This window comes from Haliotis rubra, unplaced genomic scaffold (genome assembly GCF_003918875.1).
Source record: "Haliotis rubra isolate DU_JTF1 unplaced genomic scaffold, ASM391887v1 Scf1894, whole genome shotgun sequence".
NCBI classification, from domain to species: domain Eukaryota; kingdom Metazoa; phylum Mollusca; class Gastropoda; order Lepetellida; family Haliotidae; genus Haliotis; species Haliotis rubra.
Window position 1 is genome coordinate 10461 of NW_025765885.1, and position 72089 is coordinate 82549.

The 72089-nt window shown below is 41.0% G+C and overlaps 2 protein-coding genes and 2 long non-coding RNA genes across 4 annotated transcripts; 2 read left to right on the forward strand and 2 right to left on the reverse strand.

Moving 5' to 3' along the window:
- Positions 1 to 23073: 23073 nt before the first annotated feature.
- Positions 23074 to 24458, forward strand: LOC124274250. The gene is made up of 2 exons (XR_006897899.1): positions 23074 to 23266; positions 24282 to 24458. It is a non-coding gene; the product is annotated as an uncharacterized LOC124274250 (long non-coding RNA).
- Positions 24459 to 26275: 1817 nt separating this feature from the next.
- Positions 26276 to 26803, reverse strand: LOC124274251. The gene is made up of 3 exons (XR_006897900.1): positions 26715 to 26803; positions 26449 to 26516; positions 26276 to 26326 (listed from the first exon to the last, which is right to left on the reverse strand). It is a non-coding gene; the product is annotated as an uncharacterized LOC124274251 (long non-coding RNA).
- A 26-nt stretch (positions 26804 to 26829) lies between these two features.
- LOC124274252 lies at positions 26830 to 28479 on the reverse strand. Its single transcript, XM_046709594.1, has 6 exons — positions 28450 to 28479; positions 28005 to 28169; positions 27639 to 27773; positions 27307 to 27431; positions 26880 to 27176; positions 26830 to 26842 (listed from the first exon to the last, which is right to left on the reverse strand). Exons 2-6 carry the CDS (start codon positions 28116 to 28118, stop codon positions 26830 to 26832), a joined length of 684 nt encoding a protein of 227 aa, XP_046565550.1. The 5' UTR covers positions 28119 to 28169; positions 28450 to 28479.
- A 16948-nt stretch (positions 28480 to 45427) lies between these two features.
- On the forward strand, positions 45428 to 54408 carry LOC124274253 (putative ankyrin repeat protein RF_0381; the record flags this gene model as incomplete). Its single annotated transcript, XM_046709595.1, has 7 exons — positions 45428 to 46049; positions 47142 to 47302; positions 47439 to 47592; positions 50741 to 50899; positions 51675 to 51936; positions 52686 to 52786; positions 53202 to 54408. Coding segments are annotated over exons 1-7 (2312 nt in total), but the record flags the coding sequence as incomplete, so codon positions are not given.
- Between the last annotated feature and the right edge of the window lie 17681 nt (positions 54409 to 72089).

Below are 72089 nucleotides of genomic sequence, written 5' to 3' on the forward strand. Positions count from 1 at the left end.
CAATGTTGATAATGAAAATGGTGGCGATGATGGCTGGGATTGTGATATCGGTGCTGATGGTGTTGAAGTAGACACGTCTGCAGTGATGTTTAAGACGTTGCAGGAAATGATTAATTCAAAGTAATTCTTTCGGTGACAACATGCCGGCGTGTATGTAGGGTCGGCGTCAGTAGAGATGGCGTAGAAAGGGTCCGCTGACGCCGTGCCCTGCAATACAACCATTTCTGGTCTCAAGTCTTCAAAACACATTGAACCACGTTAATATTTTCTGTTTAAAAACCAAACCCACAAAGGTCCTTAAACTACACAATCCTCCAACATTCGCCCACATCTACACAACACTCGCCGATTTCACACAACCCGTGACTCAAAACCGTGCTCAGATGCACGTTATCCACAATGTCCACGTTCGAGATGACACAGGAACATCGTCGACGCCAGGACGTCTCGACGTCGCCAGATCTGTCCCGCTTATGCGTCTACATTCCTGAGTTTCGTCACATTTATTGTACAAATTAGTCTTGTGACTGTCTGAAGCAGGTTCCGCGTAACACTCCCCCACCAGCCCCCTGTCGTCAGGGGAAACCTGGAACGTGCCGGCAAACACTCTCCTCTACCCACCGCACTCTTCGACACCGATATATACCGAGCGTTTCCGGTATTGGCCGACGAGGGAGCCGGTATGGTAGACACAGGTCTGTCGGCTCCCGCAGACAACACTCCGCCCAAGTCGGCCGTCGCCGCCACTTGAAAGGGCTGTGTGTGTAGGGGTATACGTATCTCCTGTATTAATTATCTTAAGCATGCTGCGGGGATTGCCGACTATGATATTATTTCAAAGATTATTTATGTAATATGTTACTCATTCCGACCGACTGGTCAGAGATGCATCAGTATGGAAACAGTACAGCACATTGTTGTCTTGTACTGGCATCGCGACGCCGGCACGATTGCGCCCTATAGAAACACAATACACATATACATGGTGAAATTAATCAGCACAAAACCCGTCCTTGTAAATAGCTGTTTTCTCTCGTGGGTCCGCGGGAATATGCTCTTCTGTCTATCATTGTCCCGAGGTAATCTAGATCACGTTTAAAGCATGCTCCGCATACCGCACGTGCAGCAACATCAACACAAGGCTTGCTCATGGCGAAGACCTTGATTCACAGAGGAACCACATTTTGACGAAGTGGGTATGTATTTCGAAATAAGGTTTTTCTTTGGAAACACTGAAGTACACGTCTTAGAATGTGACCTTAAAGTGAAATATTTGGGCTGTCTGTATACTAGTAAAATGCGGGGAAGAAGAAGTGGGTACTTACAAAAGTAGTAGCAGTAGTAGTAGTAGTAGTAGTAGTAGTAGTAGTAGTAGTAGTAGTAGTAGTAGTAGTAGTAGTAGTAGTAGTAGTAGTAGTAGTAGGGGGCGGATCCAGAGGGTGGGTTGGGGTGTGCCCCACCACCACCCTCTCCCCGAGAAAAAAAATCCCTGAGGAGTTCATGATTTATGTGCACCCCCTACTACAAAATCCTGGAACCGCCCTGTAGTAGTAGTAGTAGTAGTAGTAGTAGTAGTAGTGAGTAAAAGGTGGTTTTACACCGCTTTTAGCAATATTCCAGCAATATCATGGCGGGAAACACCAGAAATGGGCTTCATACATTGTACCCATGTGGGGAATCGAACCCGGGTCTTCGGCGTGACGAGCGAACGCTTTAACCACTAGGCTACCCCACCGCCCCAGTAGTAGTAGTAGAAGCAGTAGTGGTAGCACCAGGTACAGTTGTACGTAGCAGCAGTACCAGCAGCAGTAGCAGTAGCAGTAGATGTAGAAGTTGAAGTAGTGGTAGTGGCGTGGTAACATCAGTAGAGCAGTAGTGCTAATCAGTAGAGCCTGTTGTTGTTGTTGCTGTTGTTGCTGTTGTTGTTGTTACAACTCCAGTGTAAACGTGTAGTCTAAAATGTATAAACCGTAACAACCTAGTTGTTTGTAGCTCTCAGAACGTTTGTCTCCAAATGAGAACGATGAACTGTAAAATAACTCAAAATAACTCAACGGTCCATTAAATGTCAATACGATATACATGCCAATGGACACCTAGACCAACAACTAGTCTCTGAAATGAACATATTTTACAGATAAAACAGTTCATAACAAAAAACAACAACATAAAATACAATGAAAATTAGCCCTGAGACTTTCTTCAAACTGTGAAAATCTAGACTTGCCACATATTCTAGACTTGCATGGACTTTCTTGGATAGATTTGTTTCAGGGCCCGTATAACAAGACTAATGAATACCCTCTAACCAACAATATTTGCAGTTCGTTATTTTCATACCCAACACTAGAAAAAACGTGGTTTAGAAGCCATCATGTTGTTTTGAGTTAAAGGTGACCGATCTTAAAAGGAGGGGACACAACGGTATGAAGAACAGCACAAAGACGTATTGCACGTGCTACACAGAACACGTCGTTGACTGACAAGAGATGCCAAGCTCAGCTGATGTCAGGTGTGAGGGAAATTGGGTTTAACGTCGTGCTTGAGAATATTTCGCTCATATGACGACGTGCATGCGTGTGTATGTGTATGTGCGGCTGCTTGTACTAGCCCAGACTTAAGCTGGTTTTATAGTGCTAGCCCACTGAGATACCATGCCACAGTGAAGCAAGAATACCCCACTCAGACACATTATACTGACTCCGAGCCGACCAGTCCTTGTTGTACCCATTAATGCCGAGCGCCAGGCAGGGGCCAACAAGTACCATATTTTAACGTCTTTTGGTATGACGCGGTCGGGGATCGAACCCGCGACCTTCCCGCTCTCCGGGCGGACGCTCTAACCACTACACCACTGAGGCGGTCGTCAGCTGATCCAGAAACAGTTTATTCCCAAGGTGTATGATTTATTCCGATGTGAAGCAGAAAGAGGAAAACTGTTTTATGTAACGAGCTTTTGTTATTTGTCATGTGTAATCGCTGTGCCTGTGTATTTGTCTGGGACCATGGGCACTATCCCAGCGTTCCTAGAGTTGCGAGCTATCGTAAGTGTACTATACCAAAAAGAAACGCATAGGCCAGAAATCTGTTGCGAAATTGTTGTATTTTCAAACATGTATAACTCGTCACAAATAGACTTTAGTACGTGAATTTTTACATCAGGTTAGAGGAAGGAAATGTCTACACAACCAAGTGGATAATTTTAGTTAACGGAGACGTTGAGCGCGATGGCGACGAAGTACCACGTTCCCGGCGTCAGGTCTCCTGGCTCTCAGTCCAGTCTCTCAACCTGTTCCGTACCCTTTGATCGGATATACTCCGAAGTCCAGGCACCCTGGTTGCTGTGCTCTCACCCGTGGCAGTACGATCACGCAAATGTAGTACCCGGATGTACCGATCTTGGGCTGCAGTGATGACTCGAGGTCTGCCTGTACGGGGGCTGTCATTTGTTATACCTGTTTGGTTGTAACGAGCTGCAAACCGTGACATCGTGCTCAGACTAACATTCCTGACGCCTGGCAACAGAACATTTAAAATCTCCAGCGTGCATTCTTTTTAATGGCGATGTTCCGTGTCGCAGCGTCACGACGTAGTGTAGTGATTTACCTTGAATGCCGATTTCCGAAAGTAATCTGGATTTTTTAGCCAGACAGTGCATGCTCTTTGCTACACAATATCAACTGGAAAGTGATTTTCTCTTGCGTCGTGGCCATGCCTTTTTTAATCCTTGTAAGAAATCTCATCAAAATCAACATTTTTTAGGTCAAGTCGATTTTTAACTTGTACAAATGTGTAAAATCATGTTATGAACACTTTTGTTACATATTTTGTCGATTGTCTGAACACAATAGGTAATTAATAGATTTTTAAAATACAAAATGCCTATGCGTTTCTGTTTTGGGATAGTATATATATAGCTTACCATAGGCTTACAAATATCGTAGTGCTACGAATGCATTGTGGTTCGAATCTCTGCCTGGGACCCAGGGGCACTATCCACAAAACGTTTGTAGAATTACGAGCTATCGTAAGTATATAGTTTATCATAGGCTTGCGGATATCGTAGTGCTACGAATGTTTTGTGGTTCGTATCTCTGCCTGGGACCTAGGGGCCCCGTTCCTCAAAGCGATCGTAGCGCTACGACAGTCGTAAGTCTATGTTAAAGTATGGGAGTTACGATCATCTTAGCGCTACGACAGTCGTAAGTCTATGTTAAAGTATGGGAGTTACGATCATCTTAGCGCTACGACAGTCGTAAGTCTATGTTAAAGTATGGGAGTTACGATCATCTTAGCGCTACGACAGTCGTAAGTCTATGTTAAAGTATGGGAGTTACGATCATCTTAGCGCTACGATCGTTTTGTGGAACGGGGCCCATGGGCACTATCCCAAAGCGTATACAAATATTCAACAGGAGTTCCTTTTATATATCATAGTACTTCTTGAACAGGAATGTTTTAGGTTAAACTGGAAGCTGCCACTTGAGGGGGTTTCTTTGAGAGACCCATGCAGATTGCTCCAGCGGATAACTGAGACATAGGAGAAACGTCTGTGTCCGTATGTATTCAGTCGTGCTTTTGGGACGATGAACAGCGACTGATTATATTTATATATTTATATATATTGATATGTATTTATATATAGTTATTTAGTCTTAAGACACCGTCAGTGACAGTATACCTCGATACCATTTTTTTGCGTTACAGGCCCCTGTGGTTGGGCTATCATACAGAAGACAGGCTGTCATAGCGATCCGACAGTCTTACTACACACAACATATAGTATAATACACATGCACTGACGGCGGGGAAATACGGAAGGGTGGAAAGAGCGCGGGCTCACTGAATGAATTGTGGCGGTTAGTGGGAGAGGTTGTAACACGTCACTTCCGGCGAGACACGTGACTCTTCAAGTGCCTATTGGAGACTTAGTCAGCTCTTTCCTCAGCTAGAATTACTGAAACTATCTGAATTTAGTCCGTGAGTAGGTTGAAACAGAACATTTACCATACGGGTTTATCACAAGTAGCCAAGGCGTTGCGATGACGACAAAATAACGGTCTTAGGGATAATTATAAGTACCTACGTGCCGCCCCAGAGAGGAAGCAATAACGTATTTATTGCCTGAAAAACACACTAGAATTAACTAATGACCTTCAAGCCGTTATGACTGAGAGTCTATCTGTCTCGAGTGACTTAGTTATGGCGTGATCAGGGGCAGGTAATCCATATTTCCTTGTAACTCGTAAGTTATTGTACATACTACCTATAACATTACTGTCAAAAGGTGGTTCACATCACAAGGCAACTCGGTCAGTCTATTGATTATATTTACATTACACTGTATTGCTTAATCATTTCCGGTGTGTCATGACATTTTTTAACGACTAACTAATCTTCATCATTAACATGCCTTCATCATTTACATGCCTTCATCACCAATATGTCTTCATCATATACATGCCTTCATCACCAATATGCCTTCATCACTAACATGCCTTCATCACCAATATGCCTTCATCACAAACATACCTTCATCACTAACATACCTTCATCACTAACATGCCTTCACCACTATCATGCCTTCATCACTAACATACCTTCATCACTAACATACCTTCATCACTAACATGTCTTCATCACTAACATACCTTCATCACTAACATACCTTCACCACTAACATACCTTCATCACTAACATGCCTTCATCACTAACATGCCTTCATCACTAACATACCTTCATCACTAACATGTCTTCATCACTAACATACCTTCATCACTAACATAGCTTCATCACTAACATGCCTTCCTTCACCACTAACATGCCTTCACCACTAACATGCCTTCACCACTACAATGCCTTCATCACTAACATGTCTTCATCACTAACATACCTTCATCACTAACATGCCTTCACCACTAAAATGCCTTCACCACTACAATGCCTTCATCACTAACATACCTTCATCACAAACATACCTTCATCCACTAATATGCCTTCATCACTAACATGCCTTCATCACTAACATACCTTCATCACTAACATGCCTTCATCACTAACATACCTTCATCACTAACATACCTTCACCACTAACATGCCTTCATCACTAACATACCTTCATCACTAACATACCTTCATCACTAACATGTCTTCATCACTAACATACCTTCATCACTAACATACCTTCACCACTAACATGCCTTCACCACTAACATACCTTCATCACTAACATACCTTCATCACTAACATACCTTCATCACTAACATGCCTTCACCACTATCATGCCTTCATCACTAACATACCTTCACCACTATAATGCCTTCATCACTAACATGCCTTCATCACTAACATGCCTTCACCACTACAATGCCTTCATCACTAACATACCTTCATCACAAACATACCTTCATCACTAACATGTCTTTATATCACTAACATACCTTCATCACTAACATGCCTTCACCACTAACATGCCTTCATCACTAACATGCCTTCACCACTACAATGCCTTCATCACTAACATATCTTCATCACTAACATACCTTCATCACTAACATGCCTTCACCACTATAATGCCTTCACCACTAACATGCCTTCACCACTATAATGCCTTCACCGCTATAATGCCTTCATCACTCCACATGTCTTCATCACTAAAAATACCTTCACCACTATAATGCCTTCACCACTATAATGCCTTCATCGGGGCAGGGGTAGTCTAATGGTTAAAGCGGTATGATGACACACGGTGGTATGATGACACACGGCGGTATGATGACACACTGTGGTATGATGACACACTGGTATGATGACACACGGCGGTATGATGAGACATTGTGGTATGATGGCACACTGTGGTATGACACGTTGGTATGATGACTCACAGTGGTATGATGACGCATTATGGTATCATCACACATTGTGGTATGATGACACACGGCAGTATGATGACAGACTGTGGTATGATGACACACGGCGGTATGATCACCAATTGTGGTATGGTGACAAACGTGGTCTGATGACGCACTGTGGTATGATGACACATTGTGGTATGGTGACACACGGTGGTATGATGACGCACGATGGTATGATGACACTTTGTGGTATGATGACACTGTGGTATGATGACACACTGTGGTATGATTACACTTTGTAGTTTGATGACACTCGGCGGTACGATGACACTGTGGTATAATGACACACGGCGGTATGATGACACATTGTGGTATGATGACACACTGTGGTCTGATGACACACGGCAGTATGATGACAGACTGTGGTATGATGACACACGGCGGTATGATCACACATTGTGGTATGGTGACAAACGTGGTCTGATGACGCACATTGTGGTATGGTGACACACGGTGGTATGATGACACACGATGGTATGATGACACTTTGTGGTATGATGACAACACTGTGGTTATGATGACACTGTGCAATGTATGATTACGCTTTGTAGTATGATGACACGGCGGTACGATGACACTGTGGTATGATGATTACACGGCGGTATGATGACACATTGTGGTATGATGACACACTGTGGTATGATGACACCCGGTGTGGTATGATGACATACGACGATATGACGACACACTGTGGTATGTTGACACACGGCGGTATGATGGCACACGGTGATATGATTACACACGGCGGTATGATGACACATTGTGGTATGATGACTCACTGTCGTATGATGGCACACGGCATGACACACGGCGGTATGATGACACACTGTGGTATGATGACACGGCACTATGATGACACTCAGTGTTCTGTTGACACACTGGTATGATGACACAGTGGTATGAATACCCACAATGGCGTTATGACACATGTCGGTATGTTGACACACTGAGGGTATGATGACACACGGTGGTATGATGACACACTGTGGTATGATGACCGCACTGAGATATGATGACACGGTGGTATGATGATGACACACGGTGATATGATGACACAGCGATATGATGACACTGTGGTATGATGAAACACTGTGGTATAATGACACACGGTGATATGATGACACGGCGATATGATAACACTGTGGTATGATGACACACTGTTGTATGATGACACACGGTAGTATGATGACACACGGTGGTATGATGACACGGTGGTATGGTGACACACAGCGGTATGATGACACACTGTGGTATGATGACACACAGTGGTATGATGACACACTGTTGTATGATGACACACAGTGGTATGATGACATTGTGGTATTGTGACAAACGGTGGTATGATGACACACTGGTATGATGACACACTGTTGTATGATGACACACGGTGGTATGATGACACGGTGGTATGATTACACACGGTGGTATGATGACACACTGGTATGATGACACGGTGGTATGATGACACACGGTGGTATGATGACACACTGTTGTATGATGACACACGGTGGTATGATGACACGGTGGTATGATGACACACGGTGGTATGATGACACGGTAGTATGATGACACACGGTGGTATGATGACACACTGGTATGATGACACGGTGGTATGATGACACACAGTGGTATGATGACATACTGTGGTATGATGACATTCGGTGGTATGATGACACACTGTGGTATGATGACACACTGTTGTATGATGACACACATTGGTATGATGACACATTGTGGGTATTGTGACAAACGGTGGTATGATGACACACTGGTATGATGACACTGCTGTATGATGACACACGGTGGTATGATAACACACTGTGGTATGATGACACACGGTGGTATGATGACACACTGGTATGATGACACGGTGGTATGATGACACTGTGGTATGATGACACACTGTTGTATGATGACACGGTAGTATGATGACACGGTGGCATGATGACACGGTGGTATGATGACACACGGTGGTATGATGACACACTGGTATGATGACACGGTGGTATGATGACACACTGGTATGATGACATATCGGTGGTATGATGACACACAGTGGTATGATGACACACTGTTGTATGATGACACACAATGGTATGATGACACATTGTGGTATTGTGACAAACGGTGGTATGATGACACACTGGTATGATGACACACACTGTTGTATGATGACACACGGTGGTATGATGACACACTGTGGTATGATGACACACGGTGGTATGATGACACACTGGTATGATGACACGGTGGTATGATGACACGCTGTGGTATGAATACCCACAATGGTGTTATGACACATGTTGGTATGTTGACACACTGTTGTATGATGACACACTGAGGTATGATAACACACTGTGGTATGATAACACACTGTGGTATGATGACACACAGTGGTATGATGACATTCGGTGGTATGATGACACACTGTGGTATGGTGACACGGAGATGACACGATACGGAATAATATCTTGTGTTTAGTATATGCATGTTTTCATGCAATCTGTACGTACAAAGTATAGATATTGTGTGTATATAATTTTATATTTATTACCTGCGAGGGCGAAAATATCGGGGTTCATATTTTTCATACGATGGCCTAGGGCAAAATATATTTTGTCATGGTGACGTGACGTCATGAACAATGCTATGAACAATGCTATGACGTCACGTTTCTTCTGTGACGTTCGGTACTTCATACGGCGACTGCGGGTAGCCAGCCTGTGTTTGAAAGTAGATTTGGGTTTATTTTCCTCAATTTGATGACTTCGGTAATAAATAGAATATTATATTCGTTCCCATATCATACTCGTGCCTAAATATCGGTATACTCCTCGCTCTTGCTCGGGAAATACCAACATTTAGGCACTCGTGTCGTAAACATAGTATGACATGGGCACTCATATAATATCCTCTATATAGTTTTGGACAGACAGCATTGTTGCAGTACATCTGGAGTCCGATACAGCCCGACTGCATTACTCTGATATACAGGTACACGCTTCACTTTCACTGCGAGTGACAAGTTTTAAACACGGAGACTCGCAGGCTATCTCCAGATACAGAAGACACTCAAAAACAAGCCCACCAGTCAAGATTTCTTTTCAAAAATAAATTAGAACTTCTGAAGGGTCCTTTATATCAATTCTTCTTTTTTTTGTGTTCTTTCTCAAGTGCATTTAGCTTGCGGTTATGTCTATTTGTCTTTTATATTAGAATGCTATTGAGCCCAACCATTCCCTAAAATAGAATCCGGATAATGAATTTTAGTCTAACCAGTAGACGAGACCCTTATCTTCATCCGGGTTCTATACAGTTCCTGTCGCGTCTGTGACGTCAGACGGGGTTTCTTGCTCGCCTTTGTTCATTGTTGGTCAATAAAAAAAACTTTTTAATTGTTATAAACATCCAATGTCTGTCATATTAAATGCGACCTATCATATCAAATGTTGATCGAGAAAATAATCCCCTATTCTGTGAGGGAAGTAGGTCAAGTCCGCAGACACCACGGCACCGTTGTCCACGTCACGTGACACTATATTACGACATCCTTGTTTCATAATTAATGCTGCACAGTGCTGGGTTCTTTATTTGCTCATGTGACAATAGCGTCCTTTACAAACGTGCAGATGTGTTTGGGCAGATAGCCGACACTTATTGTTATCAGGCGGTGACGGGATAATTATTTAGTGTAACCCGAACTCCGGGCAATTGAACAGTCTAGTTTCAAGAAGAGATAGATGAGAAAAATCATAAATGTGTCTGTTTGTGTCTGCTTATTTAAGTGTCTGTGTCTGCATGTTCGAGAGTGCGTGCGTGCGTGTGTGTGTGTTTGGGCGCGTGTTTGTGCGTACCAATGTTGGCGCAAATGTATGTGTGTATGAATTTGCGTTTGTGTGTGTAAATGTTTGTGTGGGCGTAAAGAGAGAAAGAGAGAGAGAGAGAGAGAGAGAGAGAGAGAGAGAGAGAGAGAGAGAGAGAGAGAGAGAGAGAGAGAGAGAGAGAGAGAGAGAGAGAGAGAGAGAGAGAGAGAGAGAGAGAGAGAGAGAGAGAGAGAGAGAGAGAGAGAGAGAGAGAGCAAACAATCCAATGATCATTAGCATGAACATCGATCAACGCAACTGGGATACGATGTCATGTGATCGTAGAATCCAGTATGCGTATAGCACCCATCCGGATAATCAAACAAGGTCATCGACGTGACGTCTCAATAGGCTAACTTGGGTTCAGTGATTGAATGTTGTTTTACGCACCGAACACTCATAATCCTGGACACTGTTCCTCAAAGCGATCGTAGCGCTTCAACCGTCGTAAGTCTATGTTAAGGTATGGGAGTTACGATCACCTTAACGCTATGATCGCTTTGAGGAACGGTGCCCAGCACTGCCATGGTGGCCGTATCTACAATCAAATGTGGACCAGACAAACCAGTGGTTGATATAATGAACGCCGCCGAGATAAGCTAGCTGTAGCAGGTCACAGAACATTACTTCCTTATCCTCAGAAATCGGTTCTTGCAGTGAGTGAGGGAATAGTGTTTAACGGCGCATACAGCACTATCATGATGACCACAGTGGCCAAAGACCAACGCCTCACGTCTCAAGACACGTTGTCAGCCGTGCCACGTGACCAGCGGTCAAGTTGTCTGTTAGCCCCCAGCAACTGAGTAATAGGGGCCAATCTTATCCGGGTCCCATCTTATCCGGGGCCCTAACGGCTGGGGTATCACAACAAAGGACTTGTACTGGTGGACTTTCCCACCCGGAAGTCCCCCCGGGCGTCTGCCACGCAGATCACACAGGGCGCCCTTGTTATGACACAAGGAAGAATAAAATTAAAAGTTTCCTCCAATTATCTCTGGGTTCCTGTTGTGAGGACTTATGTCTGGGAGTTATTGTCAAGTGGGTATTCAGGAATTGGTACGTAATAAAACATGCATTTCCGTTACAAAGTCCGACCCTAACCCGATAATTATCAGTGTATAAGCCCATTTCTAACCCGATAATTATCAGTGTATAAGCCATTTCTAACCCGATAATTATCAGTGCATAAGCCCATTTCTAACCCGATAATTATCAGTGTATAAGCCCATTTCTAACCCGATAATTATCAGTGTATAAGCCCATTTCTAACCCGATAATTATCGGTGTATAAGCCCATTTCTAACCCGATAATTATCAGTGTATAAGCCCATTTCTAACCAGATAATTATCAGTGTATAAGCCCATTTCTAACCAGATAATTATCTGTGTATAAGCTCATTTCTAACCAGATAATTATCAGTGTATAAGCCCATTTCTAACCAGATAATTATCAGTGTATAAGCCCATTTCTAACCCGATAATTATCAGTGTATAAACCATTTCTAACCAGATAATTATCTGTGTATAAAGCTCATTTCTAACCCGATAATTATCAGTGTATAAGCCCATTTCTAACCCGATAATTATCAGTGTATAAGCCCATTTCTAACCAGATAATTATCAGTGTATATTCTCTATTCTAATCTCGGATCTGTACAAGCCATGTAACTATGTACATTTTGATATGGTTTTGGTTTGGTTTGTTGTTTTACGCCGCACTCAGCAATATTCCAGCTCTATGACGGCAGTGTGTAAATAATCGAGTCTGGACCGCACAATCCAGTGATCAACAGCATGAGCATCGATCTATGCAATTGGGATACAATGACATGTGTCAACCAAGTCAGTGAACCTGAGCACCCGATCCCGTTAGTCGACTCTTACGACAAGCATGTGTTGCCGAAGACCAATTCTAACCTTGGCAATCCATATATTGTAAAAAACCTAGCTATTTATATACACAATGCAATGAAACTTAGAGATTCACTTCTATGCCCATTATATCATATTTCCTTTTGTATACTTTGTAAATTAACTTTTTGTCTTCTGAACTATATATGCACATATGTACCGCTCTGAAATCCTGAAGTGTAGCCTGGGCCTATGGCCTCCACTACAAAGAAAAATAGAGATTGATTGACAAGCATGTGTTGCTGAAGACCAATTCTAACCCTGATATTCACGGGTCTTTTGATATGGAGTTTTAATTGACTAACGCGAGACTATATAATTTATTTGTGGAATGGTTTTTAGTGAGTTTCTTGATATAACAAAGTTATTTTAGCAGTTGGGTAGGTGAATGGTTAAAGCATTCGGTTGTTGAGCTGAAGTCTCGGGTTCGAATATTGCTGGAACTTGCCCCGACCAACGTACTCACTTGATATCACCAAGCTTGTTACAATGCATTTCAGGCTTGACAAGCAGTTATCAATTATTGAAAAACATTAAAAGCAATACCAATATCCACCAGTGCCTTTCGTGGTTGTCTCATACATGAATCTAACTCTGAAAGACTATAATACATTTATTTGACTTTTATTCCTTCCTATGTCACTACCAACACCTTGATCCACATCGGTTTATTGCATCTAAGTACCTGAATCATCCCTGAGTGACAGAAACAACGTCATTTACATACAAACTGGTCGTGGTAACAAACCTCCAACCCATCTTCGATATATAAAATCAGTCCTCAGAGCTTTAAAAGTTTATAACAAATTATTGATGATGAATTACACTTTTCAAATTATGTCCATTCAATGAAGATTTAAAACACGCATTTTTTTAATATTGTGTTTGTATTCAAACCCAACCTTTACAAATCAGCGCTACGACATTCATAAGCCTATCAAAACTATAGAGTTACGACAAGTCGTATCGTTACGAACTCTTTGTGGATCGGGACCCTGGGCCTAGATTTTCCGAAGCTCTCGTAATCGTAATCGTAAAGTTAATGTATGGCACTTACGACTATCTTAGTGCTGAGAGAGCTTCGAAAATCTAGGCCCAGGCATTTATGTAACTGAAACATTGTTGAAAGTGGTCAGTAGAAACTCCTTCACTTTTAACTGTACGTCCTTTGGAATGAATATGTTTGCAACCGTATATCCTGTTTGACATAGATGTTTAGCATACTTCAGGTTATTATTTCTGGGTTTAAACTTCATAGTTGATTGTGGATTCCTTGTTAAGTGAAGTCTGGTATGATTTACTTCCTGTCATATTACATTCCTTGAATGGAAACAAAAAGTGCCTTGAAAATCCTTGAAAACGCCTTGAATTTGTTGAGGGCTATCAGGCGCGTAGCAAGCCACTTTTCTGTAAGCCTGATAGGTTGCAAAGCTTTATATTCAGATAGTATTTGAAGTATTTTGGCAAGAATAAGATATTTAATTTTGTTTAGCAAAATCATGTGCAAGCCTGGGCTTTTCTTAATAGTGGTAGCTACGCCCTGGCTATTTTTCAGTATATAGGTCAGACAAAGTACATGTCTTACAGGCTTGCACACTGTTTAAAATGTTTGAACAAACGCAATTCTATTATGAACATTTTATAATTGTAAAATCACCGTGTATAATATGTACAGTATCCTCTTTATAGTTCATGCATCTGTATTTGATGTCTTAGTGTGTCCTAATAGCCTCATGGCAGGACGTTACTTGTAAATTATCTACCGAATATAACACGTTATACCTGGGATTACACTTTCTTCGTAAAAGTACCGTTTCTAGTACTTTTGTTGGGTTGAGTCCTATCCGGGATTCGAACCCACATTCTCAAGTCAGACACCTAATCGCCAGCACACCAAGTCAGCATCTAGCCGACTCCAGTTTTTAAGCTGCGTTGGCTGAGTGGGTTAGATGGCTGACTTTGTGTCAGGGGACTCAACCGTACAAACGTACTAGAATCTGTACTTTACTGAGAAGGAGTCATCAGGAGTAATTGACAAGAAAGAAACATTTCCTTTTAAATTGAGAAAGTGAGGTGAGAGATTCAAAACATGAGGGAAGTCTAGACATGCTATTTTTAGGGCTTTAGAATTGCAGAAAGGGCAAGGCAGAAGGGAAAATAATGCGGTTCAAGAGACTGTAGAGACAGACTAAAGTGACCTATGTACAGACAAGCATTACCGGAACAAAGTTAACTCACTTTTAAATATATGCTTTTATGTTCCAGGTATACTCTTAAAAGTAGGGGAACTTGAACTTTCAATTTGGATAGGAAGTATAAGCGTTTTTAAACTTTTCAAAGACAGACATCTTATGAACGCACCACCATTTCTCTTTATCACCACCCCTAAACACAACGTGCATGGGATGCACGTGCACAATGCAGGAGCCCCATACACGTGCATGGGGTGCCATTCTTGATTTTCACGAAGTTTTCAAGAAGGTCGATCAATCACAATTCATCATTGTTGACAATCATCTTGCATCACGCAGTTGTTAGTGTTTGTCTGTAGCCGTATTTTTTCTTTGAAAATGAAAATCACGCACATGTAAATTTTCACGTCATACACCAATCATCTTTCAAAGGTGATTACTGTACAAACATCTATGGTCATGAGGAATGCGTAAGTGGTGATGCACTCTTAAAATATTCATTATAATCATATCAATATTGATTTAGTCCGATAAATCTTAAAATGCTTTTATTAGTAAACTGAAAGCTTCGAAGCTCCCCTACTTTTTAAAGAGTATATTTACTATGACAAAACGTCGAGCGAATATACGCTCAACATATCGGTACATTCGAGGGGCAAAGGATTCCTCCTTGAATATTTACTATTCGATAAAACACAGCATCAATCGTGGTTTCATCATCATTCACGACAAATGCCGCTACAAAGGGCGAAAAATGAACCGTCAAGGTCAAATGACAAAATTGCTTTTAATCAAGAATCATTTAACAAACATTGGATAAAAATCCTGTCTGGGTGGTGCATCATTGTGATTCGGTTACACTCTGTAAAATATGATTTTCAAGCACGCAAAAGGAATGACGCGTTCACTGTATTTATTGTATGACAACTCTCCTCACAACTGATATCTGAACGTGAAGATACCCACACCTTAACGTCTACCTAATTGTCAGCTTTACGACATACTTCTGACAGTGCGTGTACAGTTGGTCGGTGTACGGAGCGAGGTAGGCAAACTGGAGTCCCACCTCGCATACCGCCGTCAGATTGGCGTCGGAGTTGAGTTGTGCTGATGGGGAGAGTGCCGTTGTGGCAGCCATTCGCCCAGCCTCCACAAATATATAGTGTGGGAAACAGAGAAGTATAATCGTATATTGTATCGTAAAACGAAGGAGACCGAACTGGTGCTATTAGACTGCGACGATAGACGTAAAGCCTCACGTTGCGACGCTTCCACTTACTGATAAACCTGAGGAAATCTGCTTCCCAAGACCCACAACTTCTAATCTCATCTGTTCCCCAGGGCCGATGCTTACCAATCAGGCATTCTATTTACCGTAATATAGGTCAGTAGTGAGTGAGTTTAATTTGACCCTGCTTTTAGCAATATTCCAGTAATATCACTGCGGTGGACACCAGAAATGAGTAGTACAATTTGTACTTTACTAAGAAAGTGTAATCCCAAACATAACATATGTTACCAGAAATGAGCTTCACAAATTGTACCCATGTGTGGAATCGAACCCGGTTCTTCGGCGTGACGAGCGAACGCTTTAACCACTAGGATACCTCATCGCCCCATATAGATCAGTAAGATAGCCCTACCTTTATTCGTTAATAAGGTCTAAACTCTGTAAATTTGCCTGTACAACGACCATTCCTGAAGATGGTACTGTATCCACAAACTGAAACAAATGTTCATACATGAAAAATGCGTATTCATTTTTCAAATCTAATATCACATTTTCTTGTAATCTGTGATTGAGACAAAGCTGTACCCAAATTATTAAGAATACAATTCGCACACAGTGAAAACACCTGACGCTTTCCAGGTAAAAATCTCATTTAAGAAAGTCTTTCCAACCAATCAGTTTACACCATAGATCTGGTTTCGGCAAGTGCATTGTATTCCTATTTGGCAAGTTGTAATAAGATATTTCCTTTAATCGTTTCGCGTCGTTTCTCTAAATATATGGGTATTTTAGGTACATGTTATCAAGATGACCGACTGTGAGACGTATCATATCACAACCACATATCTCGGCGCTGTATCACTCAGTCTCGCCGGACACCGCGCCGCCATTTTAGTATTACTGTGCAAGCATAAACCACTTCAAACATGAGGTAATGCAGGAAGGTTTTGCATTTTTTTCTGTACAGATTCTTTAAACGCGGGTTTATTTTATTATCATTTGAGTGAGCATGATTTTTTAGGCAGCTTTAGCAATATACCAGTAATCACGGCGGGGAGACAAGTCTGTCTCACATTTCCTAAACCACATTATTTTCCCTACTGCCAAGCCTTCCTGCAATGCTAAAGCCCTAAATGAAGCAAGTCTAGACTTCCTCAGGTCCTGAATTTCCCCAAACTCACTGGGGCCTTTTCTATGTAATGGGTTTATTTGTTACTATCCAGATCTATTCAGAGACAAAGCACTAGTCTCCGGGAGACCAGAAACTGGCTTCACGCACTGTAGCTGTGTGGAGAATGATGTATTATGCAATGACGTCATGTGGTAACGTCGTCATAAACTAATACGTAATCATTCAATGACGTCATAAACGGCATTATTTTTTGCATCAATGCACTCTCCTACCCAGAGTTCAGTGCGACCATGCAAAGTCATGACTGCGCCGGAGTATGGCGTCAATGTTCATTCTCTATAGTCAGGGTTAATTCCTTACGTAGGTACGATATGTAAACAGTGTGCGAAACAGCCGCTGGTCCGCTAGCCGTGCCTAATAAAAGTCCAGTCGGGCCAGTAAATCTCCACAGTTACTGGCCCGACTGCCTGAAAATGAAGTTTCTTGGGGTCATTTTGTAAATATAACACTCTCTCCGACTTGTTAAGTTATGATACACTGTGAAATCATGCAAGATTATGGCCTGATAAACGTGTTAGCAGCTTAATGATGAAACCTGTGTCATGCCGACAATATCTTATTCTCATCTAGTTTTGTATTCTTTTGTTTAGTTTCTACATTCAAATTTCGGGCTAGTGAATTATTTTGTGGGCTAGAAACTTTCAGCGTAGCTAGCCCGACTGGCTAGCAATACTAGTATTTGGAAACTATTTCGAACACTGTATGTGAACCCCATTTCTGGTGTCCCCTACATTTGCAGGAATATTGCTGAAAGCGGCGTAAAACCATACTCACTCAGCCAAAGAAGCCCCCATCGAGATCTACGTTCGTTACCCCACTGTTATCATCACTGCCGCTAGGCTGGTTCCCGGCTCCATTTGCGCGCGTAACCTTGCGATATGCGAGACGGGGCCCAGCTTACACTGCTGCTAGTGTGTCAGTGTACGTGACAACAGTGTTGACTTTCACACTGAAATGTAGTGGCGTGTTTATCAGAGTGTATCATGTGTGTGTGTCATTTTAGTGAATAGCTTATCACTCAAATTCACTTTTTCCAGAACACTTTAAGTTTGTTCTTTACGAAGATTGGTTCGAGGTTACATGCTCACGAAGCGTACTGACATTCTTCCTTTTATTTTCTATATTGCTTAACGTCACAGGAAAATACTAGTGTCTGTTCACCGAAACAATATGCCAGGGAAAAGTCATCTGCCACAGTCATCGCTTGTATTTTATACACTAGTCGGTTGCGTGTAATACACCTTGCATGGATTACAGACGCCTTTACAGTACTGTGGGTAGTTGTAACTGGTGACGGTATTAAACTGGGTTCTGTCTACATACACACTCTGTCGAATGAGAGTGGACCTCGTGTATATGTGCTCTGGCCTATATTAACATAAATCAAATAAAGACAAATGTGAACCTAAATATTATTCATATGGAATAAAGAAGTTATATGTTCTGTACACAATATCAAGATATATGACGAGTGCACTTAATTACGACTTAATTAGAATAAATATTTAAAATATGACGCATCATGTGAATGTGGCCATGGATGTGAGAATAATTTTCATTACTTCCTTGAATGTCCATTGTATACTACTCAAAGACATAAACTGTTACAATCTTTAGAAAGTATTGTTAAAATAAGAACACTTTTTGTTAATAATCGTATCTTACATGGCAATGCAGGTGTGTCATTTACTGCAAATCAGAATGTTTTCAAATATGTACATATCTATATCTCTCCCACAAAACGTTTTATAAAGTTAACTTCTGTTGTACATATGCTATTATTGGGAGGGGTCTTTTCTATCAATAAACACAATCAAACCCCTCATTGACAAACCTGTTTTTATATTCGATAGTAATTCAAAGTAAAATCAATTTTGAGAAGAGAAATCATTTATCATTTAATCACAACAAAGTTCTATTTACCCAAAATCAAACTTCTCAGTAGCGAACCTGTTTCAGGCTCACCCTGCTCTACTCACTGGACAGTGGACTGTTCCATTACACCCGTAGGTGTTACCCTAATTAACCTTCTAGTTCAGTGTCTGTCAATTGGGTGTCTGTCAAATGGGTGTCTGTCAAATGGGAGATAACCTCTCCAGTAGGTTACGCAGGCTAAGGTTATTGCGCGAACCTACTGTACGTAAAAACCAGTCTAGTGGCGAAGCGACAGCGGAACATGAAAGCGAAAACACAGAGCACCCCACAATCTAGACATGTTGGGTTTTCTGCAATATTAAGTGAGTGACTATACATTTTCGGCATTGGGTGTGTCTGGTGTCTGGTGTCTGGTGTCTGGCTTGTTTGTTTGTTTGTTTAAGCCATAAAATCCAGACACCATCTTCAGTCTGTAAGATGATAGGCGAATTGTTATAATATATTCGAGGGCGAAAGCTTTAGTGATGTAATTTTATACAAATGATGGCTGTTTTAACCCGATACGTAAGAGGTTTGCGTCACAATTATCCGCGGGACGTCATAATAGTAGTGTACGATAGAATGAGCTGTGACACCATAATAGTCCGAACGCTTTAACGTTATAATGGTTCAGGGCGAAAGTGTACTTTATTACACTATACATGGTGGTAGAGCGAACTGTATTTTTTCTAAAATGCCAAATTTAATACTTTCTAAGGATAATTACGATTAATTTAAGGCAGAAAACAAACGACTGTGTCGGTGACCTAAATTAAGAATCCTCACACAGGGCTAACTGGCGCGCTGTTCTATTGATGTGTCTGCCCCCTACGTTAAGACGAACGTTACCAGAAAAAACAAATGATAACAGTTTGATGACGGTTTACGTTCGGATACAATATCTTCTCTGAATTATTTTTATTACATCTGTCATTAGCGTAAACCATATGGGGCAATATGAACGTCGCATTTCTACTACCAACGTAAGTTTAGATCAGTACATCCAGATGAAGCTGAGTAGTCAAGCGACATTCCACGACTGCACTGTGGGAATGTAAACATTGCGAACGTTACCGTGTCGCTGAAAACTTGTGAGTCGAATTGACACATTTTTACCGTCGTAAAACATAAACGTAATGTTTCCACCAGTAATGTTAGCTGTGTGAAGCAACTGCAAACCAAGAAACGGGATGCAACGGAGTAGTTTACTGTAGGAGGCCGTACGAGGCGATGATAACTAACATGCGTCGTGACGTCGCTTACATTGTGACGTAATGTAAAATGGTTCGATTACGAGGGGGCACACTAGATCGGCGCAGTGACGGGATAACGTCATTCAATTATTACGCCATCAAAAAACTATACCTTTATTTAGGAGATAAACATCATGTGTTGGCCAATTTCCGGGTGTTATTGAGTATTTGAAGCACGGGAATTCATTTGGAACCGACGGCGTCAGCCGGAGGTTTCAAATGAAATATTCCCGTGCTTCAAATACTCAATAACACCGGGAATTGGCCAACACATGATGTTTATCGACATTGTAAACACAAAAGTAAACCAAAAGGTCCACACACGTTTTTGTGTCTGCACTCATTGACATGGAGTACGGGTACAGCAGTGAAATGTCATCAGCCGGCCGTTTCGGCATTTGGCTGTCTCCCATGGTACCATCTGGAACTGCTCATTTGTGACGTCATTCCGACTTTACGTCACAATATGATTTGAATGACGTCATCACAGCTGACGACGTAACAATACAATGGTGTGAGCGATGTTTGTATGTATTAATACGCAGCGAATTTCCGTGAATCGAATACCATTTGATCCACTCTCCTACCCAGAGTTCCATGCGGCAAGCCAGCATAGTATCTCTGCCACAGGCCAGACAAATGTGACGATTCGTCACATCTTGCAATGTCCATTCAATATAATGTACAGATTTCTTTAACTCTTTTATTTTTGACGAGTCTACACATCTAACTAAACATCTTGAATAGAATGGTTTAGTTTCACTTAGAAAATATCCCAAAACATGTAACACTATTTCGATTTGCGTAGTGATCCTTTGTTTACATAGGTTGTACGGCTCCACGTGCTGTCATCGAAGCTGATGGAGAGCAAACGATGCAGCCAGTTTAATATCTAAATATGTACTGTCATAGACCTTACTGTCGCAGTTGTGGAAGAATATATATGTAACAATGTAAAACATTATGAAGAGAGCGCCGAAAATCTTTCGTGAGTCCAGTCTCTTCTTATTATGAATATGCGCGTTTGTCGGAATTACAAACAAGAGAAAAGTCCGGTCACGTGATATGCAAATTAGCCTGTGGCAGTGATGTTAAAGGGCAAGTGTATTAATGAAAAAATCATTTTGTTTCTTACATGAATCAAAATTCAGTTTTAGAATTATTACTTATTCATTTTGGATATATGCACTCATCTTTTCACATTAATAGTTTGAACCTGAAAATACGTGTGAAAATGGTGCGCCGTTATGAAGCATTCGATTTCAGAGCGAAACAGGCCTGAGTTACCCCCCTTAGATATGACGTAATTGGTGCCACTCTAACTGGTAGCTTGTCTTAATCTGACGTGAAAGACATCCAGTACCAGTTTACTGTCACAAACAACATGGCCTCGGATTCGTCGTCTGATTGCGAAGAATTTTCACTGAATCAAGAAAACGTCCAACCATATTCCTTTGAACCGACAAGGGCTAATTTCCCAGACTTCAAAGTAAAGACGAGATACGATCAAGTGCATGATGTGGAACCCAGTGAAGACCTTTTGTCTTCAAACATTGTGTCGTCAAGCGCAGAGTCCGATTCATCGAGACCATCGTGGTAAGATCATAATATTACTTCTATCTAAATAATGTACATTTCAAAATATAAACTTATTTGTAGTGATGCTTGCTATGCCTGATAACCAGCACTCTTCGTTTGTTTTTCGCCTGGTCCATCCTCGTCACAGTGTCAGTGTCATCAAATATGCTTGTCCAAACAATAATTGAAGATAACACTTACATCTAACTTCACAGGGAGTTTTCACTAGATTGTAGTATTATTGTCGTTTTCCTTGAGTAAAGTTCGCTTTATCTTCCCAAACACGTACGTAGTTCTGGGTTCGTTTCCCAACGCAGTCATTACCGTGGGCACGTAATACCGGAAATATGTTTACAACGTTGACAAATCAGACAAATAAATACTCTTGTATTATGTGAACACCATGTCTGATTATAAAGAATATGCATTGTATATGTTGCTTTGTGTTTGCAATGTGTTTTCATAATTTGGTGGTTACATTAATTTCTGTGAAATCGGGTGTGTGAAACCGCAGCACATCAATTTTCCGGTTTACCGTGTTTTCTAACCAAAACCAGGATCAAAGAACGACAGTGAACGAACTTTAGTTTACAGATAATGTATATTTTTTCCATATCTACTATCACTCGATTAAAAACAAGTTGCTACATCCAGTATACGTTATCGACCATTTATCTGAGTAACACGAAAATAGGGGACACTGCACTGACAGTGACATGTTTTGTTTGTAAACCGGTACATTCATTGATCAATGGTTATAAGTTTTTCTGACCTTTGACTGTTAATGAGAAAATTGTAGTAGCTCTTGGAAACTGTTGAAAAAGTTCTTCATTCAAATATGTTATGATATGATATGAAACACACACACACACACATACAATAAATATAAATGCAAATATGAATTTATACTGCAGGAAAAAAACGGCTTCTTCATGAGTATACAAGTCAATTGATTTTTCAAAGTAAAATTACTACTCATTCTGATAATGTTACAGGTGCACTTGTGGTCACTCGCGCTCACATGCAGTCTGAAGTAGAGGAGCTATGTTGTCAGGATGTTGCTCCAATCAGGGAAAAGCTTGATACATCAAATCACAACTGCATTACTTCTCACCCTGGCCTCCATGACGTATCACTGAGCAAGTATAGTATGGAGGCATACTACAATGAATTCATTGACAGCAGTGGCCCCATAGGTGATGATGAACCAATACACAAGTAATATACCGAAATATGCTTATAATTTCTAAAATTATTATTTGCATTACTAAAACAAGATACAGACCATGTATTTGTAGATGAATTTGAAAAGAACAATATTTTTCCATTTCCATAATATTGTATATCCAGAGAAATGATACAAGAAAAGTAGTAATTACCTCATAAGCCTTATACAGGTAAATCATGCTATGCTTTTGTTACTGGAGCCTTCATTTAACTGTTTTAGTGTATTAATAATTTGAACGCCCCATTTATTTCTCATAATAGGTTCTAACTCATGGGAAATGTGAATATCCTGAAGACAGATTACTGAGCAATTCCTTTCCGCCAGATGTTCATAATTTCTTTCCGTTTCTGTTTTTCGGCAATGCCCCTACAGTTAACAGAGGCTATTTTAATATTACTACTCATTAAAATCATGTAATTGGTACATAGTTAAAATGGATGTAAGTTGAGATGAGATGACCTGATATGCTGGATTTTGCAATATAAGAAAAAACAGGAAAGTAAACAAGTGTATAAAAGCAACAATTGCTACCGGATTGGTGTACCAAACCATCTGAGGATGTGTAGTACTGGATGAAAATATGCCCTACACAATAGACCTAGTTGGAAGATCAACCCTACACAATAATCACAGGCCCTCGTGTCTTTATGGAGGATTAAAGATGTTAAAAACATAAAACATTTGAGGTGACCCTGACTTGAAATGCTTCACAGTACAATATAATTTGACCTGTTGTTAATGTAATGAATGAAGTTATTGATGAACTTTATCCCTCTTGTCATCTACCATATTTTCTTCCTCCAAAGTGACACCACCCTCTCATCAGACATGACACTATCAAACAGACACATTCTTGAAATACACAAAAACCTCCCCACTAACTAGAACCATAAACCCCATACTCTTTATCCAAATGGATGTAGTATTTCTCGAAATTTAAAAAAGTTCAGCATGTTGAAATGGAGACAATGTATGTGTACTTAAAATCATATTCATATTTTTCAGAATCTATCGACATCTGGCCTACAGAAGATTTACATACTGGATTTGGCAGAAATTGGGAAAAAATCATCGCAAGGTGATTCCTTCTTGTGTTGTCCATGTTATACGTGCAACATTTCCATCAGATGTATATACTGGATTTCTTTATTCTCACTAGAATAAATATTGTTTTAATGGAAACGTGTTTTATGGTTTCTGACAACGATTTGTTTTTTCCCGTTTCTTTCCGTGAGTTTCAGTCATGCAGGGTGGCTGATGTTCATTTAGGGAGTTGTCAGCAAGGGGCACAACTTGGAAATTCTGTTCGAATGTCGGACACCTCCTGTAACAGCTCGCCAATATATTCTGAAAAGTAAATACCAAATATACATTACCGGCTACATGTCGTCATTGTCATAAAAGAAAAAGGTCCATCATTGCGCATTATGTCTGTGTATAATAGGAAAAGTTGAACAATGTCATGAAAGTTGCATATCACTAATATCATACCATATGTTGGATTTGTTTTGAGAGGTTTAGCAGTAGCCTCCCAGTTTCTGCTCTTAGGATATAGAGACACTCCATTTCTCTTCTCCTGTTTTGGTGTGTGCTTTCAGTCGTGTTCCATTCTCATTGAAGTGGAGGGCAGACATCAACAACCTGTTACAATATTATTATTGTTAAAACAGTAATTTCACCACTGACTGTTTTATATGATGGCATACACAAAAATATAACTGTAGTTAACAATAAAAGAAATTCAAAATTTTGATTGCAGGACCGAGACCATGGTATGCTCTATTATTGTCTCTGAGTGGGTTACTAAAATAAGTAAATCCTATCAAAAATGTGAGGCAAACTGGTTATGGCTAATTGTTATCCAGTGAAAAAACAATTGAACAGTTTTCTTTGATAGTAAGTTGGTACATACCTTGCCTTCATACCATTGTAATGATAATGGTAGAACTTTGGAGCGAAGTGACATATGACACTATGAAATCCTTCAAGGTATGATGTCTGCCCATGAGGTGACAGTTTGGCTACATCTTTCAGGAGATATCTGGACTTTAAGATGCTTTCTATCTCCTTGTGAGCTCGTGTTCCTGAAGAATAAATTCATGTTTTAATATATTTTTATAAAATGAATGCCATTTTGTCTTCATTATCAGTGATGAACATGTCTAATCACAGAGCCATATTTGATTTTGTGAGTGGTCAGTTGTACTCAGGGAGCTGACTGAGTGGGCGAGATCAAGAAAATGGAAAGATGGGTGTGGGTTTGTAACAAACCAATGATGATGCTTAGTGTGATAATCATTACAATTTTACAAAACTTCAAGTTTGAATGTCAGGGCTGCATATGAAAATGTAATATCATACATTATGAAGTTGCTTGGTTAATTTTACATACCAGCAGGAATCCAAATTCTATCTTGAATTTCTCCATGCATACAAGATGGAAAGGTTTCACTGTGACCACTATGTATGTTAGCTAAGTGGTTGCCAATCGACAACCACTTAGCCAGCACCTCCTCAGCATTGCCATGGCTGGTGGCAGCACACCAGTACATATGATTGGAAATGGAGTGTGCCCACAGGCTGATTATTTCCAGGCCTTTCTTCTTGCTTACTTTTGAAGTTTCTTGTAAATACCTGAAAACATCAAATGCGGCTGGTACAATGGATCATCACTTGTTAGAAAAAAGTTATTGAAGTAAACTTACCTCGGAGTGTGTTTGTTAAGGTTAAGGTGATTTAATATATTTGTCGAATAATATTTAATTTATATTCCACTTTCTGAAAAGCATTTTCATGCCATAACTGTGTCAATGACACTAAATATTAAGTCTAATCACGATATGATGGGTCTTAAAACTATTCACCTTTAGCAACATGCCATACATCAAACCAATGTTTAATGCCACCTTTCTCCCTCTTTATATAAGCTTTTACTTGAATGTGTCGGTCTGTTATTATGTCTGAAACATTTACTCTGGCATTCTCAAGATGTGCAAGGCCCCTTTCAATCCTTCAAGTTCCATGGCATTCGAATTGGCCACTTCATTTGACTGAAACAGAGCAATGTAAATTAAGTCATTAAGTCATCAGAAAGTATTACTGTACACAACTGAGCATGTTCACTCTTATGCTGTGCATGTCATTTTATGTTATGACAGGATTGTATTCTTACCTGCACCAACTGGATGTCCAAAACTTGATGTGTGTCCACATCGATCAATGTATAGCTTCCATACTTAGCTGTAATACATAAACACATACATACTATATACAATTGACACAACGTTTCTTTCAAGACATGCTCATGTTAAATATATCAAATACAGTGAAACATTTCTATTTCATAATGGTTTTCAGCCAATTCTTCTTACTATTCCCAGTTACACATGAAATGTATAAGCCAAATAACTTATTGAAGCCAAACTAGTGTGGACATACCTGTATGTCCAGGTGAGCAACACCTTGCATCCCCTGCCAGACGTACAGATTTCTCTTTCCTATCAGCTAATAGCTGAGTTTGGTGTTTTGACCACACCCCTTGAAATAGCTGGGACTATGTAGCTTCTCTGGAGTTTATGAAATGTTGACATGCTTATATTGTACATGTTCATAGTTGAATAGCTCCTTAGAGCCTTTGCTGGGCAAAGACTACTAAAAGAAACAGCACAAGCTATGGCTAAATTGCCAAGTGGCAATTGTTTGTGTATTGGCTGACTATTCCAGAAGTATGCATGCTCTTGGTGTCTGAGGCACTGTACCTGCACTGTCACCAGACTACCACAGATATGATAAATTTTGGCTCTGCATGAATAAAAGCAGAATTTGCAAAACATGAAAAGTGACAGCAAATTGGATTCAAACACCAGGAACTTTGTTTCTTCCATATGGTTGTTCAGGGACCTGAAATGTGAATTAACAACTGTCAAAATCACATAGAAAATTGTACATGTTACATCAGTGCGATCCACAATTATTACACGTTATATGGCAGATATGACATAAATTGGGAATTGGCACATTTAATACATACTCTGGCTGGGATTGAGATTCTTCGAACTTGATCTGACTTGAATGTGGATTGTAATCTTCATCAGTGTCATTTCCATCATCAGTTGTGTCAGGCATATTGTTCTTGCTGTCAGCATCACCTGGTGCCTGGGTAACAATGTGACCAATTTGCATAAATAGTATTAGGGCTGTAAGTGCATACACTAATGCTCAGTTACTACCAGATATTTACATCAAAATCAATTCTGTTACAATATCACTAAAACATAACATAATGTACATGTTTCAATACAGAACAATATTTACTGGATGTAGATTTTGAATGAGTAGTTATTGTAAACATGTTATTGTTACCTCATATTGTGTAGCACGGTCGCATGTATCTGGTGTACACTGGACAGCAATTGTGCACCAAGATGTGTTCATGCTCTTCTGGGTACCAGTCGACATCAAGGAGGGTGTCACACACTGACAGGACTTACTCCGACACTACACATTTGGAAGATACAAAACAAACATTCAAAAATTGTAAAAAAATATGCAAAATAATTTTCATTAATTAAAATTTGTCAGTAAGTGTTGTCTTATTACCCTAACTTTTCTGTATTTTTTAAAGCACGGTCTATAAGGAAAGTCAGATTTAAATATTGTATTAATTAACATGCGAAATAACATACAGGTAATTTGTTCTTTATTTTATATCTTTATTAATGTTCTTACCGAAATGAGTTGGTTTGTGTCTGTTCCCACGTCAACTGTCTCAGTAGTAGAAGATGTACGTGAGTGGATGTTGACAGCTTCGTTTTCCTCCACACACTGACTGCCCTCCGGCATCGAGGGGAACTGGTATTGGTAAACACTACCCCCAGTCGTGAATGAGAACGGCTACAAATTTCAAAAGAAAAGCATTCGATGACGTTATTCACCCCCAAAAAAATTCCACAAATGGTTCCGATTCAAAATCACAAAACCAAGCACAATACTTTAGCTCAACGATCAGCTGATCACCGAGGATCGATGTCATTGAAACCAGGAAGTGAACGAGACGCACATCTAATTAGCTACCGAAACTATGAATAAATACTTCTTTTATTTTATATATATAAACTACAGTCTTATAAACTAGGGTAGCATGTTTACATTATTTTGGTATTTACTTACTTACCAGAGTTCCCTCGACTTTACGTCGTTTGTTTACAAAACTGACCAGTCGGGCTCTTGATGAGAGTGCTGTCCCTTGACCTCATTACCATACAAGGATGGAACCGCATCGGGGCGTAGTTGTTTCCGATCAGCTGACTGACTGAGAGTCGTCGATCGCGACACACGACAGCAAATATCGAAGTGCGCGACACACACCCGCGATTCACTAGTCGGGCCATTCCAGTCACTATCCTTCTTTTACAGAATTTTATCCATTCTTGTCTTCTCCGTGGTGATTTGGGAAGCGGAAATAACTTACTTTGGTTTCATGTTTGTTTGCATTGTGGTTCATACAGCGAGGAACCGAACAGTGCACCATGTTCAATTCAATAGTATGCGCATCTGAGACGCTGGAATCAAACACTTGTGCTTGCACTACGTGAAGCGGTTCCATACAACCTGATGACGTCATTTGTTTATAAATGTGGCACCAATTACGTCATTTCCAAGGGACATAAGCCATGGTGTTTTTACTATTGAAATGGAACACTTGGTAAATGTGTAAAATAAAAATCGTTTTCCTACAAAAAATATATAGTTAATTTTATAATTTTACTGTTTTAGTCTTTAAAAGTACCAAGTAAATAATTTTCATATTAAAAAGAGCAAGAAAAATAGGTTCATTTTTCGTGTACACTTGCCCTTTGATGTGCCGACTTTTATTTTATTTTATTTTTATTTTTATTTTTTTTAGGCTATGTCATAATGACATCTCCAAAGCAGTTTAACGTGAAACTTTTACGAGTTTTTTGTTCTTGGTCAGGAAGGCTTGAATGATTTGTTGTCGGCCTTGTTCTATGAGCTTTTTTTTCTCGTCTTCGCTGAAGTGGGCGGTTTTCCGAGTCTTGGTTCGAATCTCTTCCTTCATGCGTTGGTACTTGACGAGTTCGGCTAAAATCAGTTAGAACTCATCTTTGGAGATTTTACTGTCATTGATCGCCTTCAGCTTGGCTTCCCCCAGCACTCGGATTTCGTCGTGTTTTAAGGCCTTCTGTTGCAACCGACGCGGCACAAGCTTAAGAGCTATTCCTTCCAGCCCCGATACCCTGGCGGCTGCTAATGGCGTATCAAGGACGGCGTGGTGCGGCCACGATGGTCGACAACAACCGATGCCGCACCCCTGATACCCATACCAGCGACCACGCAGGGCCGTGTCCACTCCTCGTCGATGGTATCGATGTCCCGATGGTACTTTTTATGCAATCCGAGTTGTGCGTTGCGTTCTCGTTCCAGTTGGTGTTTGATGTCGCTGATCTGTCGCTGATCTGTCGCAAACGAAATCCATCAACGGTTTCGAGTGTTTGAGCCACATCGTCCATGGCCGGATACAATCCCATCTCGAGTATAATGTAGGTTAAGAAATTAGCTTCAATTGGTCCTCCGTCAATCGTTGATGAATATACTTTAGGCTGATAAGGTACACATGATCGTACGCCTGGTAGAGTAAAATTTCTCCTATAATAATAACCTCGACTCCCTCAAGGCTTTTGGTGGAAGCTGTTCCTAGTTGTAAATAAATACGACTGGGTTGATATTTATGGCGATCGTGCCAGCGTATGTTTAACCCAGACAGAAGTCCCACCCCTTGTCCGGAGGCATTTCCAAGAACGACGTTGATAATAAGGGTAGAACCTGGTATCACAGTGATCCACGAGTCTGGGACTTCACTATATCGTTTTAAATAGAGCCATTTCGTTGTGTCTTCCGAGTGAGGGACTAGCATATAACCCGTTTGATCTGGTAATAGTGATGCGTACATTCCCTTTTTATGAAACGGAATAAAACTTCCCAGTAGAATCCCATTGTTTTTTAGTTCGAGGATATTACGATCCTGATCCATGACGAGATAGGGGTCAAAATGATCTTGATGATCCAGTTCAGTTCGACGATGACTTCGTCGTTGGTAATACACATTGTTTTTGTAATTGCAATACATGCATACATGCATTTCCGTGATCGGGTCGCCGTCGAATCCTCGACGTCGTATTCTCCAAGTTAATCGTGACTCCTTCGAGACTCGAGTAAGCGTTGATGTTTTATCCTATAAGCGATAATTTAAGTGCTACCGATCCCAAGCACATGAAGGAATGTGGTGGATGCGAAGGAGGGTTCCCACTTTCGAGCTCGATTTATCAATGCATTTGAAAAGTATCGGCTTTTGGTCATGAACGTGAAGACAGTCCACGCATGGTTTCACAACCTGATGCAGTTCTGGCAGAATCAATTCGATTTTGCCGTGTGATGCGTGACAACGGGGTGCGGCCTGACCATGAATGACACTCGTCGTGAACCGCTGAGTCAGTCCATGTTTTATTTTCACGTGTATTGCCAGATCAGACGCATCCTCAAAGAGATCAGCACACCAATGCCACAGGACAAGGCATGGGATGCATCGAACAATCCCTATGATCAGCAAGCTTACGAGCAGATTTGTGCTGATTTCGAAATCGGTCCGAACACGGATTGGCATATACTGGGTAAGAACCATGGGTTGGGCATTCCGTACAGTGGAGCGAAATCCGTGAAGAAGTCAGTGATGGTTTACTGAAAATTGGTTGGCTCTTACAGCACTTTGCTCTGTCATGTAATGAATGGTGAGATGATCGTATGGATTTTAAAGGCGGTGGTGTTTTCACTGTTCAAGAGGTGGAGCAGCCTCAATACACTGAAGACGATTGGAAAGAATATATGTTGGATACATCGAAGGGGTATACTCGTCCCTGTGTCGTCAGAGTGAACGATTCGATTCGAACGTACGTGTGGGCGCTTCTGCTCTGGCATTATGGGTAAAGGGACGGCTTACTACAGTGCCTGTCAAACGTCGAGGACGCCATCGCCAGACTGGTGGATTTACCGAGTGCCATCCGGCATTACCAGGACATGTTGGAATACGCCCGGTCGAAAGTCGACTATCTGTTCGTCTTGGGGTTGTACATGGCTTCGCGCGACATGCGACTGAGCATCCACAAACTGGTGGGCAACAACGAAATTGTCATCGCGACCGCCGATCAAAAGTTGGGCATCAATCCCGATGTCAACGTAAGTAGAGTCCCACCATCCACGCATACCGGCGAAACGGGCATCATGACGCCACCAACAGCACCAGAGCCCAGCGTTCAACCATCACCACCACGCGAGGAGGTCAGACATCAGCAACACACCTCTATCGCGTAAAAGCGGGGCTCGTGGTCGACGGGATCGCGGTCGGGGTGTGCCTCATTTGGTTAAGAGACGTACAGCAGGCCGGCCACACCGACAACGACTGCCCAAAGGTTCTGGTCGAGCCACTTGACCGTTTTCGACAACAAGCCCAGCAACCAGGACACGATGCTGCCCAAGATGCCGGGCAGGGCTTCCGCAGCTTTGCCAGCCAGTCTCACCAAGGCTTCCCGAGCAATTTCAAATGTTTTTTTACCCAGTCTCTGACGTCGCCACCTTTTTGGGTGGTGGTGCTGGGCTTGGTGGTGTGCTTCCACTGCCACCTGTCAGCGCTAGGACCAGGGTCGATGTGATGGAACCCAAAGCCGTTAGAACGCTGGCGATGGTAACCCCTTGTTCTCTGAATAACGTTTTAAGCCTTTCGGCTAGCTTGGTGTCCTCCATGAGGACTCGGTCGATGGTTACGCAAATGCGACTGATCTGGGTTTGAAGCGCTTCTCGGTTGTACCTTGCCACTTCTAATCCGGCCGATCGTTCCCGAAAGGGAAATTTGAACCCGGGCAATGGTTAGTCCATGTATGTGGCCAATATTTGTTTGATGTCGTTCGAGGCTTCTTGTGCGTGTTGCGGTACGTCTTGTAAATCGTTTTGATTGATAGCGTTTGCCGTGGCACTCAGCTCGGTCCACACCGTGTGTAAAGCCTGGGTGGTCTTCGGGGGGAAGTTGTTTTTGTGTCGTGCACCGCCGTACCCTCGGATGTTTAATCAATCTCAAACAAAGGGGGCACCGTGATGACCGGCCAGCGTGGACAAGGAGAGAGGTTTTCTCGTGTGTTTGTTCATGAGATCGACGTCAGGAACCTCTTTTAGCCGTAGTATCCCTCGATCATCGATTTCGAATTTAGAATAATCGCGATAAAGAGGGGTGAGGTTTTCCTGTCGCCTTATGGTGTCGTAATAATCGTCCACGGCCGTTGGTATTGCCTATGCTTTCACTCTGGAACGAGGTGTCTGCATAATCATCGAGCAACGGGGTTCTATCGTCCCCTAAATCATCCATAGGAATATCTTCAGCCATGGTTCTGTTATCTTAAAGATATAAATCATACTTTCAATATAAATGATGTCGTTAAAATATGGACGATCAGCATGTACAACTTCAGCTCCACAGTTGATGGTTATGCAACAGCCAGTTGACATAACTAATACTTTATGTTGCAAATTGATGCTGCATTCCTATCAATACTAATTGAAAACGTGAAGAACCAAGGAATTTGTCCGGCCTATTGTCCGTCGACTTGGTTGCACGTGGGGTACGGTTTCGAACAGGCCAAACTCGCTGCGAAGGCAAATAAACACAAGGCCGTTGACGTGGTGTTCGGGAACCGATTTTGCATCCCGCTAGACTTCGAGTTGCTGGAGGGGCAGATGCCATTTTACCAAGCCGTTCTGGGCGATAGGTTGGAATATGAACTGATGTTCAACGCTTATAGCCAGGTTATTTTTACGGAGAGCGACGAGGGAGGCAGCTACACCATCAACAATATTTTGTTGGAGTTCGACATGGTCACAAATCCGGACTTGGCTCGACAAATTCGCAACTAGTATTCAGGAACGCTAGCCATCCTGTACGATTGCATACTATGACATCGGAAGATTGTCACAAACAAGAGCGACTCGGTGTGGAATATCAATCTGAACGTGCCCGCGTGATCGATGAAGGGCATTTTGAACCTGCCGGTGGAAGAATTTCCGCCGTTTGAGATCCAAAAAGTACTGGCGATCAAGCGCTCACCGGAAATCAATGCGATTGTGAAGGAACTCGGTCTCACTTACGTCACGCTAAGGCAATACCTAACGACCGAGTGCGCGCTGTGGTAGGACATGTGATCCACGGATGGCGATCGGTTGCACAGGAGCGGACGTTGCATCGACAACGGCAGTGAGGGGATCACCATCCAAATCACCAAAAAAGCTCAAACCGAGGGGAAATTAAACCTATATTTGTACGTCGTTATGGATGCACAGCTTGATATAGACAGTATACAAATTCGTCTTTTTTCAGTCCCTGCACCAAGTGCAGTTGAGTGTTTATACCAGACTGCACCAAAGTGACTCAGACTGCACCCTCAGTGGTCACGTTAATGTGTTCCATTTTATGAGTTTGTATAATTAAAAATAACTATTAAATACACTTGTTTAGTTTTTATTCATGTGAAAGAAAGCTGAACAACTAAGCATGAAAAGGAGAAAATGTTTTGATGCACTAATATCATAGTCTATTAAGTACATCATGGTATCATTGTTAAGTCTTGAAACTCTTAGTATGGTAAGTCACATTATTGCTACATACTAGCATTAGTAGATTTACTCACTCAGTCATCCAAGTCATCATCACTATCATCACTTGACCATGCTGCAGAGTCACTGTCACTAGGTAGGGGTTTTCTCTTCCCATACGGCTGGCTTGGGAACCTTTTACTTTTACTTAACCAAAGACTTACTGGTCCATCAGCATTAAAGTCTTTCAGAGCTGGACCATTTAGCTTGAGTGACATCAAGTCTGTCAGACTGTCTGGCGTTAGTTTAGATCTCCAGTCTGTTTTCTGCGCTTCATAAGTGAGAATCCCCTCTCACAGATGGCACTATTGACTGGGAGGGAAATGATGATCCTCACAAGTGCCACAAGATCACCATCTTCATGCAACAGGGCCATCTTTTGCCATACAGCAAGGAACGATAACGTTGCCTCAACACTTTTCATCTTCAGAATTTTCTTTTTAGCACCAGTCCACTGTAGAAGAACATTTTCCAAAGAATATCCCTTTCTTGTCAGGGGGGCTTGAAAATGTGTGAATATTTCTGTTACTTCACTGTCACCATATGTCCTGAGAACATCTGGGTCACTTGGCCATTCATCTGGATTCAGTGCAGATGATCCTGCTGAGACAGCATCTTTAATGTCAAAACGCTTGGCAAGGTTTTCTTGCATATTTGCCACAACTTTCTCACCATCAGAAACAGCGTTAGCAATTTCTGTTTCAGGTTTTTCCTTAATCTTCGATCGGCATGGTGCCCTTTCAGGTATGCTGAGGGAGTGCCCATTGAATTGGTACAGCTTCTTGGTATCACTGGGTACCTCTGTCACATGAATACCCTGCATCATGGTATCTTTCAGGTGATCCCCAGACATCATCTCCATTTCCGCACGTTGTTTCAATGGCTTCATGGACAGTGTGTAGGCCTGACTTGTCTGACTGAAAGACTTTACTTAGTTTTGAGAGCATGTTTAGGAATACCAAGTAAAAGTTCAAAAGCATAATGAATTTGATAGACTGTATCACTTTCAAAATGGCTCTGGCTTTTTCCTGATTGTGAGCATTGCCAACCCTTGCCTCATTTTCCAAGTGTGTCACGATTGCATCGTACTTTTGGTGAACAGCTTTGATAGCCCTTGCATGATGTGGCACCCATCGACAACCAGAAACACGAACTGGACGCAACAGACTACAGTTCAAAGCCTCCGCAGCAGCCTTCAGCCCCTCCCATCTATTGGCTGAATATTTGTAGAAACTGTGCACATTGTACAGAACTTCATCTATCACTGACATGTAGGAGATTGACTTCGCTGAATCCTTTACTGAAAGTTCTAATCTATGAGAACAACAGTGTATTGCAACTAGATGTGGTACAAAAGTTTTTATACGTGTTGCGACTCCACTTTTGCAACCCATCATTGTAGAAGCACCATCAAAGCACACACCCACTAAGCTGTATCTCCATTCATCACAGTCAAACTCCAACTTGGTCATGCATCATTTCCACAATTGCATCTTTGATATGACTGGCATCAGCCTTTGTAACTTTAGACAAACACACAAATACTGACTTCGGCAAACCATCATGAACATATCTGATGAACATTATATCCTGCTCAGTTGTACTACAGTCTGTACTGCCGTCGCACAACACCAAAAAAACTCTGCTTTTTTCAGTTCAGAAACAATTTCACTCATTGTCCATTCATTAATAAACTTGATGAACTCCCTGGCCTGTTTATCTGATGCATAGTTCATGCCCACACTGTCAACTCCTGCAATTGACAACAATTCCAATACCTTTGGAAAGTCACTGTATGTTTTTTTCATATAATGCTAACCAATATGCAGTTGTGAATTAAACCTTCAACATATCAGTTTGATGTTCATGCATTTTCGAAATTGATTGTTCAAGTGGCAACTTGGCTCTAGTAGATGACGTTTTAGCACAAAGTTCAGCAAGTTCACTGCATTCAGATCGTTTGTGAATTTCACTCTTTTCGTGAATTTTTATTTCTTGTAATCTATAAGATTTTGTTCCTGCACGAAACGCATTCGATTTCCCACTTTTGTCGAATTTCCGACACACTGAGCAGAACATTACATTCTCATTGTCATCATGTTTTAACCAGTCCTGCTCTGTTTTCCATTCATTTGAAAGCGAATAAGTTTTAGATTTCTTTACCTTTGGTTCTGTGTCAAGTTTTTAAGTAACTTCGTGCGTTTCTCGGCAATCTCGCTACTTGTGCTTGGTTTCGGTTTCACTTCTATGTCATCAAGTCCACCTGAAGCAGGTTTCGCACTTCTATCACTTGCTTGATCAACATCACTTTCTTTTCTGTCTGAAAGTGTCTTTTTAGCGAAGAAATTGAAGATTTTTATTGCACCGCCGGTCCAGACATTTTCGCTGTTGAACACACGTGTGACAGCTGACATGAAGCTGTCCGGAAGACTTCGTTACTAAGCGATAACATTTTTTTCCGAAGTTAAAAACGAGTGCAAACGAGTCCTCACGGAAATATCCGAGGACAATAAAGTTACGACCTTTGAATCTTTTCATTGGCTGTTAGCAACAATGACGTAGGAAAAACTCTAGAAAGCGTTTGTGATTGGTTCACTGTCATGATGAATATGCAAATGAAGCCCCTATTTAGGTCAAGTCTATTTTTGTCAACGCGGAAGTAAACCACTGTTTACGTATCGCTAAGGTTTCAAACGTTTTAGTATTCGATTTTTAAAATTATTCTTCGAATGTAATACGATTTTTTTCAAGCTGCGCCTGGTGCAGTCCGGTAAGAGATATAGCCTGCACAAGACAATTTTCACCTGCACTGGTGCAGAATTTATATAGCGATTTCGAACCCTGATAGACAATGGAAGATTTGAGCAAGCCCTGTTTTGATCTGCCTCTAGAGCCACACTGCGCCATCATATGCGGTCAGATGGGATGTGGGAAGACCGTTCTTGTATTGGACCTGCTGGAAGGGTACTATCGGGAGGTGTTCGATCATATCGTGAGTCTTTGCCCTACAATACTCGTCAATAAAACGTACGCGGAGAGTGTGGGTGATGAACGATGCGCAGGTGTATAAAATTGACCAAAGAGAACGTTTACAGGACTGGTTGCGAGCCTTTCACGAGACGTTCGAGGGAGAATCAACGCTGTTTATCCTAGACGATTGCCGAGCGAATAAAGAGATCACCAAAAAGAGAGACAAGCTATCGTATTTAGCGTTTTCGGGATGTCATATGAAACACAGCGTTTGGGTACCGACGCAAAAATTCAACTCGGTCCTGAAAGACCTGAGGGAACAGATGCGATGGGTCGCCCTGTTTCACTGCAAGGATAGGGATTGGTTGAGGAATGTTTAAGGGAAAACGATGTCATCCCCACCAAACCCGAGCGAGAACGCGTGAGAACCTTGTTAGCCCAAACGAAACACGCTAAACTCCTATTGAAAACTAACCAACCCGTGGCTTATACGGTGTGCTAGCTTAGCAATGCTTAGTGAATAGCTCAGCAATGCTTAGCAAACTTCTAGCAATGCTTAGCAATGTTTAGCAAATAGCTTAGCAATGCTTAGCAAATTAAATGTATAGCCTTTATATATATAAAAATCCATGATGACGTTTGAAATTGCCTTGTTGTTTTACCTGACATTCATCTCATCCTGTTTGGGTTATGCCAGATTTCATTATATTAGATTTAAAACCCGATTGATGTATTATAAGATGGATTTGGACCACATGCTTGAACAAATGATATCCGAGTAGGAGAAGGAGGGTGAAGATGTATCCTCCCGCGTCGGGGATAAAGCGTGAAAGACTCGTGGCCCTCCTCATGGGTGGGAAGGGGAAACAATACTTGGGTGAAAGCATCACCACCGATAAAATTTATAAAATGTCTGAGGGAGACATCGATAAACTGTACACGAGATATGAAGCCCGATTCGGCGCTGAAATGACGAAAACCATAGGGTCGATTCTAACGCAATTCTACACCATGATCGCTTCATCTCTGCTTCCCATTCCACCGGACAAAGATCCGTTTATCGGTCACACCTTGAACACGCTCAGTTGTGAGGTGTATCACCGATACGGTGTGTTTTTAGCTCCCATCACTGCGGCGATCATTACGACGAAGCACTGTCAATTTAAACATAAATGCCCGATTAATGATATACAAGATGATGGAGCTGACTTTGACACCTGTGGAGGAAGAAACTCCTCAGCAAGCGATTGATAGCGTCACGAAGAAACCCAACAATCCAAAAAGAGTAGCAGTCAGTAAAAAAGGTGCATAAACTAGGCATCAGAAATTGATTCTTACCCGACCATGGATTCCGTACCCCGTGGCAGTCACTGTTGTGGGTATCACTGCAGGTGTATGGCTGTATCAACAAAACAAAAAGACGACACCACCACCCATAACAAAACAATTAGAGGTAAACCCACACATTATGTTATAATCATGTCTACCGCCGACGGAAAAACATTCGTCAACGATTTGTATCACACCGGCGTGATCAGCGGTCTAGCCATCGGCTACGCTCGTTTGAGCAAAATGATCACCAAACAACCAGCACCCAAACTTGATTTCAACCTGCAAGACATGGGCATGCTCGTGTTCGAGATGCTCGTTAAGCAAGGCATCATTCCGGAAAACATATTGAAGTAAGAAAAGTATATATAAATACATGGCCACGATCGCGATGATGATCGGCGGGGCATTAGTGAATGCCCTGGCCTTTTCGGGGAGCAATTATCTCTTCTCCAAATTACGCACATCCAATGCCGCCAAGATTGAAGCGGAATGGAAACGACATGATTTGGTTGTGGAGCAACTGCAAGCTGGGCAAGCCGAGTACACGAAAAGACGCATGCAGAGAATCGATTTCATCAACGCCCAACTCCAACGCGAAAACCACGCCCTTCAAACGTTCAAGGACATCGACGACGCTATGCAACAATACTATCTGATCACCGGCAAACGATTGGAACCACACGGCGACGAACCCACCCTATCTCAGTATTACACCCCTTCCCCGGATCCAAAAGACCGAGAGCCGATTTTTGTGGCCTTAAGATTAGCCGCCACCTTATGGATCGCCAAACAATTAAACTAAAATATATCTAAGTGCATATATCGAAGATGTGACACGCTCCGTCTCATTGTCAATACATGCTTCTGGGAAAATCCGAGACTTGCGGCAAGAAATGCAGGACCAAAGAGTACTGCGGCATACACATGATTTCCATCGGAAAGTGTTTCGTGAATTACACATGCTCGGTATGTGGTATTGGAGTGAAATGCCATTATGGTTGATGTAAAGCCCATGGAGCAGACGTAGTTCGAAATCAACTTATTTAGGACAAGAAGAAAGATTATCTCAACAAACGTAACCAACTCCCCAGCTTAAACATTAAAAAAAACCATTTTATGAGCGCTTCAGTTCAAAAGAGAAGGCTGATGGAGTTATCTCCCTTTGAAAACAACCAATTAGACAGTTTGCTTTGCATGTGGATATAGCATTTCAATTAGACATTTGACTTTGCATGTGGATATAGCAAATCAATTAGACTTTTGACTTTGCATGCGGATATAGCAATCATGACTACCGTCAGTGAACTCAAAGCTCTCGCTGAAAGTCGTGGATTGGTGGGTTATTCTCGCATGAGGAAACCCCAACTGCTCACCTTGCTCGACATGAAACATGCCAAACCCCCAACTTTACGGGAGCTCAAACTCCGAGCTAAAGAACGTGGATTGAAGGGTTATTCTCGTATGAGGAAAGCCCAACTGCTCACCTTGCTGGAAGACACCGAGCCAGTCGAGTTGAGATTTGTGCCGACAGACCATGCTGTGGGGAAGTATCTGAGAGGCTGGAAAATGATCGTTCAGTCTAACATCGACGTCAACAGCATCAAACCCCTGATCGCCGACAAAGTCAAAGAAGAGTTAGATGATTGAAAACATATCAAATACCAGTTGACCATCCACATGTCGCTCAACAAACAGCAGACGGATGGCAGTACCTTGCTACAAAAATACAAGAATCGTTAGAACGATGGACACACAGGGGCTCCGGGTGGGTGGTGGGAAGTATGACCACCATCTATTTGGATATAGCGAACTACGTACCATTCAATGGTGGAACGTACCTAGACTTGCCACCTTACTACAGAAATAAAAAAGCCATTAATAACATTAAAAATAAAGACGATGCTTATGCAGTATATTCGGTTAGAGCTGGCTTATTTCCAATAGCTATTAATAAGAATAGACCTTCGTGATATCCCGAAGACGACAGGCTTAACTGGGATGGCTTAGTTAAACCCACACCCATTTCCTACTGGACCCGATTTGAAAAACTAAACCATTTAGCTATCAACGTCTTCGGCCACGAAGGCAATACGACCATCGTACACCGAATCAGTTCCACGCCCGATGATGTGTGCAGAATCAATGTAATTATGACCGAAAAGGAGTGTAAGTATCACTAAACACATTGAAAGTCTGAGCAGACTGTTGTACGATCAATCGACGCATAGAGAAAAGAAACATTTCTACGAACGATGTCTGCACGGCTTCACGCGGAGCCAACCTGCTGGAAGCACACCGGGAGGATTGCTGAGGCGGGAGAGATGGCGATCGAATCGACATGCCTCGAGAACATGAAAACATCTTAAAATTCATCAACCACAAACATCAAATGCCGGTGCCTTACGTCATTTACGCCGACTTCGAAGCGCTCATCAAACGGGTCAACCAGATTGCGCCATCCCCGGAAAAAAGTTTTACGTACAAAGCGCAAGAACACCAAGCCTGCGGGTCCGGGTACATGGTCGTTCGATGTGACGGTGAAACGGAGACTTCCGTGATCTAGCGAGGTCCCGATGCAGCCGAAACATTTCTCACGTTCTTACAACGCGAAGAGAAAAACATCAGGGAAGCTTTCGCGGACCCTGCCCCCATGGATATGACGCCTGAGGATAAACTCGCTCATGAAAAGGCTCAGCGTTGCCACGTGTGCGACCACCCCTGAACGGGGATGTCGTGAGAAATCATTGTCACATCACCGGCCGGTACCAAGGTGCCGCTCAGAACGCGTACAACTTAAAACTTAGAATCGATCCCCCAAAAATCAACATCCGCATGGTCTTCCACAATTTGAAAGGGTACGATGCTCACTTGATCATGCAGGCCATCTCAAACATCGATGGCGATATCAAGTGCATCCAGAACAACATGGAAAAATACATTTATCGATAGCACTCAGTTCCTCCTGTCGTCGCTCGACAGTTTGGTCAAGGCCAACGATACCTTCACCATCACCCATCGACACACTGATGAGGCAACTTGACCTCTGCTGCTCAAAAGGGTGTACCCGTGATGAGTACATGGACGATTGGTCTAAGTTCGGACGAGACCCGATTACCTCCCATCGACCGATTATACAGCAACTTAACCATATCTCCCATATCTCCGGGACGCGTGTGGAACAAACGACCATCGCTTTACCACGCGACCTGTATTTGGAACAAACTGGGCTGCGAATCTAGGCAACTACCAGACCCAACCTGTATTTGAAAACAGACATCCCAGGATGATTATGCTGCGCGTGTGGCAAACTGGCGTTGGCGTGTTCGTACATGGAAGATTGGTCTAAGTTCGACGAGACCCAATTATTTCCCATCGACCGATTTTACAGCAACTTAACCGAATCCCATATCTCCCAGGATGATTATGACCACGCTTTAAACGTGTGGAACAAACTGGGTTGCAAGAATCTAGATGACTACCACGACCTGTACTTGAAAACAGACATGCTGCTGCTTGCCGACGTGTTCAAGACGTTCAGAACGACGTGTTTGAAACAGTATCAAGTCGACCCTGCCTGGTACTACACCAGCCCCAGTCTCTCGTGGGATACGCTCTTGAAAAAAACCCAGAGTCAAACTGGAATTGCTCACTGATTACAACATGCATCTGTTCATCGAGAAAGGCATGCGCGTTGGGATTTCCATGGCCTCCAAACGGTACGCGAAAGCCAACAACAAATACATGGAAGGCTACGACTCGAGCAGCCCACCAATCACCTCCTCTTTCTCGACGCCAACAACCCTGTACGGCTGGGCCATGAGCCAGTCTCTACCTACGGGAGGGTTCGAGGGTTTCGACGATGAGATCGATATCATGAGCATCGCGCCGGATTCGAAAAAAGGCTACATCCACGAAGTGGATTTGGAGAATCCCGCAGAATTGCACACTGCTAACAACAGCTATCCGCTGGCTCCTGAACAGTTGACGGTGAACCGAGACTGGATGTCGACTAACAACACGCGTTGCTCGGATAATATAAGCTGGACAAAGTGGAAAAACTTGTTCCGAATTTGATGCACAAGACCATGTACTTGATGCACTGTCGGAATCTGCAGCTGTACTTGTCGCTGGGCATGAAGCTGACTAAAATACATCGGGTGCTCAAATTTGATCAAAGTCCCTGGATGGAACCTCGCTGAGAAAAAAGGCCACCAGCGACTTTGAGAATAACCTCTACAAACTGATGAACAATTCAGTGTTCGGTTAAACCATGGAAAACTTGAGGAAACGCGTCAACGTAAAACTCGTGCAATCTCATGAGGAACAAAAACTCGGGAAACTCACAGCCAGCCCGGCCTTCAATCTTAGCAAGCTATTCGATAATGACTTGGTTGCGCCACACATGAACAAAAGCCACATGAAGCTCAACCGACCCGTCTACGTGGGGATGAGCATTGTCGACTTGTCCAAACATCTCATGTACGATTTCTACTACAACGAGTTAAAAAATCAATATGGCGATCGACGTGAAGTGATGAAAACGGACACGGATTCACTGCTCATGGAAATTCGTACTGAGGACTTAAACGAGGACATGGCGAAACACAGCCACTTGTAAAATACCAGCAATTACCCCCCAAAAACGTCCTACACAGCACGACCAGTAAAAAGGTCCTCGGCAAGATGAAGGACGAATGCACAGGGACACCAATCGTTGAATACGTCGGATTGAGACCCAAGATGTATTCCATCCTGAAAACCGACAACGGCGAGATCCGAAAGGCGAAAAGGGTCAAGAAATACGTGGTGAAACAACTCATCAAACACACCCTCTTCAAACAGGCTCTCTTTGATAAACGCACGTTCAAACTCCCCATGAAGGCATTGAGAAGCGACAAACAAAATATCTATGGCATCACCCTCAACAAGACCTCCACTCTATGCGTCGAGACAGTTGAATGAACGATAGAGTGTATACATCATGGAGAAGGTTTACTACAGACCCACTACATAAAGTCGTCACTGAATATTATGGCTACATTTAAATCCAATCCAAACCCCGTTGCTAAGCTCGGCCGCCATCTTTGTTTGGCTTAGAAACCACAGTCCTGATCCGAGACCTTGAACCCTGACCGCTCATAGCATGAGCGGTCAAGCCTCGACACCAACCCAGCGCTGGCGTGACCTTTCGTGAACCCTGACCGCTTATAGCATGAGCCGTCACTTTGGTGCAAACCATCTCCACCAGCCCCCGTCGCTCACTTGACTCGCAAAAGTTTACGCCGATACCCCGTCTCAAACTCGCGTCGCTGGATTTCGAGGCCAACGCTCTAACCATCACACTGGTGAGCCGGCTGATACCTCAGTGTCCGGAACTTTGGGTCTTGGCTGGCGGCACATCGAAGGATGGCTCTTGATAGACCATCGCCGTTTTTAAGGGGGGCTGGGGGGCTAAATTCCCACAAATATGCCTCTAAGCCGCATCTGATGCAGAACCCCCACTCTAGTACTACTTATACCTACATACATAAGTAGTTAGGTAGGTAGGTAGGTAGGTAGGTAGGTAGGTAGGTAGGCTCTTCAAAAAAGGAAACTATACATGCTGTTTTGGTGTTTGCTTACTGAGTGCATATAACTGATTCAAACATGACATCATTGCTCAATAACAGTAAAATAATATACAAATTTCCAAAACATGATTATCCAGACAGCGTTTGGTAAAACCACAGAGGGCTATTAAAGCCACTTGGTCAGAGTAAAATGTCAGATTAACAGCTGGCAGCGGTGACCCATCGAAGAAAGGAGATGCCGAATGCTGTATTGAGGAATGTTTTGATATTGTTGCTGAAGTGCTGTGTGCAGTTCTTGTAGTGTCTGAGGTGGCGGATTACGCTGGCGCAAGCATCGATCAAGAGTATCCCATAGATATGGCCAAGGTGACACCTGAACATTGTTTTGCTGGAGGAAGTCCTGTCAAACATGTGCAACGTGAGGTCGAGCACTGACATGCTCCAAAGATCAACCGTTGACGTTGATGAAGGGAACGACGTGACGTTGAACTGGTCTTCTGGCATTAAATCTGGCTTCCCATAGCCAATTCGCACTGTCTGGTCGGAGATTCGGCGCAGTCTAGGGATTTGGATTGTTGTGGATGATGCGGCCGTGATGTTTGACTGAAGATGTCTCATCCGGATGTAGCGATCCTGGGCGGCGGTGGTAACTAGGTTGACCTGACCTGGGTCTGTCATTAACACTGCCAGTATCGTTGCATGGGGTCCATAGGTTTGAGATGGTCTGTATGGACACGCTGAAGTGCCTTGCCACCTCATGCTGCGATGCCCGTCCTTGTAAACAGCAGATGGCATTGTGTCGTTGAGCTTCTGCCAGTCATTTCATTCTGTTGTCTACAGTGACTCAAAGCAATGCATGTGGAGTAACATTGATGTGACTTTTTGAAGCCTACAGTCATTGGCCTCAGCTCAGGGTGATACACAATTGCACGTCCATTTCATGTAGGCTGCGTTTTAACGATTCACTACAGACGTGAGCGTAACGTTACGTTTTGCTTTAACGTTTCTTTTTTCAAACGTTTCTTTTTTCAAACGTTTAATTGTCGGCAACCATTCCGCTATGTGTTGGGATCTTCATGGATTGGTTTGTGTCAAATATTTTCCTGTGTATAGTTTCTTTTGTATAGTGTGTGTGTGTGTGTGTGTGTGTGTGTGTGTGTGTGTGTGTGTGTGTGTGTGTGTGTGTGTGTGTGTGTGTTTGTGTGTTTGTGTTTGTTTGTGTGTGTGTTTGAGTGAGTGAGTGTTTGAGTGAGAGAGTGAGAGAGAGAGAGAGAGAGAGAGAGAGAGAGTGTGTGAGTGAGTGAGTGAGTGAGAGAGAGTGTGTGTGAGAGTGTTTCTGTGTTAGTAAATAATTGGCAGTGAACAAATGTTCAGAATTTATGTTTGAATGGCACTATGTTTGAATGACAATGGCATTTACTATCTTAATCTTGAACATACCTTTAGAATTATTATTTCAAAAAAGGAAGGAGAGGGAGGACCGAGGGGGACGGAGGGAGAGAATGAGGGAGATAGAGGGAGGGATAGATCATTATGGAGAGAAAGGAGAGAGAGTAAGATGGGGAATGGTGGAGAGATTGGGAGTGAGAGAAAGTGTGAGGGAGGGACAGATAAGAAGTGAGGTAGGGAGATGCCTACTTCAGACGGAGAGAAAGAAGGAAGAGAGGAAAGGGAACAGTGTAAGATGGGAAAGGTGGGGATTGAGAGAAAGAGGGAGGGCTAGAGGATAGAAAGTGAGGTAGGGAGATGCTTACTTCAATCATACGTAAACCACAAAATGTATGACGTTGTACACGTGTAGGCGTTTCAGTTGTAGGATGATGGTGGAGAGTTCACAGTGAAGACAGTCATGATAAGTCAAAAGGGATGGATGTGTAAAGTTTTGAATCTGAACATTATACTTCAGAGCTGAATATAGGCAGGATGGAAGAAGGACAGACGGATGATAGTGACACAGAGAGTGGGTGGTGTACACCACCTGAGTACAGAACAGACAGTGATGGAGGCACGTCATCAGGCATGGAGGGTGCTGAAAATATGGCTGTTTATGAAGAGAGTGCTGACGAATTTAGTGATGGCACAGACGAGGATGAAGGGGATGGGATACGAGACATGTCACAACTTGGAGCAGGTGTTGTAGCGGTCAAAGTCCAGACTGTTCATCAACAGTCATACCAACTTATAAATAAAGGTAAGTGTGTTTTATAGAAATAATGATAATAAGAGAGGCTTTCTTGATACATCACTAGTCACACCTAAATGGAAGGTATAGTGATGTATGGCAGATAGTATTTACCAGTCTATTATAATCATCAAGCACTCACAACATCGTATTATGTTGGCTGTAATTTAATAGTGTAAAACTAGGAGAAGTGTTGTGCACCAATGCTGTTTTACGCGACTTCATATAAGCGTACTGACAGCTATTCCTATGGTATTGTATATATCTTGCCATGTCATTGTAGCAGTGTGAGAGGTACTATTTTCAACTGCCATTAGCTGTGAGATTTATCATTTGAGTTTGAGACCAGTTAGGTTTGAATTGTAGATGGCTTCACCAATGTTAACAGTTAGATTGTATTAACATTCCACTAATATGCATGTGATAAAGATAAGAGTATTATGTTAGCAGTTAATTGTGTCAAACCTCAATGGCTGAGTATTGTCAACCAATGTTCTTTTACCCTCTATAAGCCTAATGGCACCTTTTCCTATGGCATTGTAGGTGTCTTGCTATCTTATTGTAACTTTGTGAGAGGTATTATGCTCAACTTATATCAACTGGAACCGTCTGCACTAGCATGTAATAAACACACCATGCATGTATTTAAATTATATCTTACAATTCAGGTGAGCTACAGAGACCCCTGGCTTATTTTGTTGACGACTTAGGTTTTGAAAGCTCTGTGGTAACAGGAATAGTCAGAATTATGAAAAGCCTTGTGAGGAACAAGTTTCTAAACACTCCACTGGGGTTATCCAAGGAAACTTTGATGAAATCGTACAACAACTGTACACTGGTTACCTGTAGTTAACTTACCTGTCTGTTATGAGGGAGGGGAGGGGGCTGCATGATAAAGTCATGGACAGACTCTACTGTGGTGAGTGGTGGTGAAATAGAGATTGTCCGACTGAACGTTACACACTGATTCCTGTGCTGTGTTTATAGACAAACTTAAACTACATTGTGTGTGTGGTGTATCATTTTAACAATGGTAGTATTCATATGACTTTTGTTTGTGTCCTTTGAGATCCAACTCTGACCTGTTTGTTCCCTTCATAGATACAAAGTCACTAGCACAACACATTGTGGGATGTTGTCAGCAACAGCAGGGAGAAGTATCAGCAGCACCACAGCAACAACAGCAACTCCAACGAGGGTCAGGTGGTGATGGTGATGAAAGAACGGATCAGGCACACCTGTCCACAAGTACAACCTGTGTAGTTCCTGGAACAACAAGTCCAGGAACACCAGGTTCAGGAACATCAGCCTTGACACCAGAGTCCTCAAGTACATCTTGTGTAGTTCCTGAAACAAGTTTACAGGTTCCGGGAACATCAGCCTTGACACCAGCACCAGGTTCCTGAAACAACAAGTTTACAGGTTCCGGGAACATCAGCCCTGACACCAGCGCCCACATCGTCTCTTCTGCCCAGAGTACCAGGATCTCTTGTATCACAGATACAGTCATCTGGGCTGCTTCCAGTACCAGTCAGTGGGAATTCTCCTGCAGGTGGGTGGTTTTACTCTATATTGTTGACCTCTTTAAGATCAGCTATCATGTCATTCTTAATTATATAAAGGCGTGTGGCAGCTTTACTACTTTATAAACGCTTAGAAACTTAGCAAACCTTTATGACGGGCAAGGTGTAAATGGACCCAGTTGCCCGAACACCTATTAAACTTTTAATTATCCATCTGTCTCTGAGCTACCATCTTATCTCATCAACCATTAGAACCCTACTTCTCAGCAGAAAAACCCTTGAAGATTCGGGTTAGAATTGATCTTCAGTAACCCATGCTTGTTTAAAGAGGCGACTAACAGGATCGGTGGTCAGGCTCGCTGGTTTGGTTGACACATTGTTTCCCAATTGTGAAGGTCGATGCTCATGATGCTGATCACTAGATTGTCTGGTCCAGACACGATTATTTACAGACAGGCGCTATATAACTGGAATATTGCTGAGTGCGGGATTAAACAACAACCAACCAATGTTATTCATTTCAGTCTCCAATGTCAAAACCTAAACAACAAACCACCAACTTAGCAGATAAGATCATATCATTTACATTTACCAATACCTCATGTTTTGTCAATTCCCAATATCTCCTACTTTTTCTGTCATAATATACCTTCAGCTGTGAAGCTATGGTTTCTATGTCACAGTGTTTGGCAGGGTGCCTTTGACCTCAACACAAGTCTTTATCAAGCTCTGTTCAATTTATGAACTGACTTCATTCGGCAGCCACATTTTATAGTTTGGCATGAAATGCATGTGGACCCGGTTTTTTGTAAATATCACTTCATCCAATGATCCATTCGATCTCAAACTGTGCAAGTGGATGTTTTTCCAGACAACATAATCACATTGTAAATCACCGATTTTATGCATTTGTATTAAAGAATCTGTCTATGTAACTGTCAACCAAATAAACATCAGAACGCAGACTGCTGGCAGAGGGAGGGAGCCAATGACCTGTAACAGCGGTAGTGTTGGGTCATAAAGGTAAATGCACATGCAGTTCATGATAGTTACCTGTGCACTGCACAGTGATAGACCGTTTGGATCATTCACATTGACTACTTCTAGCTGTCATCATGAAAGCTTATTCAGATGATGCTAAACGTTTAATTAGAAATGTGTTTAATTATTTTTAAAAAAAGAGCAAACATAGGAAACCGATTTATAAGATGTCAGATTACATGAAACATACAACTTTTGCTCTTGGCATTATAAAGAACATCGTGCTAAAAATTGTGCACAAATAAACCAACAACCAATAAACAAAACCTTGTACAAAAAGGTAGGCATCCAAAGTTAGATTCTTTTGACATCAGGGTCATCAGAGATGTCATTCGACGGCTATTTGCTAGAAATGAACACCTGTCCACAAGAAAGTTAAAACACATCCTTGCAGAGGATCACAAGACGTTAATGTGTTTCTAGGTTTATACTAACCAAACTACTGTTCAAATTTGGATACAAGTACAAGAAGGTAGCAAACCAGAAACTTGTAATGTGTGAGGGGTCTGATATTGTGAAATAAGGTGTAATTCTGAGAGAAATTAAGCAGGCAAGAGAGGATGGGTTCGAACCTATATATCTGGATGAGACCTGGGTCAATGCAAACCATACTGCTGCCAGACAGTGGTTACCCACTGATCCCAGTGATGGTAGAAAAATACCATAAGGCAAAGGTGAACGTTTAATCGTTCTTCATGCTGGTTCCCACCGAGGATTCCTACCTGGTTCTAGATCAAAACAATAGGTGCCCAACTTCCAATACAAGGAAGTCAGATATGCAGCAATGGCTAACAAATAGCAATATACAATTTTCAATTAAGGCCACTAAACCACAGTTGTACTCTTGATTAAACCTAACAAACCTCCACCCACATATAACATTGACAACATGCTACGCCAACACAGCCATAAGGTCTTGAGATTACCACTGTGATCTCAACCCAATCGAACTTATCTGGGGAGACCTTAAAAGTACAGTGGCCCGGAAAAATCAATCGTTCAAGTTGAATGATGTCAAGCACATTGTCAACACTGCTATATGTGACATTGACATTGCACGCTGGCATGCATGTGTTGAGCATGTCAAGAAGGTGGAGAAAGAGTACTGGCTCAAAGATGGGCTTGAAGGAGCAAACAGTTAATCCTGTTGTCATTCGTCTGGACAGAATGGAGAGAACTTGCTGAAGTTTAATTCTGTTATTATATTTACAGATAATAATAGTATCCAGCCAGATATGCTCAAAGAAATATAACTTCTCTTAACAATGACAGTACTAACTAATTCCAACGACTTATAGTGTAACATGAAACACTCATTTCACATTAAATTATCATGAAAATATATATAATAACTATCTACATGCTTAAAGCTATTGGAAATGCATTGCTTAATTTGGAATGTGAACGACATCAAAACGTAACACTCCGTATGATGGTTAACAGTGGGCACCCACTTTACCCTATTCACGACCTGTGCCACCTCTTCATACCTGTCACCTGCATAGCTGACCTACATTGACGAACGTTGACCTTTATGACCCAACACTGACGCTGTTACAGGTCATTGGCTCCCTCCCTCTGCCAGCAGTCTGCGTTCTGCTGTTTATTTGGTTGACAGTTACATAGACAGATTCTTTAATACAAATGCATAAAATCGGTGATTTACAATGTGATTAGGTTGTCTGGAAAAACATCCACTTGCACAGTTTGAGATCGAATGGATCATTGGATGAAGAGATATTTACAAAAAAAACGGGTCCACATGCATTTCATGACAAACTATAGAAACAAATGCTGATGATATGTTTTCAGATTCACTAGAAATATTGAACACATCTATGAAACCTTCAGTCATATGGCTTTTGTTACAGTAACACTATGAAGCTTTATGAAAGAGAGCAACATTTTGGAGATGTGACCATGGCAGTGTGTTTGACCTCAGCATAAATCTTTTTTTAAGCTCAGTTTCATCTATGCCATTTATATTTGGCAAACACGTTTCAGAAAACTATCATAACTTATACGAAGTGTTTTTGTCTGCTGGTGTTTTCACCTGTTTTCAGAATCACTAGCAGAATCTAAGTTGAAATATGGATCACGTCTATGTAAGCTTCAGTCATGTGGTTTCTGTTACAGTCACACAGTACAACCTTATCCAAGTACGACAGCAGTTTGGTGATGTGACAGTGAAGGGAGGCAAGAATCTGAACATTGGCGGAACTCAGAATGTCAGTACAGCTCCAACCAAACAGGAAGAAGAGGAGATACCACTGACTGCAGCACAGAAGATCAGGAGTGAGATATTTGATAATGTTTTCCCAATGATTGTCCATGTGGTGGTAATGTACGATTAAACCAGACTGATATAGGCTATGTACTAAACCATCAGGTTGCTCACCTTGCACGGAGGCCACAGACGCGTGGATGTCGTCAAACTGTTATCACAGATGCTCCTGTATTACCAGGTATCGAGACAAACTAAAATTGATGTTGGCTGGGCTCCGTGTCGGACGTGCACGGTTCAACTTCATCGGTCTTGACGTGGTGTTGATACTGGTGGGCGGCTTCAACAGGGGCAGTCTATAACTTGATTGTTTTGCTGAAAACTTCATTGAATCGACGAGGAACGTCACGCTGTTCTATCTTTATCTCTCTATCTGTCACTTTCCCCGAGGCATGCCTTTGTTATGCTTCAGTTTAGTGAGATATTCTCATTTTGATGGGTGATCCAACTGATTATTGGTCACGTCTTGTTACTGGCATTACCTTGCACATGACACCAGACCTTTGTTTATTCTTTATGCAATTTTGTCTTCTGCTATTTCAGCAGATGCCCACAATTTGTGGTATCTATTTAAGAACCTTAACAAAATTTGAGTCACTTTTATATGGGCCGGTAGGGTACCCCGGTAGCCTATTGGTTGGTAAAGGTGTTTGTTTGTCCTGCCGAAGACCCGGGTTTGATTCCCGATATGGGAACAATATGTGAAGCCCTTTTCTGGAGTAAAATGTTCAAATCTTAAGTTTGTTCACTTTATATAAATGTGTTAAATGTGCCTTGTTTCCACAGAAAGGACGACATCCAGGATACAGTTGTGGACTAAAGACATGGTGGAGACAGACGCCCTCAAGAAAGTGAAAGAGAAGCTACACAGAGGTGCAACATGGGTGACAATTACAGGAAGACCGGGAGAGGGGAAGTCCACAACCGCCTACATGGCTCTCAAAGACCTACACAGTCAGGGGAGACAAGTATACCAAGTGGTGTCACCAGAAGAGTTCAATGAGGTCATAATGGCCTGCTCTCACCCTGTCATTCTGTTAGATGACATGTTGGTGATCTAGAATTCGACGCTGCAGAATGGACCAAATGGAGACCAAGTCTCCGACCTATTTTGGATGTGAAACATCCTGACAAATATGCTGAAAAAGATTCTTTGGACTTTTCGACCAAAACTGAAAAGGTTTCAGAGAGGACAAAAGGTGATCAAACACAGATTGAAACAAACAAGTCCAAACAAAGACAAAACTATCATAATTCTCACAGGCGGGGACTATGTGCTGAAATCCTCATTGGCAGACTTGGGAAGGATGGCAGATTACATTCCAGTCCCCAATACATTGGTGGAAGTTTCCTCACAGAGAGACTCTTATGGAGCCGAGGAAGATATAGGCGTGTTCATGCTGAAACAAAAAACATAAACTTTAAAGAGTCAGTTGTGTCACAGATATGTGAGGTAGACTGTCCACATGGCTTCCCCATGTATGTAAAATGTTTGTGTAGCATATGAAAAGGATTGGACTCAAATTAAGCCCAGGAGGCTTTTTCAAAGCCTATTGCTTTCCTCAACCAAACTTTGAATAAACTTATGAAAGATGAGGAAAAGCATTCACTGTTCATGGCAATGATTAAAAAGATGGGGAGATTAGTGGACGAAAGAAATGGAAGTAGGATGATAACCTCGGTTATAAACACAAAGAGCGTTGCTGGCGATTTGGTTGGATGTTACCTCAAGAAGGAGGGTGACACCTACATGTTTGATCATCCGTCTGTTTATGACAGTGTTTCCTTTATTCTCAGTACAAAACAACCAAAGTTTGTTATTGAAAAATGTAGTTTGTCCTTTATAAATCAGCGACTTCGTCTTGCACCCCCTAGAGGGAGAGAGGAAAACGTCGCTGGTGAGGCAGAGTCTTGTTGCAAGCATCCATGGACATATGCTGGACATTTAGCCAGAAGATTTGCAAGTGAAATACACAGGAGGAATTTGTTGCATGTTTTATCCCACCAAGCATGTTGTAATTCAGACTTTGTTCACTTGCTAATGGACTACCTGAAAGCGCAGTTTTTCACATGTGTGCATCTGACATTGTGAAACTAATTGATAAGTCATCCGAACAGTCATTTTGTGAATTACTTCCCAGCAACAAATCACATCATCTCATGAAATATATTATGGAGAAAGAAAATATATCATTCAGCCAGGATGAAGGGAGGGCCATTTTGCTGGGTGTGTGCATGAATGCTGCGTGCAGTGTACTGAAATACATCAGTGGACATATGGAACTTGATTTAAATGCTACATACGGTTGGAAGGAAGCTTGGCGCCCGATTATGTTAGCAGCAGAAACCAGAGACGAAGCGTGTTTGTTAATCAGATTTTGTCTCTTGACCCTGACCTCAATGCAAGAGACGGGTTTGGTAAAAGCGTGTTTCATTATCTTTGTGTAAATGGCCTTACATTAGCCGTAAAGAATGTGCTTGACAAGGGAGTGGACGTTAATGAGGATCAAGGATCACGCCGGGAACACCCTCTATACATTGCCATAGAGAAAGGTCACGTAGAGGTGGTGAAACTGTTGGTTAACAGAGGATGTTATGTAGATAACCAGAAAGGTCTTAGATGTGCTGTTGTAAGCCTGAACGTGGACATGGTGCTGTTCTTTTTAAACAGAAGAGTAAAGGTTGACGGAACTGTTGTGTGCATAGCTTGTGAAGCTGGGGAGTTGAACATAGTTGAGATGCTATTTGAGAAGGGTGCTACTGTTAATATGGTGTCATATGGTGAAGATACTCCACTTCACAGCGCATGTGAAGGAAATCCTACTGTTGTTGCATATTTGCTGAAGAAAGGAGCAAGTGTCAATCAAGCTTCAAATCGTACAGGTGACACACCCCTTCATAAAGCAGCAGGATGTGGATCTACAAAGTGTGCTGACGTGTTACTGAAGGCTGGAGCTGATGTTAATGTTCAGAATATAACAGGTGACACAGCACTTCATAAAGCAGCAGGAGGGGAATCTACAGAGTGTGTTGATGTGTTACTGAAGGCTGGAGCTGATGTTAATGTACAGAATAATACAGGTGACACAGCACTTCATAAAGCAGCAGGAGGGGAATCTACAGAGTGTGTTGATGTGTTACTGAAGGCTGGAGCTGATGTTAATGTACAGAATAATACAGGTGACACACCACTTCATGAAGCAGCAGGAGAGGGATCTACAGAGAGTGTTGATGTGTTACTGAAGGCTGGAGCTGATGTTAATGTACAGAATAATACAGGTGACACACCACTTCATGAAGCAGCAGGAGAGGGATCTACAGAGTGTGTTGATGTGTTACTGAAGGCTGGAGCTGATGTTAATGTTCAGAATAATACAGGTGACACACCACTTCATATAGCAGCAGGACGGGGATCTACAGAGAGTGTTGATGTGTTACTGAAGGCTGGAGCTGATGTTAATGTACAGAATAATACAGGTGACACACCACTTCATGAAGCAGCAGGAGAGGGATCTACAGAGTGTGTTGATGTGTTACTGAAGGCTGGAGCTGATGTTAATGTTCAGAATAATACAGGTGACACACCACTTCATATAGCAGCAGGACGGGGATCTACAGAGAGTGTTGATGTGTTACTGAAGGCTGGAGCTGATGTTAATGTACAGAATAATACAGGTGACACAGCACTTCATATAGCAGCAGTGTGGGGATCTACAGAGTGTGTTGATGTGTTACTGAAGGCTGGAGCTGATGTTAATGTTCAGAATAATAGAGGTGACACAGCACTTCATATAGCAGCAGTGTGGGGATCTACAGAGTGTGTTGATGTGTTACTGAAGGCTGGAGCTGATGTTAATGTTCAGAATAATAGAGGTGACACACCACTTTATATAGCAGCAGGACGGGGATCTACAGAGTGTGTTGATGTGTTACTGAAGGCTGGAGCTGATGTTAATGTACAGAATAATACAGGTGACACACCACTTCATAAAGCAGCAGGAGCATGGTGGGGACCTGCAGAGTGTGTTGATGTGTTACTGAAGGCTGGAGCTGATGTTAATGTACAGAATAATGCAGGTGACACACCACTTCATGGAGCAACAGGGTGGGGATCTACAGAGTGTGTTGATGTGTTACTGAAGGCTGGAGCTGATGTTAATGTACAGAATAATGCAGGTGACACACCACTTCATGGAGCAACAGGGTGGGGATCTACAGAGTTGGTTGATGTGTTACTGAAGGCTGGAGCTGATGTTAATGTACAGAATAATACAGGTGACACACCACTTCATACAGCAGCAGCAACAAGTCGGGGCTTTACAAAGTGTGTTGATGTGTTGCTGAAGGCTGGGGCTGATGTCCATGTACAGAATAATACAGGACAGAAACCACTGCACTAGTTGCAAGTCTTATCAATGTAGATTCAATAGACATTTGTTGATTTAATTGATCAGTGCAGGAAAGGTTACTAGATATATGTCACTTTGTTACTGTTTATGTGACGACTTAAAAATAGAACGAAGGCAAGAACATGATAGCTTCTGTTCTTTAGGATGGAAAGTGGAAACTGACAGTACTGTCGGAACTAGAAAAAAATCAGAGATTATTGCATAAATGAGCAAAGCAGTGTTTTTTTGTAAGTCCAAAGCGACTTATTTGGAACAGACCATGGCTTTATGCAAATTAGTGTAATAATTCCAGATATTGTATTAAAAAGGACACTTTTTAAATGCCCATTTTGAAATTAGACTTAGCCTGATTATAACGATTGCTGACGTAAAAAATAATAACTTAAAGGTCACATGCAACCAAAAAATCAAACATAATTAAAACACAATTATCACTTATTTATGACATGTAATATACATTGCTGGTTATGAAAAAACATATAAACAAAATTATAATCGCTACAATCAAAAGTGCAATATTTTGTACTTGGGTTTTACTTCCCAAGAAAGCGAAGCAGCTAGGATAACCGAACCCAGTCAGAGCGGGTGGGTGTGTGCACTCATTTGTAATGGCTGGTTCATCTGCAGATGCCCTCACGGCTCATTGTGTGTGTATATATAGAGATGTTGGGTTTTGTAAATACATGCTCGTTTTTTGTGTATAACATTTTGCAATCAACAGACATCATAACATGTCATGTATACAAGTATCATACCTGCCTGTCTGTGTAATTACATAATGTGGCAGAGACCGAACTCGGGCCATAAATCAATCGCGTATTGTTTATGGTGTATAGGCTGATAGGTGTTAAGTTCAAATTGCATGTGGTCAGTGATCGAATTTGTGTATTGAATATTTTCATTTGCAGATGGGCAGGCAGACACATAGGTGTCAATAAAAACAGACATTGAGTTTTGTCTGTGACAACGACATATCTATATCACAGTTAGAAATTCTGTCAACGCCAAATAATGACATTGCTTTTAAGTATCGAACTGAGAAAGTAACTTGGTAAGAAATACGGGTGATGAAATAGACAAATGAAATTATATAAACAGTTAAATCAGTAATCTACTGTAATAACATATAAAAAGCTCGCGCCTGTGAAATATCAACAAAACATTAGAAAAATAGCTCACACCAAAGCCTTCACCGAGTATTCACCAGGACAACCCGCTTCCAAGCTGCTTGTGAACATATACTGTATATTTCACTGCATGTGCTATGAAAGCGCAGCCAGCTGTTGAAACCACTTCAATTACCCCAACCGCTGGGGGAAAATTAGTGAATCGTTTGAACTACGATTTCGCGCGGGTTTTTTCATCATGTTATTTTTCAACTTTATAAGTTGAAATTGCATTTTTGATGATTTGTTTCGGTAAGTCCATACCGAAACGTATCATAATCTGCAAAGTTGTGTTTTACGTTGCATGTGACCTTTAAATACTGAAACTATTAAGGATGTAGCTAACATGGAGTCTCACTAACACTATAAAAACAGATGGGTGTCGCAGACAGTGGTTGGGCTCATCCTGGAGGATAGAGATATCAGCTAAGAAAAGATAATCCTTTAGGGGAATTAAACTGCGGAAGTAAACGGCATATCATAACAATTTACAAATATTATCCTGCCCTGTTGATCTTCGGCTGGTCATGCCACCTATATATTTTGAGACATTGAATACGATGACTGATTTAAGCTTTTCTATGGGTATCATACTCTTTTACATATTTCAACATAAACTTTATGATAGAAAGACACGTAAGATGTTAATCAACAGATGAGACATATTCAACACACATGAACAAGCATGAAATATCTTTGAGATGACCCATTGTGCCTGCACGCACCACATGCATTTCATGTCAGGTGAGTCGTCGTCATACCTGGCTGAGCGACCTAACTGTCATCTATAGTGTGATCTATTGTTTTGCCGATTTTACATATAAACATGTTTTTATGGATATCCTATTGAGCATCCCACTGAACGCTAGTTAGGCTGATGTGGGTTTTTTCGACATATGCTATTTGCAATCGTGAAAATTATAGGGTTACAGAGTAACAGCATAAAAACAGGGTTTTTTTCCTATTTCCGACAGTACTTTAATGCAGGTAGAACCCACTCTGAAATTCTTCAGTGGAAGCGTCCACCATGAAAAATAGCACAAAGCTCTCTGTAGTTCATATTTTCTTTGTGTTGACAGTCTTTAACCCCACCATTGTCAACTGCATTTTGTATATATCAACAATTTGTGCGCTGACATTATTCCAATCTTACACTTTCTAAAGAATTCGATCTGCATGAACAATGCCACCGGGATGAGGCAAATAATACCTTAACATAGACTTAGAGCTAAGCTTGTTTTGTACAACAGCGCCATGGTCTTTAATGATCTTTGGTATTTCTGACTCTGTGAGGAGTAAATGCTTGTACGACCTAATTTTGTCTGCAAGATTGTACTTTGAGTAGCTAGATTGACATAGCCACATACTATTTCCTTTGCTTATTAATTATCAAGTTGAATTTAAAAATTGAAAAACTGCAATATTTCCTAATGAATATGAGGGGTGGTATTGTCACACAAATTGTAATATCTGGAATTCAAATTTGTTCAATCTCTTATAGGCCACAGAGGTCCATTGTTACATGTGATTAGTTGCAGACAATCACAATCCCGTGCTATTTTGACTTAACGTCCGGCGTTACAAATGTATGTATTTATGTATGTATGTGTGTGTGTGTGTGTGTGTGTGTGTGTGTGTGTGTGTGTCTGTATGTATGTACATGTATTTACATGAATGTATGTATGTATGTATGTATGTATGTATGTATGTATGTATGTATGTATGTATGTACTTATGTATGTATGCATGTACTTATGTATGTATGTATGTACTTATATATGTATGTATGTATGTATGTATATGTATGTATGTATGTACTTATGTATGTACCTATGTATTTACTTATTTATGTATGCATGTATGTATGTATGTATGTATGTATGTATGTATGTATGTATGTATGTATGTATGTATGTATGTATGTATGTATGTATGTATGTATGTATGTATGTATGTATGTATGTATGTTTGTATGTATGTTTGTATGTATGTGTGTGTGTATGTATGTATTTACATGTATGTATGTATGTATGTATGTATGTATGTGTGTGTGTGTGTGTCTGTATGTATGTATATGTATGTATGTATGTATTTATGTATGTATGTATATATGTATGTAGGTACTTATGTATGTATGTATGTATGTATGTTTGTATGTATGTATGTACTTATGTATGTATCTTTGTATGTTTGTATGTGTGTGTATGTATGTACATGTATGTATATATGTACATATGTATGTATGTATGTATGTATGTACTTATGTATGTATGTATGTATGTCTGTCTGTCTGTCTGTCTGTCTGTATTGTTGTTCATTGTGTGTGCTTGGTGTATATATATTTGTGTATATGTTTGTATTTATACATTCTGGATCAATATTATATTACAAATATTGACTTTGAACGAGCAACCGTGAATAATTTCGTTTTTACATGCAGAAGGAATGTTCTCATATGCAACTGTTTTATTGTGTTTGGACAATTGAAATCGTGCATACATGCACATAAGGCTGCATCCAGGATATAATACCATGAAATAATTCCATTGAACATTTCACAGTCTTTGATACTTGATATAAAATCTGAATGCAGCAGTATGAGTTCTATATTTGCGTGGTCTTAGTTCACCGTCGCTTTATCCTACGTTTGAATGACACAGCTATCTTAAGTGTGTTTATTGAAGGAACAGAGAGTGGAGACAGTTGTTGACTGAAAACTTGTTAATGGTATTGACATAGCTTTGTAATTAATATTTGAATGGAATACACAATAAGCAAATGACATATAGCAAGACAATGTCCTAAAAAATATGTTGGATATATCCTTATCAAAGAGAGGCCCAGTTGAGTGTTCTGCGACTTTGCCAAATGACGTGTCTATCTGTCAAGATATGTCAGTATAAAATTAAGTAATGTTCTCTGGAAGCTAGTCGTGGAGAAGAATGACCAGTTAACTGGTATTGCAAGACTTGTTTTCTATGGATCAGCTAACATTAGTTCTAGAGAGTGCTATTGTAAAACGTTTGTCAATGACGTTGTAAATGAACTCATCAACACCATATGTGATATTCTGAAAATAAATAACTTTTGTTAAGTTTTAAGTTTTTACTTGATGGATGGTTAAAAAAATGTGTGATGGAACCAGAAAGAGATGTTTGGAGCAGAAGTAATAATCAATGTAAGCCATTTATAAGGTCGGTTGGTTGGTTTGTTGTTTAACGGCGCACTTAGCAATATTCCAACTATAGCTGTTGCTATATTCCAGCAATATTCCAGCTATAGCTGTTGCTATATTCCAGCAATATTCCAGCTATAGCTGTTACTATATTCCAGCAATATTCCAACTATAGCTGTTGCTATATTCCAGCAATATTCCAACTATAGCTGTTGCTATATTCCAGCAATATTCCAGCTATAGCTGTTGCTATATTCCGCAATATTCCAACTATAGCTGTTGCTATATTCCAGCAATATTCCAACTATAGCTGTTGCTATATTCCAGCAATATTCCAGCTATAGCTGTTGCTATATTCCCGCAATATTCCAACTATAGCTGTTGCTATATTCCAGCAATATTCCAACTATAGCTGTTGCTATATTCCAGCAATATTCCAGCTATAGCTGTTGCTATATTCCAGCAATATTCCAGCTATAGCTGTTGCTATATTCCAGCAATATTCCAGCTATAGGTGTTGCTATATTCCAGCAATATTCCAACTATAGCTGTTGCTATATTCCAGCAATATTCCAACTATAGCTGTTGCTGTATTCCAGCAATATTCCAGCTATAGCTGTTGCTATATTCCAGCAATATTCCAACTATAGCTGTTGCTATATTCCAGCAATATTCCAACTATAGCTGTTGCTATATTCCAGCAATATTCCAACTATAGCTGTTGCTATATTCCAGCAATATTCCAACTATAGCTGTTGCTATATTCCAGCAATATTCCAGCTATAGCTGTTGCTATATTCCAGCAATATTCCAACTATAGCTGTTGCTATATTCCAGCAATATTCCAGCTATAGCTGTTGCTATATTCCCGCAATATTCCAGCTATAGCTGTTGCTATATTCCAGCAATATTCCAGCTATAGGTGTTGCTATATCCCAGCAATATTCCAGCTATAGATGTTGCTATATTCCAGCAATATTCCAGCTATAGTTGTTGCTATATTCCAGCAATATTCCAGCTATAGCTGTTGCTATATTCAGCAATATTCCAACTATAGCTGTTGCATATATTCCAGCAATATTCCAGCTATAGATGTTGCTATATCCCAGCAATATTCCAGCTATAGATGTTGCTATATTCCAGCAATATTCCAGCTATAGTTGTTGCTATATTCCAGCAATATTCCAGCTATGGTTGTTGCTGTTTATATTCCAGCAATATTCAGCTATGGCTGTGCTATATTCAGCAATATTCCAGCTATGGCTGTTGCTATATTCAGCAATATTCCAACTATGGCTGTTGCTATATTTCAGCAATATTCCAGCTATGGCTGTTGCTATATTCCAGCAATATTCCAGCTATAGCTGTTGCTATATTCAGCAATATTCAGCTATAGGTGTTGCTATGCTCAGCAATATTCCAACTATAGCTGTTGCTGTATTCCAGCAATATTCCAGCTATAGCTGTTGCTATATTCAGCAATATTCCAACTATAGCTGTTGCTATATTCAGCAATATTCAGCTATAGCTGTTGCGTATTATATTCCAGCAATATTCCAGCTATAGATGTTTGCTATATCCCAGCAATATTCCAGCTATAGATGTTGCTATATTCAGCAATATTCAGCTATAGTTGTTTGCTATATTCCAGCAATATTCAGCTATAGTTGTTGCTATATTCCAGCAATATTCAGCTATGGCTGCTTTGCTATATTCAGCAATATTCAGCTATAGCTGTTGCTATATTCAGCAATATTCCAACTATGGCTGTTGCTATATTCAGCAATATTCCAGCTATGGCTGTTGCTATATTCAGCAATATTCCAGCTATAGCTGTTGCTATATTCAGCAATATTCCAGCTATAGGTGTTGCTATACTCAGCAATATTCAACTATAGCTGTTGCTATATTCAGCAATATTCCAGCTATAGCTGTTGCTATATTCAGCAATATTCCAACTATAGCTGTTGCTATATTCCAGCAATATTCCAGCTATAGTTGTTGCTATATTCCAGCAATATTCCAACTATAGCTGTTGCTATATTCCAGCAATATTCCAGCTATAGCTGTTGCTATATTCCAGCAATATTCCAGCTATAGCTGTTGCTATATTCCAGCAATATTCCAACTATAGCTGTTGCTATATTCCAGCAATATTCCAACTATAGTTGTTGCTATATTCCAGCAATATTCCAACTATAACTGTTGCTATATTCCAGCAATATTTCAGCTATAGCTGTTGCTATATTCCAGCAATATTCCAACTATAGCTGTTGCTATATTCCAGCAATATTCCAACTATAGTTGTTGCTATATTCCAGCAATATTCCAGCTATAGCTGTTGCTATATTCCAGCAATATTTCAGCTATAGCTGTTGCTATATTCCAGCAATATTCCAGCTATAGCTGTTGCTATATTCCAGCAATATTCCAGCTATAGCTGTTGCTATATTCCAGCAATATTCCAGCTATAGTTGTTGCTATATTCCAGCAATATTCCAGCTATAGCTGTGCTATATTCCAGCAATATTCCAGCTATAGCTGTTGCTATATTCCAGCAATATTCCAACTATAGCTGTTGCTATATTCCAGCAATATTCCAGCTATAGCTGTTGCTATATTCCAGCAATATTCCAACTATAGCTGTTGCTATATTCCAGCAATATTCCAGCTATAGGTGTTGCTATACTCCAGCAATATTCCAACTATAGCTGTTGCTATATTCAGCAATATTCCAGCTATAGCTGTTGCTATATTCCAGCAATATTCCAGCTATAGCTGTTGCTATATTCCAGCAATATTCCAGCTATAGCTGTTGCTATATTCCAGCAATATTCCAGCTATAGGTGTTGCTATACTCCAGCAATATTCCAACTATAGCTGTTGCTATATCCCAGCAATATTCCAGCTATAGCTGTTGCTATATTCCAGCAATATTCCAGCTATAGCTGTTGCTATATTCCAGCAATATTCCAGCTATAGGTGTTGCTATGCTCAGCAATATTCAACTATAGCTGTTGCTATATTCCAGCAATATTCCAGCTATAGCTGTTGCTATATTCCAGCAATATTCCAACTATAGCTGTTGCTATATTCCAGCAATATTCCAACTATAGCTGTTGCTATATTCCAGCAATATTCCAGCTATAGCTGTTGCTATATTCCAGCAATATTCCAGCTATAGCTGTTGCTATATTCCAGCAATATTCCAGCTATAGCTGTTACTATATTCCAGCAATATTCCAGCTATAGCTGTTGATATATTCCAGCAATATTCCAGCTATAGCTGTTGCTATATTCCAGCAATATTCCAGCTATAGTTGTTGCTATATTCCAGCAATATTCCAGCTATAGCTGTTGCTATATTCCAGCAATATTCCAGCTATAGCTGTTGCTATATTCCAGCAATATTCCAACTATAGTTGTTGCTATATTCCAGCAATATTCCAACTATAGCTGTTGCTATATCCCAGCAATATTCCAACTATAGCTGTTGCTTTATTCCAGCAATATTCCAACTATAGCTGTTGCTATATTCCAGCAATATTCCGTTTACTAGTATAAGGAAATGGTGTCACCTACTAAAAACTTATATGTTAGAGGTAAGTAAAACATTGGATTGTAATGAAATTGCTGTAAGGCCAAACGGACTCCAAACGTGTTTCATTTAGCAGATCGTCTCCTACTTTTGGGTGTGTTAAAGCTGAGGACACCCCAGACATTGAGTTTGATGACGATGTTTAGTCGTGTTGACCTAACAAACCACGATCTCCTTTTATCAAAAAAGCGTCTGCAGCGGCGTGCGCCATTTGTTTATCGGCGAGTGCCTGTAGCAATCTATTTTTTTTATTTATATGGTTTAAAAGTCAATTTAAAGTGCAATTATATGACTAATAAACATTCTCAAAACTATTAATGTATACTAATATAAAGGAAATACATCATCACAGAAATTACCAGTCATGGTCACGGAATTTGCCGATCGTATCGGGTGAACCAGTTCGCGAAAAGTGTACCGCAATATATCGGAGTAGTATGGTGACAGCACATTTCCGAGGTGACGTAACGTGACGCAGCCTCGAAAACATGCGATAGGTATCATGCCGTCACCACCTACAACGATGGTAGTGACGTCACTGGTTGTGACGCAACCTCGAAAATATGCTGTCACAACTGACGTCATACACGTATGACGCCACCACGTTAAGTCTCATGACGTCACGACCTACAGCGATGTTAGTGACGTCATTGAACCGTCGCACAAAATAAGGTGTTAAGCGTGTGACGTCTGAAATAGAGGGGATGGTCACAGTAGTCATCAGGTACGTGTGCGTGTGCGTGTGCGTGCATGCGTACGTGTATTGTGTGTGTGTGTGTATGTGTGTGACATAATGCTCTCCCGATTACGTCACACAAACAAAAAATGGCGACCATAAGAATACGTCCGTCAAACTGAAATAGTATTCTCAATTGCTCTCGCGTTTTTAGCTCATAAATACACCATTAGCGTGCCAATAATATCTAGGGATTTTGAAGGAGGCTACCTGCTGTCGTGCTGTCTATGTAAAGCTCTCTACAATACTAGACCGCAAGACATGCATACCTAGACACTCTTAATCACACGACCACCCCGTCTGTGTAAAGCTCTCTACAATATAAGACGGCAAGACGGTGATATTGTACATACAAAAATCTGTGAGGTAGAAAACGGCAAAACAGCAAGAGTAGTACGGAGTGTTACGTTCATTACCTGGTATGGTAAACCCAAAGCGGGAACGAATAACAATTTTGAAACGGGGTCTGTAAATGTCGTGCTGTCTATGTAAAGCTCTCTACAATACTAGACCGCACGACCACCGTATTCTTCATTGTTTAAACCACCCCAAACTATACCCACGAGGTAGACAACGTCAACACGTTTTTTAAATTTTATTCGTAAATATGCATAGACACAACTACATTTCTAATCACAAATCAGCTCAGTTCACAAAGCAGTTCTCATGTCAGTATCAAACCTGACAGGGCACGTTATTTTGAGAAATGCGCACGAAGGGTTGAACCTGTTGTGTTCAAAGTCTATATCGTCTTCTGCACACCATTTCTACATTCTTAAACTACACCATGCACACACGACCTTGTCCGCAACGCCCGTATAAAGAACCCTCTCCGGGCTAGCTGACTTCCCTTTTGAACCAGTTGTTCAGGCCAGTCCTGGAAAGAAGCCCAATGACACAATTACTATTCCAAAGGGTTCAGTGGTTGGAAAGTTTGTATGTTTGTCCCAGAAAGATCCTATTTCAACAGTGGTAGGGGAAAATGAAACAAATAACTCGCATACAACCATCCATGGCTCTCAACATTCACAGACTGAACAGTCTCAGATTGACACGAATATTCCCTCTGACCTTACAGAAGAATAAACTGTTCAACTTCAGTGATTGCTCTCAGAATATGAATCCTCTTTTGTTGGAGCAGGCAACAAACTTGGGTGTTGTGATCTCTTACAACACTGTATCGAGATATCACCTGATCAACCTCCCATTTGACAACGTGCATACAAACTAAGCGCTAAACAGAAAGAGGTCATGGGACGTAGGGTGGAAGATATCCTTGACCAAGGCACCATAGAGGAGTCTACCGGTCCCTGGGCAGCACCATGTCTGCTTGTAAGTAAACAAGACAATAAATCATATAGTTTTGTCACAGATTTTCGCCGGCTGAATGATTGCACACTTTTGGATGCCCACCCGATACCAACTACTTCTGATGCTTTGGAAAGTATTGGTACAGATAATCCCAGTTACTTCACCTCATTGGATCTTAAAAGTGGCTTCTACCAAGTTGAGATTCATCCAGACTCTCGACCATTTACAGCGTGGAGGTGTCATCTTGGCGTTGTCAATTTCGGCGCTTACATCTAGGACTTAAGAATAGTCCAGCGACGTTTCATAGATTAATGGAGGCAGTTTTAAGAGGATTATCTTGGAAACATTGGTGTATTTGGACGATGTTATTATATTTAGCCATACCTTTGACGATCATCTACAACACATCAGAGAAGTGCTTGATCGCCTCTAAGCTGCTAACTTAAAACTTCGTCCAGGACAGTGCTATTTTGCTCAGTCTGAGATAAAATATTGTAAGTTCAACAGGTATATCGCCAGATCCACGCAAAGTTGAAGCTGTTTCAACATATCCCACACCAATTTGTTTGAAGAATTTGAGAGCTTTTGGGGTTTGTCTGGTTATTACCGCAAATTTATTCCTGGATATGCAGAGAATGCAGCACCATTATATGAACTTACCAGGAAAGGTGTTGATTTCCACTGGACTTCAGATTGTCAAGATGCTATTGATAAACTTAAGCAATCACTCATCACTGCACTGCTACCTGCTTGCCCCATGCCATCAGTTCCATATACTGTGTATACAGACGCAAGTTCATTCTCTATAGGTGGTGTTCTCTGTCATACTCAAAATGGAGAGGAGCGTGTGATTTCATATGTTGGACGTTCTTTGTCACACTCTGAGAAAAATTATGGAATCACAGAGAAAGAATGTTTGGCATTGGTGTATTCTGTGAAGCAGTTTGATAGTTATTTGAGATACTCTGAGTTCACTGCTGTTGTTGACCACTCTGCACTGAAGTGGTTATTTTCCATGAAGGAACCTGTAGGCTAGTTTGCCAGGTGGATTGCCATGTTGCAGTCATACAGGGGACAGTCACATGGTAATGCTGATGGTGTAAGTCGTCGTGAATATGGTGTTGAAGAGAATGGTGATGAGCTGGACTCTAACTGGGACGTACTACCATACTTCAATGTGAAATGCATCACACAGAACAGTGTGTCTCATGAATATCCCAATCCAAAATGTCCAAAAGTACCAACGTAACCTTGGCAACCAGAAGGCTGCTCTGTTGCATCACGGTTATGGTCATGTGACACTCTCAAAACTTCATAGCGACAAGACAGTTACTTCAATGCTATCATTACGTATCTGTCTAGTGGAGTTTTCCGGAAGATGACAAGGTGCGCCAGAAGATATTCTTGGCCAGTTCGGAGTACTTCCTACAAGATGATGTATACCATGTGTCAACACATAAGGGCAGAGGACATCGTGTCGACAGAACAACTGTGCAAATCGCAGTTCCAGAAACTCTGAGAAATACAGTTCTGAAATCAACCCATGATCACCCTCTTACAGGAGGTCATACGGGTATCAACAGAACCATCCATAAGACTAACCAATCTTTCTTTTGGCCAACAATGTACAAGGACATCATAAACTGGGTTAAGTCCTGCACTGTCTGTTGTCAACGTAAGCGCCCGAGAAAAGCCACTAAACCCAAAGTTACACCTATGCCAGTAGCCACACAGCCCTTTCAGCGTATCAGTACAGACATTCTGGGACCCCTGCCAAAGTGCAAGAGTGAGTGAGTTATTATTTAGCGTCACATCGACAATATTGAAGCCATATCGTGACGAACCAAAGTGCAAGACCAGTGGTAATCAATATGTGCTAGTTTTCATTGATTACCTCACTAAATATGTAATTTATCGCCATGGTCTACCTCAAAGTCTGCACTCTGATAGAGGCACAAATTATTTGAGCAATATTGTGAAAGAAACCTGTAAATTGTTGGATGTGCAGAAAATACAGACCACGAGCTATCATTCCTCATGCAACGGCCAGAGTGAGAGAATGATGTCGATAATCTTTGCATCACTGTCTAAATATGTGGACGACACCCATGACCAGTGGGACAGACTTATTCCTTTCATACAGTACTCCTACAATATAACCCCATGTCTGGAGAGTACCGAATACTCTCTATTCTTTCTTGTGTATGGACGCTATCCGGGGAGTTTCTTTGAACTTGCAATCAGTCCAAATCTTGACATTCCCAAAGCAGCTCAATCTTATATCACTGAACTTGTATAGAGGGTGTGGAAATTGCACGGAAAGTAGCGATTCAGAATATTAGTGATCGCAAGGAAGCCATGGCGGTGAGATCAGCGGACAGAGAACATTCCCCCAAATTCAGAGTAGGTGATACAGTCTTCAACTATCGCCCTGTGTTAGTAACCGGTCAAACACGGAAATTGCTTCGTCCCTGAGCAGGGCCCTATTATATTGTAGAGAAGTTGTCCGACATACATGTCAAAGTGAGAAAGAATTCTGATGGACTGCTGATCCGCAACCGAATCCATTTTAATCGTCTAAAACATGGACTTTTACGAGTTGATCGCCCAGAGGATCCGACACCTACAGTCAACATAGACAGTGTGTGCATTTCTCACTTATAGGTTTGAATTGGAATGATTGTTTGTTGCAATGGTATACATTATTGTTGCAATGGTATACGGTATTGTTGCAATGGTATACATTATTGTTGGAATGGTATATATCATTGCTGCAATGGTATACATTGTTGGTATACATTATTGTTGCAATGGTATACATCATTGTTGCAATGGTATACATCATTGTTGCAATGGTATACATCATTGTTGCAATGGTATACATTATTATTGCAATGGTATACAGTATTGTTGCAATGGTATACAGTATTGTTGCAATGGTATACATCATTGTTGCAATGGTATACATCATTGTTGCAATGGTATACATTATTCTTGCAATGGTATACGGTATTGTTGCAATGGTATACATTATTGCTGCAATGATATACATCATTGTTGCAATGGTATACATTATTGTTGCAATGGTATACATTATTGTTGCAATGGTATATATCATTGTTGCAATGGTATACATTGTTGGTATACATTATTGTTTGCAATGGTATACATTATTGTTGCAATGGTATACATCATTGTTGCAATGGTATACGGTATTGTTGCAATGGTATACATTATTGTTAGAATGGTATACATCATTGTTGCAATGGTATACATTATTGTTGGAATGGTATACATTATTGTTGCAATGGTATACATCATTGTTGCAATGGTATACGGTATTGTTGCAATGGTATACATCATTGTTGCAATGGTATGCATTATTATTGCAATGGTATACAGTATTGTTGCAATGGTATACAGTATTGTTGCAATGGTATACATCATTGTTGCAATGGTATACATCATTGTTGCAATGGTATACATTATTGTTGCAATGGTATACGGTATTGTTGCAATGGTATACATTATTGTTGCAATGGTATACATCATTGTTGCAATGGTATACATCATTGTTTCAATGGTATACATTATTGTTGGAATGTATATTTCTCTATTCTTTCTTGTGTATGGACGCTATCCGGGGAGTTTCTTTGAACTTGCAATCAGTCCAAATCTTGACATTCCCAAAGCAGCTCAATCTTATATCACTGAACTTGTATAGAGGGTGTGGAAATTGCACGGAAAGTAGCGATTCAGAATATTAGTGATCGCAAGGAAGCCATGGCGGTGAGATCAGCGGACAGAGAACATTCCCCCAAATTCAGAGTAGGTGATACAGTCTTCAACTATCGCCCTGTGTTAGTAACCGGTCAAACACGGAAATTGCTTCGTCCCTGAGCAGGGCCCTATTATATTGTAGAGAAGTTGTCCGACATACATGTCAAAGTGAGAAAGAATTCTGATGGACTGCTGATCCGCAACCGAATCCATTTTAATCGTCTAAAACATGGACTTTTACGAGTTGATCGCCCAGAGGATCCGACACCTACAGTCAACATAGACAGTGTGTGCATTTCTCCTTATAGGTTTGAATTGGAATGATTGTTTGTTGCAATGGTATACATTATTGTTGCAATGGTATACGGTATTGTTGCAATGGTATACATTATTGTTGGAATGGTATATATCATTGCTGCAATGGTATACATTGTTGGTATACATTATTGTTGCAATGGTATACATCATTGTTGCAATGGTATACATCATTGTTGCAATGGTATACATCATTGTTGCAATGGTATACAGTATTATTGCAATGGTATACAGTATTGTTGCAATGGTATACAGTATTGTTGCAATGGTATACATCATTGTTGCAATGGTATACATCATTGTTGCAATGGTATGCATTATTCTTGCAATGGTATACGGTATTGTTGCAATGGTATACATTATTGCTGCAATGATATACATCATTGTTGCAATGGTATACATTATTGTTGCAATGGTATACATTATTGTTGCAATGGTATATATCATTGTTGCAATGGTATACATTGTTGGTATACATTATTGTTTGCAATGGTATACATTATTGTTGCAATGGTATACATCATTGTTGCAATGGTATACGGTATTGTTGCAATGGTATACATTATTGTTAGAATGGTATACATCATTGTTGCAATGGTATACATTATTGTTGGAATGGTATACATTATTGTTGCAATGGTATACATCATTGTTGCAATGGTATACGGTATTGTTGCAATGGTATACATCATTGTTGCAATGGTATGCATTATTATTGCAATGGTATACAGTATTGTTGCAATGGTATACAGTATTGTTGCAATGGTATACATCATTGTTGCAATGGTATACATCATTGTTGCAATGGTATACATTATTGTTGCAATGGTATACGGTATTGTTGCAATGGTATACATTATTGTTGCAATGGTATACATCATTGTTGCAATGGTATACATCATTGTTTCAATGGTATACATTATTGTTGGAATGTATATTTTGTTTTTACCAGCAATTAACATTGGAAAAAACCACGTAATCATAAAAATCATAAATGCTGTCATAATTCAATTGTTTCAGGGTTTAAATATTCTGTGGCATTAATATTCTGTGGCATTGTTAATGCTACAGGAGTGAAGGATGTTCTGTGATGTACTTTGTATTGTACACTACAGTTATGTCCAAGTTCTACTGTCACTATACACTGTAGTGCAGTATGTTATTGTTCATCTATGTGCAGTACACTTTGATAGAGTTTATGTTTCAGTATTGGAGTTGCAACATTTATAAGCAGAAAGTTGCCTGTAACTTTGGTAGCATGTTGGAAAGATGAATGGGTTCAGTGTTTCCTATGATTACTTGAATACCTATTGAAGCATATGGATATTACACGCCTAAGGATATAATAACATTGTGTAGATGTACACATTGTACTCTCATAGAGTGTGTTTAGTACTGGCAATCCTAACAGTCATGCTTCATCCACGGATAATGATATTTTGAATCAATGCTATTTCTGATTTTTCATCTAAAGTTCACAGAGATTGCTATATGTATTGAGATTTGTATTTAATGTTTAAATAGTTTCATGTTGAACATTTTCCAGTTGAACAATGTTTTCTGGCTTTTTAAGTCAAAACACAATTGCTTGGTATTACTGTAACTGCATGTTCACTTATTATCCCATATTTCACTATTACTCCCTAGCTTATAACTTGTATGATGAGAATAGTGTATTTAATACCATCTAATCTATCATGTAAAAGTTGTTTTGATGCCTACTCTGTTGTGATATTGATCACATCACCACAGGGTTGTATTGAAAAGTTATGCTATCAAAATGTATATTTCTTTGGGATAAAATGTGGCTGCCTATCCTCAGGTATTTATACATTATCCACTTGTTTTGAATTCATTCGGGTGGTACTCATCTTGGTGAGGGGGTGGGGGTGGGGTGGGGGTGGGGGTGATGTCAAATATGGTAATAAGGTACAACATACGCTAATTAAACATTGGTGTAAGGGAGAGAACTCCGTTTTCTTTAGCGGTATGCAAGGTGAGCATGCCGCCGGAAAAGGGGAATAACTCTCGGGGTTTTGTGAAGGACGTTTGAAGGTGGTAATGGGTTCTGAAATAAAAGGCTCGACTGCGCACAACTGCACACGTGGTGGAGATGCCAAACTGCACAACACGCTATTCTAAAAGTGTCACACCTCGTTCCCAATGTACGACTAACTGTTCCAAAAGTATGACACATTGTTCTAATAATTACACACACACTGTTCCAAAAGTATGACAGACCCTCCCAAAACCATGTCATTAGTTGCGGACCCGTTCCATAGATTCTACTACAAAAACATAGGGGAGAACGTATAATCACACCAAAGGTATGACACACTGTTCCAAAATTACGACACGCTATTCTAAAATTATCAATCGTCGTTCCCAATGTACGACTAACTGTTCTAAAAGTATGACGGGGTAGTTCTAAACCTGCGACTACTATTAACACGGTAAAACTGGACAAAGTTTTACCAATATTTATGACAGTATATATTATTGAAAACTGGACATGTACAGATTAACTGATCACGGTTCACAATCTTCAAGCTGCCAGAGTCCACATTGATAACGATGTCTTCAATACGTTTATGGAAATTATCATATAATCCGGTCAAGATAGAGTAGCTTAAGTGCGCAGTTGGCACTATCGTCAGTCGAGTTAGGCAACAGGATTTAGATATAGCAGCTGAAGTTCACAACAACAACTT

Bases quoted from the DNA above. Each gene is read 5' to 3' on its own strand.
- LOC124274252 (XM_046709594.1), bottom strand. From the start codon at position 28,118: ATGCCGGAGGGCAGTCAGTGTGTGGAGGAAAACGAAGCTGTCAACATC. The intron at 27,774-28,004 runs GTAAGAACATTA...CCAAATGTGTAG, and splicing joins ACACAAACCAACTCATTTCG to TGTCGGAGTAAGTCCTGTCA. The intron at 27,177-27,306 runs GTATGTATTAAA...TTCACATTTCAG, and splicing joins GAATCTCAATCCCAGCCAGA to GTCCCTGAACAACCATATGG.